This window comes from Xyrauchen texanus, chromosome 22 (genome assembly GCF_025860055.1).
Source record: "Xyrauchen texanus isolate HMW12.3.18 chromosome 22, RBS_HiC_50CHRs, whole genome shotgun sequence".
In the NCBI taxonomy this organism is placed as follows: domain Eukaryota; kingdom Metazoa; phylum Chordata; class Actinopteri; order Cypriniformes; family Catostomidae; genus Xyrauchen; species Xyrauchen texanus.
This window is the reverse complement of record NC_068297.1, coordinates 27,839,690-27,911,778: the sequence shown is the minus strand read 5'-3', so window position 1 is coordinate 27,911,778 and position 72,089 is coordinate 27,839,690. Positions and strand designations below refer to the sequence as shown.

At 37.7% G+C, this 72,089-nt stretch overlaps 2 protein-coding genes across 3 annotated transcripts in view; one reads left to right on the top strand and one right to left on the bottom strand.

Moving 5' to 3' along the window:
- The window catches only part of LOC127662117 (codanin-1-like), a 19,450-nt gene extending 13,445 nt beyond the window's left edge, over window positions 1-6,005 (bottom strand). The window contains exons 1-5 of the mRNA XM_052153099.1: window positions 5,922-6,005; window positions 4,520-5,205; window positions 2,931-3,131; window positions 325-512; window positions 1-21 (exon numbers count right to left, since the gene is read on the bottom strand). The exon at window positions 1-21 is cut by the window's left edge and continues 99 nt beyond it. Coding sequence (XP_052009059.1) covers window positions 1-21; window positions 325-512; window positions 2,931-3,131; window positions 4,520-5,205; window positions 5,922-5,999 — 1,174 coding nt within the window. The 5' untranslated portion in view covers window positions 6,000-6,005. The remainder of the gene's footprint in view (window positions 22-324; window positions 513-2,930; window positions 3,132-4,519; window positions 5,206-5,921) is intronic.
- A 10,837-nt stretch (window positions 6,006-16,842) lies between these two features.
- Window positions 16,843-44,642, top strand: LOC127662118 (ribosomal protein S6 kinase alpha-5-like). 2 transcript variants are annotated; one of them, XM_052153100.1, is made up of 17 exons: window positions 16,843-17,094; window positions 20,412-20,483; window positions 20,573-20,791; window positions 21,833-21,948; window positions 22,520-22,621; window positions 24,737-24,820; window positions 25,035-25,138; window positions 25,444-25,594; window positions 25,702-25,863; window positions 27,764-27,889; window positions 29,904-30,037; window positions 30,420-30,513; window positions 34,028-34,198; window positions 35,250-35,441; window positions 36,712-36,871; window positions 36,969-37,132; window positions 39,252-44,642. In XM_052153100.1, the coding sequence occupies exons 1-17, from the start codon at window positions 17,025-17,027 to the stop codon at window positions 39,537-39,539; spliced, it is 2,409 nt and encodes an 802-aa protein (XP_052009060.1). In that variant the 5' UTR covers window positions 16,843-17,024; the 3' UTR covers window positions 39,540-44,642. The 2 variants fall into 2 exon arrangements, with proteins under 2 accessions (XP_052009060.1, XP_052009061.1); XM_052153101.1 differs by having other exon boundaries at window positions 39,236-39,379.
- Window positions 44,643-72,089: the final 27,447 nt, after the last annotated feature.

The window sequence follows — 72,089 nt, the reverse complement described above, 5'->3', positions numbered from 1 at the left end:
ACACACATGGAACCAGGTTCTCTAGAACCAAAACACATTCACAATCATTACAACATAAACCTAAATATTCATGTATGCTTATGTAAAGGAGTATTTCCTTGGTATTGTTCTTGTGAGTCTGTTTCAGATATAGCTTTAAATTTGATGGCCCGACTGATTCAGTAATAAGGCTGAATTATTTATCAATAATAAGCCAACTGGGTCATGAATCATAATGTTAAATACATTTATTTTTCCATCATCGAATTTCCGAAACAAACCTAATCACATATTCCACAGTGTAAAATGAATTTGGCTATATGGCACCCTCTGCAGGTAATTCACCTGAAATGCAGGTACAATACAATTCAGATAATAGGTCCAGCTCTGCAGATTGTGTGACTTTGTCAGGGTCAGGGCAAGGTGCTTGGGAGTCAGGGGTCACTTTCAACCCTTGTCCAACTGTTTTGGTTGGGGTGCAGATAGTAGTGGTGGCTTTCTGTGGAGAGCTAGTCTGCTGGGCAAGTTTAGACCTAGAGAAGATGAGAGGGGAACAGAGGTGAAGACCGAGAAATGGAACTAATTAAAACAGTAAGCAAATGGATGGTTGACATTATATGTGAAGCTGTGTGACATGCTGTACTTCAATAACAGTGTTATTATAGTTAACGAAACCTAAAATAAAAACTAAAACCATTTTTTGTTAACTAAAATAACAAAAATTTTAAAACACTTTTCATAACTCCAAAACTAACAAAAATAAAAATGATCTCAAGTTCATTTCAGTTTTAGGCAAAGTAGGACACTTGGAAATTATAAATTTCTTGGCACTTTTAATTATGATCCAAACACACATAACCTGACATTATACCCTTGAAGAATGCTTAGGATGTTGCTACCTCAGACAAAAGCAAAAATTAAGAAATTATTAATACTGAGAAGTAAAGGGCGTGCTGAGTGACTCCAGCCAAGTCTCCTAAGCAACCAAATTGGCCCAGTTGCTAAGGAGGGTAGTCTCACATGGGGTAACCTCCTTATGATCGCTACAATGTGTTTCTCGCTCTCAGAGGGGCGCATGGTGAGTTGTGCATGGATGCTGCAGAGATTAAAAAGCACATAAAGGCAACATAACGTAGTCCTTAAGTGGTATAATTCATGTCTTCTGAAGAAATCGAATCAGTTTTGGGGGACTGACCAAAATGTTACTTTTTCACTATAAATTTTCCAATTGCAATCTACAGAAACAATCACTAATGAGACTGCTGATGTTAATTAAGATTTACAGTAAAAAAAATAAAAATTAAAAAAAGGATGCTACACTTATGTGCTTTTTGGAGCTTCAAGGTTTTGTACCATGATGACTTGCATTGTATAGAACTGCAGAGCTGAGGTATTCTTCTAAAAATCTTTATTTGTGTTCTGCAGAAGAAAGTTATGCACGTCTGGGATGGCATGAGGGTGATTAGATGAGAGAATTATAATTTTTAGGTAAACTATACCTTTAATTGTTTACTTCCCAAAGACTAGTTAAGAAATTATTTATTATCATCCAAGGAAATTCATTTGGATACAATGGGGATCAAGTTTAATGCCCTGTCAATTTACCCATATTCACCCTTTTATCAAATTTGCAACATTTATAATCCAAATTAAACATGATAATACAAATAGATACATGTAACAACAAGACTGACCTGAGAAATGGAATCTTAGACATTTTTAAATGATACCAGTTAATGGACAGTCAAAGACTGGAAAAACATAGCCTGGTCTGATGAATCTTCAATTCTGATGAGGTACACAGATGGTAGGTCTACTGCAGACTCTGCTTTCTGTTCTTGACTGACAGAAGTGGAACCCGACGTGGTCTTCGGCTGCTGTAGCCATTCACCTCAAGGTATATACATATATATATATATATATATATATATATAGGGGTGGGCGATATACCAGCAGACATGATAAACTGGGTATAATAATCATATAAAATAATCATTTTGGATTATCCTCTGTATCGCGGTTACGCAAAACTGCTTCAAAAGAAATGTTCACTTCATTCTCTTCACATAACACGTATGTGGAACACATTCTGTCAGTGAAGTAGAGGAGGAAGGTGGAGTGGCTTTATGGGAGACTGAGAGAATTGAAGAAAAAGGGCTTTTCAGGTACTGGCCATTTTTCAAAGCAAATACAACATTAATCTTGCATTCTGAATATGCTTCTCATCAGGCGCACGCAGCTGTGTTTTCAAGTGATTTTGCATCAGGCTTCCAGATTGGGCTCCATAGACACTTTCGCTACTCATCCCAGTTTCAAATCTTTCATGACCCATTTTTAATACCCTATCTCTCCCAATTTGGCATGCCCAATTCCCACTACTAAGTAAGTCCTTGTGGTGGCGCGGTTACTCACCTCAATCCGGCTGGCGGATGACAAGTCTCAGTTGCCTCCGCTTCTGAGACGCCAATCCACGCATCTCATCACGTGACTCGTACTGCGACACCGCAGAGACCCACAGCATGTGGAGGCTCATGCTACTCTCCACGATCCATGCACAACTTACCACACACCCCATTGAGAGCGAGAACCACTAATTGTGACCATGAGGAGGTTCCCCCATGTGACTCTACCCTCCCTAGCAACCGGGCCAATTTGGTTGCTAAGGAGTACTATCTGGAGTCGCTCCACACACCCTGGATTTGAACTTGCGATTCCAGGATTGGCAGCCAGCATCAATACACACTGAGCTACCAGGCACCAAATGAATTGCATGAACCATTTGGATTCTACTGAGTTTTTTACATTAAAACACTATGGAGGAAGTCAAACATCTCAAACGATAAGAGAGCCCGACATTCTAACAAACACTGCTGAGGAAAACCGCTAAAACTATGTGTCATGCGCCAACAATTCAGTGGAGGTTTAAATTCATTTTCACAACCCCAATCTACCTTTCTCTCCTGAGCAGCTCTCTCTCTTCCTGCAGATTATGGGGACTTTCACAGTTCACTTGGGCTCCAGCAGTCTCTGGAATGACAGGGGGGCTGGCAGGTAAGCTGAGTGGGGTGGATGTGAAGCAGCTCTTGGGTTTAGAGTTAGGCCGCTCTGCACTCACTGGGGTTGGGTTAATTCTGCGGGATGGTTTGGGTTGTCTAGAAAATATATAGGAATGTACAAATTGATAATTCTCATTACACTGAAAATATTTAGCATTTGCTTGACATTATCATATTTGGAGCAATTATTTCCAGGTTTTTGTGCTTTCTGGATTATGGAGGTTGCCAAGTATTAGAAAGCCTATTATTGTCATCACATTATAGATACATTTATTTTGCATATACAGTTGAAGACAAAATTATTAGTCCCCTTTTAAATATTTAGTTATTTTTCAAATAATTCCCAAGTGCCATTTAATGGAGCAAAGGATTTTTTTCAACATAGCATTTCTAAACATAAGTGTTTATTTAGGCAACTTAGAGTGTTTATAATACAAAAAGAAACAAAATTATAACAAAGAACAAAAAAAATTTACAGGTCAAAATGATTAGCCCTCTGATGTTAATAGACAATAGTGTATCCATTTTGCTTGATAACAGCCTTTAGTCATTTGTTGTAATTCTCAACAAGCATTTCTCCTGAGTCGCCGCAACCCTTAGCAAATCTCTCAAGCTCCTCCAACATGTATATCCTTCTCCTTGTTTGTGAGCATTAACAATGCTTTTTCTCAAGTCTAAACAAATTTATTTTGTCTTTGCCAAGATGACAGTTTTATATTACTTAACTAGTTGTTTTGCAAGATACTAATCCTCAGTTTGAAGTGCAATTTAAAGTCTTGGGGGATTAATTAGGCCAGTCATTGGATAACAGTGGTTAGTTCCGTAGCCAATCAAACAGATAATTTCTTAAGGGGGCTAATAATATTGACCTTACCAGTTTTTTTTTTTATAATTATTTTATTCCAGGCAAATTTAAATAAATGAGGCTTTCTTCAGAGGACAAATATAATAAGAAATACTGAGTTAAAATCCCCTTGCTCTGTTAAACATCATTTGGGATATATTTGAAAAAGAACTGAAAATTTCATAGGAGGGCTAATCATTTTGTCTTCAACTGTATACAGTGAAATACTTTTCACATATACCAGCTAAGCTGGGGTCAGGCATAACATGGCACCACTGGAGCAGAAGGGCCTTGCTCAAGGGCCCAACAGCAGCATCTTGGCGGTGTTGGGGCTTGAACCCCCGACTTTCTGATCAGTAACCCAGAGCCTTAAACGCTGAGACTGACATACAAAAGAATCTTACATACACTGTAACATTCACAAACTGACATTAACTGTAGAAAACTCCACAACTTTTGTAACTTGTTTTATTTAATTTCTATGATTTTCTCAGGTTTCCATGACCATGGGAACCCTGGACATGCCTGCGGTCTGAAAAAATGCTGCTTCATATTCTCAAGCTCCTAAACTTAACACCATTATCACAACAACACTAGAATATTAAAAAACTGTGCAAAGCTGAAATGTATCAACACTCACACTGGTGAAGCCTGTGCAGCACCCACTGGAGGAAAGTCTTCCAAATTGTTAAAGTTAAGCTGCACTTGTGTGGGTGGTGACAGTTGTTCAATCCTCCCCATGCCTCTACACCTCCTGCCGCCTCCATCCCAACGACCTACATCATCCGACATGGCACCACGACTCCCTGCCTGTCTGCTGGGTGCACACCCCCCAAACCCCCCACTCCTCTTGCGGCCCTTGTGCTGCTGTGCGGAGGGGCTGGGCTGGGTCTCTGGGGGTGACATCATGAAGTCGCCGAGACTGTGACGCTGGGCGGAGCGTCGCTCCGAGGGTGTGCTCCGGGGAGCAGGGCTCCAGACGGAGCTAAAAGAGGGGCTGCTCAGGGCGCTGACACCACTAAAATACTGAGAGCCAGAGAAAGGGGCCTCCTGCTCATTCCTCCTAGCCACAGGGGACACGGATGGAGCAGGAGAGAAGAGCTGGACACGGCTGGCACTCCGCAGACCCTGGACAGGTGTGGATTTGTTGCCTCTTCGGTCAAAGGAACCCTGAGTCCGGACAGATCTGGAAGTGCTGGGGGTCTTGGCAGGTGTGGTGGGGCCATGGGTCAGTGTGTGACTGCTCTGGTCCCGCAAAAAATTTAACAGATAAGGCACGAATTCCTGTCTCCCAACCTTTACAGAGAGGTCTAGACATTCACAAGCCTGCCAAGACAAAAACAAACATCTACCTTCTTAAATACATGGTATGATTATATAATTAATTATTTATAACTAGTTAGCTCATTGCAATGAACTTTAAAAATTAGAATAGCAAATTCAAAAAAATAAAACATTAAAGTAGTGTAAGCAACTATATATTATATAATACTTTTCTATATTTATAGTTATTGTTTGATTTTTTTTTAGAATAATATAGTCATAACTTCATTATGAAATTCATAACTTCATCTTCACAACAAAATAAATCCATACTGAAATTCGAGTATTATATATATATATATATATATACACACACACACACATATATACAAAAATAATAATTATACCACATATAGCATTATACTATGACATTTTTTTTTTAACCAAAACAATGTACTTATTTTTAACAATGTATACAACTTTACGAACCGAGTATTGTTTATGACAGTGTTTTTTTTTTATTACTTGAGGTTCTGTGTGGTTTTAATAGCAGTCTAAACTTAAACCTTAAACCTAACTCACAAACAAAACTGTAAATAAGCAAAAATCAAATAATGTGACTCGTAATGTGTGCGTAGTGTTGCTAACATAGCTTTCCATTAGCGGCCCAGGTTCAGAAAAACAACATTCGCTCTCTCCGCCACACAACGACAGTGACACTCACAGCATTAGACATAAAATACTTCGCGGTGCGATGACAGTAAAATGCAAACACTTACATGTTGTCCTCTGAGCCAGAGCAAGACCTTGCTGAACTCAACTTTATCCTGCAGTAACGATTCCAAAAGAGCCGCCATTCTGTCCTGAGCAAAATGAGAGTGACGTTTCTCTAGTCCGCATTGGGATTGGCTGAACAGTGATGCGCGCATGCGCTGTAACGACAACTAGCCCTGTGTCTCAATCAGCTCCTTAGCACCCTATGTAGTGAACACGAATACGGGCACTGGAGAAGGTGTTCATCTACTGAACATTGGCACACTTATAAATCATCTGTGACACGATAATGAGCTTGCGATTCGTTATTAACAGCACCATGGCTGTATAAATGACACTATCATTCATTTTGTTGAAGATATTCGAAAGTACAGTGTTATTATAACAGATAAATAAAAATATATAGGAGTGTATTTTAAACCTTCTTTTAACAACTTAAATATTTAAAAGATTGTTTCACTTTCATGGTATATATATATATATATATATATATATATATATATATATATATATATATATATATATATATATATATATATATGGATGAAGGGCATTACAAACAACAGGCTTGTACTTCATAGTTTTATACTCCTGCTCGTCGTCTAACGACCTGAGAGACTTCAGAAGACACATGACGTCTCCGGTAAGGGGACATAGGCTGCATTCCATTTCAAATTTGTATCCCCTTCCCTCGCAAACTTCTCTTCCTCTCATGCACTCGGATGTACGCGAGTGTTCACTACTGGCAGAAGATGTGCAATGAGTTTAACTGGAACACCCTAGCCCTTGATCACTTGGAGCATGTTGAAGGCAGATGTCAATTTGTGGAATTATTTAGTGATTTTTGCTCCTGAGAAAACAATGTTTTCAGAGATTGATATTAGAGGCTTATGTATAAATCTCATGTGTTTAATTTTTTTCCAATTACAATGAATCGTTAGAAAGGATCAATCAAGATTTACACAAATGAAAATGTTAGCATAGCAATGAACACATAGGCTATAACTGTGTGATAAACAGTTTAAGGTAGCTAGAATTATTATGCTGTTAAATCTCAATATAACTTTTCTAAACTGCTTAATTGACCTAACTTCCCTTCCATCATAGAGTTGTGTGGGGGTAGGGTTTATGAAGTGCAATCTGCTGTCATGTCACAATCGAGTTGCATTGTGGGATATAGAGTTGCATGAAGCGTACATCAGTGTAGGCTTGCTCCCTCGGTCAAAATCGATGGGTTGAGTGTCTGTCAACAGAAACTTCCCTCGCTCACTAAACGAAGTGTAACAGACTTCCAAAATGGCAGCAGGGATTTCCCAGAGGGGAAGTGCTTAGGGGAGTTAGCGAGTGGATGTTAAATTTGAAATGGATTGCAGCAACAGTGAGCAACAATGGTCCCTGGTTTTTACAGTGCATGTGGGATTTTTTTAGGGAGCAAATGTTTCGTTGCACTGGAAGGATTTTGCAATTGAGACGGACCGAAAAATGGCTGACTCCCTGATCAGTGCCCTGACTACTGAACTAAGAAACTGATTGAGACAGCCAAAGTCTTCTTCTTCTTCTGTGGGTTTACTGGCAGGCTGCAAACCAAGTAATTAGGTGCATTTAGCCACCACCTACTTTGCTGGAGTGTGACGAGGATGAAGTCTAGGAATAAAAGGACGATTTCCTTTATGTTTAGGACCATTAATTCTAAAGAATCTCAGGATTGCTTTTTACTATTTTACCAGTTCCTGAACTAATATTTTAAACATTGCATCAGAGTATTCTGTACATCCTGAAGCTTGTAGTTCTCTTATAAGTTCAATTCTTTCCTGTTCATATTTGATACATTTCATTAAAACATGTTCAACAGTTTCCATTACCTGTCATGTATCACATAAACCTGTGTTACGTTTGCCCATGATGTAAAGTGTTGCATTAAGTTTAGTATGACACATTCTTAAGCGTGTGAGCATGACATGTTTCTCTCCATTAGTAATTTGACCTTGCCTTACATTGCTTTGTATTTTATGGAAATCTCAGCCAGTCGGACAAGTATCCCAGTACTTCTGCCATTTGTAATAGCAATTTTCTAAAATCAGATGTTTCCCTTCCTCCTTAAATTCACTTTTAACCTGATATTATCTATCTTAAGTGCTTCCTTAGACATTTTATCAGCTATTTCGTTTCCTTGCACCCCCACATGTGCTGGTACCCATGTAAAGCTTCCAATCTACCTTAATCTATATAAACTGACCAATATTTCTGTCAAGATAGTTTCTACATGTTTGAAATGATTGAAGGCTTAAGAGTGATGCTATTGAGTCCGAACAAATAACAACCTTATCTGGCAACACTTCCTTGACCCAAGCAAGTGCCATCTGAATAGCAACCAACTCTGCAGTGTACACTTATGCCCCATCCGTTAACCTCCCAAAGTTTCAGATTTTAAACTCTGGTACATAATATGCTGCACCTGTTTATCCAATGTTAGGGTTTCTTGAGCCATCAATGTTCACTGAAAGAAATGCATAATGGGCTGTTCTAATATGTTCCGATGTTATAGATTTTATATTATTTCCACTCACTCCTTTTTGAATGTATTCATGTAATTTAAAGTCAACTTCATGTTCACTGAATAATCATCGGGGGCCTCGGGTTATTGTAACAGTTGTTCAAAATATTCTAGAATCTCTTTTCTTCTGCCCAAGCTCCTTAGTTTTCCATGCAAATCCTGATCCTCTTGAATTTATTGTTTCCCAACTCACTTCTAATACTTTCCTTGCCAGATGTTCTTTCTTATGACACTGTAAATTTAACCAATATGCCATAGATCATTTTTGGCTCCGTATAACGGCATTTCTGACAGCTCTACCTGCATTGCTGCTACTGGTGTTGTTTTAATGGCTCCTGTAATACAACTTAATGCTCTGGCTTGTATAATATCCAGTTTCTTGAGCAAAAAATGTGATTCAGACCCATACACAATGCATCCATAATCTAATACAGAGCAAAGAAGTGCATAGTATATATCCAAAAATGACTGTTTGTCTGCACCCCACTCTAGTCCTGCTACATATCTCAATAGGTTCAGCACTTTATTATAGACTTTATAGACTTCTTTTCTATATATTCAATATACATTTTCCTCGTTAGTTTACTATCCATCCTTAATCTTAAATATTTTAATATTTGAACTTTATTATTCTTTCCAATTGGTGTTTATACATATACAACTGCATATTTTGTCCTATTTTTCCGAAGTACTGACAGCATGAATTTGATATAGAAAATGTTAAGCTCCATTCTAATGACCATTGTTCCACACTCACTATTGCTTGCTGAATTTTCTGAGTAATGAATGTAACATTTCTTCCCCTTTTGCACATTCCTCCATCATCTGCATAATTCTGCACTGATGTTTGGATTTACTTCTACAAATATAACATTTATCATAATATTAAATATTATAGGGCTGATAACACTTCCTTGAGGTGTTCCATTTTCCACATTAACCATGTGTGATAGTGTATCACCCACCTTCACTTGAACTGAATGTCCAAACAAAAAACCCAAAACTCAGTTGTACAGCCTTCCCCCTATTCCTTTCTTCTGCAACTTTAATAATAATCCTTCTTAGTAAGAGCAGAGGAGTCATTACATTGATAAGTAAACATCTACAATTCAAATTTCTCAAACAGATTAAAGATAATTTAGGAATAGTAATTTTTGTTTTAGCTGAAATTCAGGGGCACAGTCTTATTTTGGCTGATATTTATGCACCTAAATTTGATGATCAGGGCTTTTTTATGGATCTTGAAAGGATGTTGCAAGCTGTTGGCCGTTTGATGATTCAGTCCTTGATCATAGTGAAGCAAAAGTGTGTAAGCCCCCTACAGCAACACTGACGCTTCACGGGATGTATAAAAATCTTGGTCTTACAGATATTTGGAGACATTTGAACCCATCTTGTAGGGACTATACATTTTTTTATCAGTCCATAAGATTTATTCTAGAATAGATTTATATATATAGTTCCTAATTTCATCTGTTGTGGATTTCTCAATTGCAAACATCTCAGATCTTAGATCACACCCTGGTGAGTTTAGAGGTGTTGCCACATATGGAGAAAAATAAATCATATAGCTGCTGCTTTAATGTATCCCTTTTGCAAAATCATAAATTCCAACAAATCCTAAAGGCTGAAATCAATGTCTATATGGAGACGAACTGGTCCTTAGTATCCTCTGTGGGTGTGGCTCGGGAGGCACTTAAAGCGGTTCTTAGGGGTCAGATCCTACAGTATGCCACATTCATAAAAAAATCCAAAGCACGAGAATTCGTGGAGTTGGAAGGGAATATTAAAAGTGCAGAGGAAGAGCTGAAGTGTCGAATGTTGTCTGATGGCCTCAGAGAATTGCCCCGTTTGAAATACAGATATAATACTATTTTGTCACGGAAGGTTGAGTTTTGACTATTCAGGGCAAGACAGTCATACTTTGAGTCAGAGGACAAAGCAGGGAAGCCTTTGGCTAGATATATAAAACAGAGGGAGTCTTTTTCTACCATTCCCTCAGTGAAATCTGCTGGTGGTGACATTTTTACCTCAGCCACTGATATTAATAATGCTTTTAAAGAATTATATCTTGATCTCTATAGTTCCACATCATCGTCCACTGATGAAGATAGTAGAAACTTTGTGGAAAAATTAGAACTCCCTAAACTGGTGACTGAGCAAAGAAATTCTCTTGATTCTGAGATAAATTTGGAGGAGCTTGGCAATGTAATTAAGGCCTTGCCTAGAGTTAAGGATCCGGGTCCAGATGGCTTTGCTGCTGAGTTTTTTAGATCTTATGCAACAGAACTGGCTCCACTTTTATACTGTATCTTTAAAGGATGGAAAACTTCCACCAACAATGATGCAAGCCCGGATCAGTCTGATTCTTAAAAAGGACAAAGATCCAAGCGAGTGTAAGAGTTATTGTCCAATTTCCCTGATCCAGCTAGACGTTAAAATATTTTCAAAAATTCTGGCTAACAGATTAAGTAAAGTTATGACATGTCTTATACGTATAGATCAGGTGGGGTCTTAGCTCTTCTGATAACATTAGGCGTTTCATCAAAATCATGTGGTAAGTGGCGAATGATCAGATTACGGTCTCTACCATCTCACTTGACACCGAAATGGAGTTTGAAATGGTAGAATGGGATTATCTTTTTACGATTTTGGAAATGTACAGGTTCGGGAGTACGTTTATTGTATGAATCAAGTTACTATATAGACACCCGGTAGCGGCAGTACAAACAAATTGATTAATTTCTGATTACTTTACTCGGCAGGGCTGCCCTCTTTCCCCATTATTGTTCTGTCTTGCCCTGGAACCATTAGCAGCTGTGATAAGAAAGGAGGATGATTTTCCAGGAGTGAGCTTCTGCTTTACGCAGATTATATTTTATTATTCGTCTCCGACGCTACTAGATCTATGCCTTGCCTCTATACCTTTTCTAAGTTCTTAGGATACAGAGTCAGTTGGTCTAAATCCGAAAATTAGTCTCTGATAGCAAACTACCCAGTAACGGCTTTTCAGCTGGCCTCTTCCAGTGGCCCAAACAGGGCATTATGTATTTGGGCATTTTATTCCCAGCAAATTTGTGTGATTTATTTAATAGATTTAATTTTGACCCTTTAATAAAAGTTTTTCGAGTGATGTGAGTAGGTGGGCTTCATTACATTTATCTATGATTGTGATGGTTGATGTAATTAAAATTAATTGTTTTCCAATATTCAACTACCTGCTACAGTCTCTCCCTGTAGATGTCCCCCTCTCTTATTTAATAAATTTGATAGCATTGCGAAGTCCTTCATTTGGAATGGTAAACGTCCCAGATGACATTTAATTAAGCTGCATAGGCCGATTGACAAAGGTGGGCTAGGCCATCCCAAGATTTAGTTTTACTATTATGCATTCGATCTCAGACATTTGGCTCATTGGTTGCTTCCACCTGAGAGAGCCCCTCCCTGGTTTGGTATTGAACAAGATGTTCTTGCCCCTATTTTGCCATTGCAAAGCCTTTATATCAAACTAACTGGAGAAGTTAAGTCACACCCTGTTATCTCACATTTACACTTGATATGGACAAAAGTGTCCAGAGTGTTTAATTTGGACATTTATTTAAATGTTGCCTCGAGTATATGACTGAACCCCAAATTATGTATTAATAAGTCCCCTTTCTGCTGGTCAGAGTGGTTTGTGAGGGAGGTTAATATACGCTCAGTGACCTATATGAGAGTGGAGTATTGAGATCCTTTGAAAATAGGGTTCAACATTTTGGGATTCCCGAATCTTAGTTCTTTAGGTATTTACAGCTGCACCACCTGCTCTGTACTATTTTTGAGAGTAGCATAAACACCCCTAAAGCGGCAGATACTCTGGAAGTGGTGATTACTGCTTTTGGAAAATGTCATGAGGCATCAATGTATTACTCCTTGTTAATTCAGAGTCTGGGGAATGGAGCTTCAACTTCTCTTAAGAAATGTTGAGAGAACAATTTAGGCTTGATATTGGAGGAGGGAGTGTGGACTAGCATTCTAAAAATGTAAGATTTTACATCAAGTCTATTGGATGAGCTCTAGATTGTATAGGCTTGGTCTGGCGATGTCAATCAGAAGACAGGGACTTAACCCATGTTTTTTGGGGATGTGTTAAGATCCAAGAATTTAGGTTGAGGGACCAGTGCTGTATGTGCAATGTATTAGACACTCAATTTTCATTTTGCCCCAGACTCTATTTTGGGCGATGGAGCGGTCATTAATATATGGAATAAATACTTAAGAAATTGGGTCCTAGCCAGTGTCATGGTTGGTAGACAGATCATGGTTGGCTGGTGCATTTTGTCTTCGGAAGTAGTGCATGGATGGGCAGGGTGGCGGCATTTGAGGAGATGTCGGATAGAAGGCTAGGCAACATGGTTTTGTTTGACAAGAAACAGGATAGCTATTTAGCCTTTTTAGTAGGCTCTCGGGGAGGGGAAGTGGAGAGAGACATGTAGTTTTGAATGTATAGGTTGCCACCTTATAGGTTTTTTGTTTTTGACTGTATACTTTTTATGTTTTTTATGTTTCTAAATATTTTTGGTTGATTTATTGTCTATTGTGTGTCATTGTCAATGAAAATTTTGATTCCGTACATTCTGTCATGCCTATTTAATTTGCTGTTTTGAATCAATAAAAACTGTTAATAACAACTAATAAATAACTGTTAATATTCCTTCTTTCCATACATGCCATAGGCTGATTTGCTATCAATTTTGATTTTTGATTTTGCTATTGCCACTAGTACCCCTTTCCTAGCTAGTGCCTTTTTTTAACTTTGGTATCCAGCCTTACAAGTGCATCCAGAGTAGAGTGACCAGGGTGAAAACCATACTGGTATGGTGCTGTTAGTCCTCTGCTTTCTAAAATATAATAAACATATTTGCAATAATTCTTTCCTTCATTTTACAGAGGTTAGATGTAGGGCAATAGTATATTATAGACTCTATAACATCAATGTATGTGACAGATCTACCGAATAAATGTTTTAGTTGTGTGTAACATAGTTTTTCAAGAGAAAATATGTTTTATAACAAATATATACAGATTTTAATATGTTCTGAAAACAGTTTTTTAAACATGCTTGAGCACTTAGCAATGTACTGCCACACACTGAAGTGTGCTAAAATGTAAAATTTCATTTTCACTTTTTTTTTTTTCATTTTCACCTAGGGGTGTGGATGCAACACCATTCAAACACACTATGTTTCAGTTATAGATACCATTTAAACAAAAATCAGTAATATTTATTTACAGTATTTTACAGTATTGTGAAACTTTTTGAATAAAAAATACAAATAAAATACTGAGTGCACCTTTTAGGTAATAACAAAGTCTTTAGCAAGTCAGTCCATGGCCATCTTTGGAATGCTCCCGGGAGACTATTTCCAGTCAAGGCAGTGCAGCTCCTTGAATGGGGAAAACCATAATCTCAAAAACAGATGGTCAAGATTACGATCAAAGAACATATGTCAAATCAAATTCAAATTTTCCCAGCTTGTATAGCTAATGCACATGCGCTTAGCGAGTTGATTGGCAGGCATTGTCTGTGCCTAAAAGGTGATTGGCCCTTTTACCTGTTAGGCGGGACTTCCTTTCTACATTTGTTGACTGTTGGGTGCTAGAGCTTCTTGGCTTGGCATTCCAATTTCTCCCAATCTGCTAAATAATCTCTGGTGGTAATAATTGCAGGTTACCACTTTTAACTGTGTATGTATTCTCTGCTATCTTTACAGACAAGAGAACAACATTGAATTTTATATAGACAATGTCCCTTAGGCCAACCATTATTATTCATGGTTTTCAAAGTAGCATACTAAGGGAGAGGATGTGTCTGCAGCAGTGTTTTTAGTGTATGTATGTAAACTGAATAGTGATGGTTCTACTTGTTTGCATTGTCCATGCTCCCTCCCCTGGGTGAGCTTACTTTACCTCTCTTTGTATGTCTGTTTGCAGACAACTTCTTATCCAAGCTTTTTGGAAAAAGCAGACATTTTGTCTGGGCAATATTTACATAGAAAGCTATCTATAATTGTGTGGGCAGTTTACAATAAGTAATTTCTAAGTAGATTGGGAGTGCCCTGTAAGTGAACTAGGTGTACCAGGAATGTGCTAGAAATTAATTGTTAGGAATATTGTATTAGGAACATAATAGGAGTGCAGATAACAGGTCTTTGCTTGTCCAATTGATGCTTTCCTGCCCACTTAAGAAATTGTAAATCTGCTCTTTTCTCTCACAGCCAAAGAGCCTAGGGCATCCTCTGCAAACCACTGGAGAATGTTCAAATAATGCACTATATGAGGTCACATAACCAACACACAATAGAGCGAAAAAAGTGCTGGGAGGTCAATAAATGTGTTCTGACCTAAAGGAACTTGCTATAAACCACAGTTTACTTATTTTACTATACATTACAACATTTACCACAAATACTACAAGAATAATGAGCTGTTATTATTAAAAGTAATAATTAATAATAAAAGTAATAATTCCAGTCTTGAGGTGGAATAAACTTCCCGTTAGTATTTACAATAATCATATATATATATATATATATATATATATATATATATATATATATATATATGATTATTAAATACTAACTGGAAGTTTTTTCAGGTACCACAGTTAGTTCCGGTCCTCAAATCTGATTGGACGAGAGACGTTCCATGAGCACTGATGGTCTGACACCATCAGCACTCCGACGCTTGACTGTGTGTATCACACCGCGTGTGTTCGTGCTGATCAAAACTAAAGTGTAAGAGCTTGCGTATGTGTTATGAGACATCAGTTTATTTTAATTTTTTTACATTACATATGCTAGCCAGCAGGTGGTGGCAACAGATCATATTTGTGTGTAACATGAGCCAGTTAGGTAAGGTGAAGTGAATCCGAGTCAGCCATTTACACAACAGCTCTTGCTTGTGTTACTACTACTAAAGCTAGAAAATAGCTTTAAACGGCTTCAAACTAATAACTTAAACATTATATGACAGCTGAGAGACACAACAGACTGATTAATTACACAATGGGTGCTATTTAAAATGGCAGAGGACATTGCAGTTTCTATAGTGAATGACACTTGCTACCGTGAAATAGGGCGAAATACCCCCGCTTGGACGCTATTTTTACACTGAGAATCTGATCTTTAGAAAGCTGACAGCATCTCTGCTTGGGAGTGGCAACAGGTGATCACACAGGCTCCATCTCTCTCTCTCTCTCTCTCTGTCTCTCTCTCTCTCTCTCTCTCTCTCACACACACACACACACACACACACACACACACACTTGTTGTGTTTCCATGTTTTATGGGGACTTTCCATAGACATAATGGTTTTTATACTGTACAAACTTTATATTCTATCCCCTAAACCTAACCCTACCCCTAAACCTAACCCTCACAGAAAACTTTCTGCATTTTTACATTTTCAAAAAACATAATTTAGTATGATTTATAAGCTGTTTTCCTCATGGGGACCGACAAAATGTCCCCACAAGGTCAAACATTTCGGGTTTTACTATCCTTATGGGGACATTTGGTCCCCACAAAGTGATAAATACACGCTCACACACACACACACACACACACACACACACACACACACACACACACACACACACACACACACACACACACACACACAACCATCCTTGTTTATCCAATAATTTGTTAGAATCAGCACAAGTGATGATACTATTTCTAAAGTGACATTTTTAATTACTAGTGAAGGCTTGGATGCATCATTTGTTTTGAACCAGCAATGGCAGATTCTGATCCGTCACGTAAGAAAGTAGTTCCATGCACAAATGCATTTTTGGCATTTTTATGACCGGTTTTTACAATTATGTAAACATGTACTTGTTCATTGAACTGTTGTATATAAGCAATATCACACTAGCAATCATGCTATATGGCCCTAAAGCAGTGCTGATGTAGGGCCATATCACACTCTTGCGATATACATATATACTTTTAATTTAAATAAACCATTTAATTTAGATGGTATCCCAATGAAGCACATTTTCAGTGTAGCAAAATGAATATGATAATATATTTGTTTTAGCCTATGTAATACAAACATTTCTTCCATTATAATAATACAAATTAATGGGTCTCTTAATTAACACTAATAAAAATATATTAGTTGGTTTACACATAATATATGAAAATCTATTTAATTCGGATTTATTTGTGCCCACCAGACAAAACAAGAAATAGTTAATGTACTACCGTATGGTGTGCTAGGGGCTTGATTGACAGCCGGGCGGTCCAATAGGACATAAGTATTTATCCTGGCAGCTTAAGTGGGCGTGTTCAAAGAGGCTCGGCGTGTGTGGATCTCTGCTGTAGTAGCGTAGGCTACATACTGCCCTGGTGCCCTTCCCACGAGAATGCGGTTATTGTCATTTAATTTATTTTCCCAAAAGTTGCTTTATAGCAACACCTCCACGTATTTAATCCTGTTTTGATTAGCGCCATTGGATTATTTTGCATTATTTTCGCGCCGCGAGCAGAGGAGAGAGTGCACGCGAGTAATGCCGTCTACGATGGAGGGCTCGTCGGGGGAAGGTGACCTGTTTACCGTGAAACACGAGCTCAGAAACGGTAAATAAACACCGGACTGTCAGTTCTGCGCTTTTATTTGAGAAACAACGCTCCCGTTTGCTCTATTTATAGTGTTTTCGTTGTGGCATAATAGAGCAGTAATTAGATTTTTTTAGCTGGATTAAAAGCATAAAGAAGTGACAGTAAATCGATAATAGTAGTGTTAGTTAAGGTTATTATGGGCCTGGGTTATTTTGGGATTGGTGGGTGTTTTGCATATCCAAGTTCATAATTAATTTCAAAATAGCAAAAGCACCATTTCAATGCATGTCTTCTTTTAAAATGACAAATAAATATACATCAATGTAAAATGACTTGCGATAAACGGACTAATTGCTTTCAATATGTGTCGGTGGCTTCATTAGTTGCCCAGTCATGACATGGCCTTGAGTCCAAAGAAACCTAATTAATGAGGCCAATTTAATCTCTAGGGCCCAGATGAAAGGGTCTCTTTATAGTAGATCAAACTACAAGGTCAGTGCTTGTCACTTATTTGTCTTTGTAAACCTGGTATCTTAGTACAAATGATTAGTAACTATTAATTAAGCATTCATTATGCCGTCCTGACACAGATGAGCTCTCTCTGGTGGTCTATTTGACTTGCTGTATTACATCTCAATAGACCTTTTTCACACTCTGGGTTTAGGAGCGTGGAAGTAAAGTAGGAAGGAAGTAGGTTTGCAGGGTGAACTTTGACAGCGGTGAATGGCAGATCAAAGCTAATATTATTTTCACGTACCCATTTGCTCCAAGAGCAAAAGAAAAATCCACTATTACGTTTGAATGATATTTTCCAAAAGAAGAAAAAATAATGAAAGGTGGATTAAGACGCCAAATTTACCGTCACTCTGTGGTAATTAATTTTTAAACTAATTCCAGGGTAAAATAACACAAAGCGTGAAAAGTTTGCTAGATTTATGCTGCTAAATAAGGTGGAAAAGAGTCATCACAGTTTGTGGAAAAAGGTCTACAGGTTTCATGTAGTAGTGATTGACCAATATATCGGCCAGGGCATATCGGCATAAAATGGCCAATATTAGGCGATTTTGAGATAATCTGCTGGTAACTGTGCCAGTTTGTTTGATTAACAACAAGTAATCATTCTGCCTAGTTACAGACAGCATTGTCGATGGATAACACACATTTTATTTTTGATTAAAGTTTTGATTAAATATAAGTTAATATAAGTGTTAATTTAATTTCTGCAATTATTGTCTTATTAAACTATACTCTGTATGTTGGCACTATTTGGGCAGTCAATCGCTTCATTCTTTACTTAAAGGAATAGTTCACCCAAAAATGAAAATTCTCTCATTATTTAATCACCCTTATGCCATCCCAGATATGTATGACTTTCTTTCTTCTGCTGAACACAAATTAAGATTTTTAGAATATGTCAGCTCTGTAGGTCCATACAATGCAAGTGAATGGGTGCCAAAATGTTGATGCTTCATTAAGCACAGATAGGCATCATAAAATTAATCCATACAACTCCAGTATTTTAATCCATATCTTCATAAGAGATTTTACAGTTGTGGGTGAGAAATATATCAATATTTATGTCCTTTTTTGCTTGAAATTCTTCTCCTTGCCCAGTAGGGGGCGATATGCATGAAGAATGTGAATCACCAAATGCACAATAAGAAGAATGTTAAAGTGATCTGTTTCTCACCCACACCAATCATATCGCTTCTGAAGATATTGTTTTTGGGTAAGCTATCCCTTTAACGGTATTGGCCAATAAATAAAAACATATTAGTCAATCACTAGTGCTGTATTAGAGACACAGTGACAGAATTTCTTTTATTGTTTTATTTAAAGGGATCCAAAAATGAAGATTCTCTCATCATTTACTCACCCTCATGCCATCCTAGATGTGTATGAAGTTCTCTCTCCTGCTGAACACAAAAAAAGATTTTTAGAAGAATATCTCAGCTCTGTAGGTCCATACATTGCTTATCAACAGGGTCTAAAACTTTGAAGTCCAGATAGCACGAAAGGCAGCATAAAAGTAACCCATAAGGCTCCAGTGCTTAAATCCATGTCTTCAGAAGCGATGTGATAGGTGTAGGTGAGAAATAGTTCAAAATTTCAGTCCTTTTTTACTGTAAATGTCCACTTTCACCAGCCCTCCTAAGTGCTCTCTTCTCTCCTAAGAGTTCTTCTTTTGCTTTTGGTGATTTGTGCATATCGCCATCTACTGCTGAGGGAGTAGATGGCGTACTAATGAGGATGATCAGTTTACAGGCATTTAATTGTTTTGGCTTGTTATGATTAACAAAGTAAGTAACTTTAGAGTGCATGTTTAATGACTAGGTGGCGTCACCTGATATCACTAAAGTTCACCTGAGAATGAAAAATAAAACCCTATGGACCCAAATTCTCTCCATTAATTCCTCCCGAACCTTAGTGGAGAGGGTCAGAGTCAGAGTCAGGGAGCCTATTAATGAACACTGTTGTTCCCAGGGGCCCCTCTTTACTGGTTGCAAGGTGTGTTGTGCAAGTGTGGACCTCCATCTACTTAAGTATGTTACTCAATATCCAATCAGAGGATGTGGTTACGAGAGATGCTCTTCCTTCTAAAATCTGATATTTTGCAAAGAGTGAGAAGATTGGAGGGGACATGGTGAGCAGTTTTGCACAAGATGCAATGCTGTTATGTTATGCTGTTATGAGTGAGGGTAACAGCAGGAATGTGTTCACCTCACTGGGCACGCTCATTGGCATCTACTGCATACAACAAGTGACCTTGCTTTAGGCAAAACACTAGCGTGTAAATATATACCACACACATGCTCACGCTGTGAGCATTCATGAAGGCAATTTTATTCCCCCAATAAATTTTTTCATCAGGCATTTTGTTTCTTTGCAGATTTCCGCAGAATATAAATGCTTTCATGAAGTTCAACACATTCCCTGCTCTTTACATGTTCACTTATTAAATATTAGGGCAATTTAGATGCTTTAAGCTATCAGTTATTGTGTAAAAATCTCAGCTCTTTTTAACAATTTGACTTTATTTAAATCTACCTTGCAGATTATTCCATAAAAACAAAAGCAACAAAAGTCTGCAGATTCTGTCTGGCCCTGTTTATAAGCTGCAGTACATACAGTATTTACACAACAGCTGCAGGCTCATCTAGAGGTTAGCCATTTTGAACATTATGTTTCCTTCAGAGATTTGAGAAACTGGAGTTAACGGTTAAATTAGCCTAAATCGAAGCTCTCAATGCTGATCAAGTTTTACATCGCTTAAAGGCAGGTTTTTTTCAAGGGTGTCAAAGTACTAAATCTTTGTTTTTGAATCTTTTCCACAGCCAATCTGACGGGTCACGTTGAGCATGTGGGCATCGAGAACTTTGAGCTGTTGAAAGTGCTAGGAACAGGAGGTTAGCAATAGTTAAAATTCCTGAACTCTGTGTTCTGTCTTTATCTTTAGTCCTACACCTCTAACACACTGTTGTTCTCCTGCGGGCAGCTTACGGCAAGGTCTTCCTGGTGCGCAAAGTGAGCGGTCATGATTCTAGCAAACTGTATGCAATGAAGGTGCTGAAAAAAGCCACTATTGTGCAGAAGGCGAAGACAGCGGAGCACACACGCACAGAGAGACAGGTCCTCGAGCATATCAGGCAGTCCCCTTTCCTTGTTACACTCCACTATGCCTTCCAGACAGACACCAAGCTGCATCTCATTTTAGGTATGCTGTTTCTTTCTCTCTCTCTCTTACTCTGGGATGGATTGCAAACATGGATATTGCGCATGTGCTTTAATTTGAATTTCAAAGAGTGCAAGCTAGACAACTAGAATTCTTTCTGATCAAGTTTGAATGCTTACTAGCAATGGTCACATTTACATGCACTGAAGAAAACGGTTTATTCCAGGGTTTTTGCAGAAAGTAGCATTCTGAAATGCCATGTAAACGAGAACGCTGATCTCCTTACGCCATTTAAGGGATTAAAAGAAAGCCATTTAACACACCTGGGTTACATGTGGTCATGTAAATGCATAAACGGCATTCTTACAGGTTTTTGAAGAGTACGCATGTGTGTGAACAGACTGTATAATTAAATTCATGGAGCTATGTTGTCAACAAGTCAACACAGTGAAAAGAATTCAACATTTCTGGGAGACAGTGAGAAAATTAAAAAAGCACATGCACTATAAAATATACCCATTTAGATAAATTAATTTAAAATATCGACTGACCCTCACGTCCGAGTTTTACGTGAAATATTTTTTTTATTTCTTTATATTTCCTAACCATACAAAAATGTGAGACACTGTATGTCACCCTTTTATGTCAAATGTTTCAATGTAATAAATCAATTAACATAAATTCTCAATCTGAATAATCAGGTCTCATTTTTCATGTCATTGTGTGTAACTAAGCCTAGAAATAAATATTAAGAAATATATTTTTCTTAATATTTTATTTCAAGGTTGCAATAATACGCAGATTAATTCAGTGCAGGGCATTTTTGCATCCTTTTTTTAAATTAATTTTGTTATAATTTTTGCTCTTAGGCCACATACATTTTTGACCCTGATAACTAGTATCAACACTAAACAAAGTCTTATGATAATGAAAGACGGATGCCACTACAGGAACTCTTGGTTTCTGTGGTTTCGCTTGGATGTGATTGTGCCAGTGTCAGCATTAAAGCAAGATTTCGTAGTAACTGCAAAATACCATACGTGTAACCTGTTAAAATTTTGTCTTAAAAACCTCATTTTGCAGACTATGTGAATGGAGGGGAGCTCTTCACGCACTTGGTCCAAAGGGTTCGCTTTAAAGAGCAAGAGGTTACCTTGTACAGTGGGGAGATTGTACTTGCACTGGAGCACTTGCATAAGGTAAAAAGTGGTATGCTTATTTTCACTCAAAGCCCTCCATTTCCTTTACAATTTTATTGCACAGCATCTAATTTGAGAGCGTAGTGATAGTAGTTCCTTCTTTTGCTTACTTCTCCACTCTCTTGCCTACTCGGGTCAATATCTCTCCCAGCTAACCAGGGCAGGCCGAATATATCTGCAGTACTTAAAATTTCTCGAAGGCTTTGTTTACAGAAAAGGGAAGAGAAGTGTTTTTAAAGCATGTTTGTTCTGTGCATTGCTGCCATTATTCATTGGGAAGAGAGATGCCCAGGGGGCGGTGCGGTGTTTGTAGAAAGGACATTGACGGCAAGATATACTTTCATTTGGTTGGGTCTCATTTTTTGTCGTGACCTATTATGTTATCAGTTATTATTTATTAAAATGACGGTACATTTTCCAGGTTAAGTTTTAATCCAACTAGCAGAACAAATAATTTTGGCAAGGACAAAAGTAATAAAGAAAACAAGGTGGTTAATGATGATAACAAGGTGGAAAATACTAGGTCCCACATCTAAACATAGATGCTTTCACATCTTTGTTTGTTTTTCAGCTGGGAGTCGTCTACCGAGACCTGAAACTCGAGAACATACTTCTTGATTCAAACGGTCACATCGTGCTGACGGATTTTGGCCTTAGCAAGGAATTTCATGAGGTGAGTCAGTCTGCACACCAAGGTCGTCTTCTACTTATATATATAAAAGCTAATTTAAACATTCATGTTTTTTACTAATGCTTGAAATGGATGGTTTTATATTAAAACATAAAAAAATCAGTCAGACTTCAACTTTCCTAGTCTTTTGTGATGAGACAAATGTTGAATCTGTACTAAGAGTTGTTGTCTGGGTTTCTCATCCTTAGTCTATGAGAGGCGCATCGTTTTCTAATGAATGATTGTTTACATCAACCACCCAACATCCTGCAAATGCATGTCCAGGCGTGTCCTACCCTGCAAGGGATGTTCTATTTGGCTCATTTCAGTAGTTCACAATGTACCTCCAACAATCCCATGGATATAATTACATTGCAAGGCTGTTTTCTCAATGTCGTAAATAGTTATCATGCATTTTCTGACCATGTTCTTTGTTCTGAAAGCTTCAGATTATATTAGATCTTTTGGTTTTCTCAATTTGACCTTTGTTTTACCAGTTAACAACCCATTTAAGCCAGAGTTTTCTTTTTTACAAGTGTAGTTTGAGAATACGCCTCGAGCTATTAAGACTTTATAGCATGCATATAAACCGGCACACGTAAAACAAGTAAATTCATAATCTGCAAAAATATGCAGATTATGAGAAGCATAAAAATGAAAGGAATTAATAAATGCACATAGGAACTTTAATTCTAAAAGCCATGTGCTTGTATCAGTATTCAAACACATTGCGAGAATGATAAATGCTCAGAGGATTTTAAAGGAGATTGTACCAGATGTTTTCATGTAATTCATTCTATAAATATACCGCATAATTTCAGAAAGCAGTTTTGCCCAATTTAGAAAGCACAGATGGTTGTCTTAGCCACAATGGCATCTAAGTGCAGTAATTAATCAATCTAGAATGAAAAATCGAGATTAGATGCATAGGAAGTTTACGTAAATTTTATTTGAAACGTTTATTATTTGAAAGACTGTGTTGCAATTGTAGTGTCGCTAGGGAACACAGCCTGTGTAACGTAATACACAAAGTCATGTAAATGCTTCAAGCAGTGTTCATTTATCTGGGAAAGGTTATAAGTGATTTTGACATTGGGGCGGCTGTTGCTCAGGTGGTAGAGCGGGTTGGCCACTAATCGCAGGGTTGGCGGTTTGATTCCTGGCCCACATGACTCCACATGCCGAAGTGTGCTTGGGCAAGACACTAAACACCAAGTTGCTCCCAATGGCAGGCTAGCACCTTGCATGGCAGCTCTGCCGTCATTGGTGTGTGAGTGTGTGCGTAAAGTGCTTTTAAACCACAAAGGTTAAAATTGTAAAATGTAAGTGCAGACCATTTTACATTTAAGTGAAACAAACGTCTATGTTTTTGCTACTTACCCCTATTTTGCTGTGCATGGAAAGACTTAATAATTTCAATATGTAAACACGGTTTTCTGTTGAGTAATGTTTTTATTCCCTTCATCACAGTTCACGGGACAGTGTTCCCAGGTTTTCCGATATTAATAAAAATGGTGTCGTATTCTATTAATATGTAAAATATGTATAAAATTATAAAATATTTGTATTATTTAAATTCTAAAAAATATAAATATATATTCAAATTTATATTATATTTATAATTTATATGATTAAAATTATATTATAAATAAAACATTATAGTTTATTGTTATCTATTATATATTATAAACATTATATACCATTTTACATATTGCAAATAATAATAATTAATCATAAATTTGTTTTACCAAACACATTAAACCGATATTTTTGTTTCTAGTGATCCAAATAAAATAGCTGGCTCATACCAGTATTAATCATAATTTTGGGTCATGTTCCTAAACACATTATTTTGAATTTTCCACAGTAGTGGAATATTAATTTATATCCGCACATGTCCAGACAACAGTGTTTCTGGGTTCTGTGAGGCAGAGACATTTATGGAAAGCCAAATCACAATTTGTGGTGTGAGAAATAGATCTATTTTTATTTTATTTTCGCATTAAAAATAATAAATGAATACAGATGGGCAAAAACATAGATATGTATAAAAATAATGTGCTTGTAAAAGTGGTCATTCATCAGATTGAGTTTCTGAACTACAGCTCTGTCTTGTAGGTAGAGAGGACTTATTCCATCTGTGGCACTATTGAGTATATGGCACCTGAGATCGTAGCAGGAGGAGAGTCAGGACATGACAAGGTAGAGTGTACCTCTCTCATCCATCCCTTCACAACACTATTTCATTTGTTTAATGTTTATTTAATGATAATTCAGTTATCTTTTACACGGCCCGTTATAGATGTGCACACATTATAAATATGTATCTATTCATATATTGTAAATAACCTTTAGAATGTGAAAAAGTGCTGTTGAGAATAAAGTACCAGCATGTTGTTCTAATGTATTCATGTAGGCGGTGGACTGGTGGAGTATGGGAGTTCTAATGTATGAGCTGTTGACCGGAGGTTCTCCTTTCACTGTTGACGGCGATGAGAACTCTCATTCTGACATTGCCGAGTAAAGACCTACACACACACACACACACACACACACACACACACACACACACACACACACACACACACACACACACACATACTCTGCTTTGTGCTCTGTAATATGATGAACACCAGTTCTGTTTTCATTATCTACAGGACAGGTCCGTCTTGTTTTGAAATAGGGATGAGTTAAAGAAAGATTGCAACATCCCTTTTTACAAATGTCATTTAATTAAGCATTTTTAACCCTAGTTTTTGTCTTTACAATTAAAAAATGTAAACGTGTTTACTTTTAGATTCATTCTCTTTTTCTCTGTCCAATAGGAGAATTATGAAGAAAGATCCCCCCTTCTCCAAGGACATGGGGCCCATGGCCAAAGACATTGTCCAGCGACTGCTAATTAAAGACCCAAAGAAGAGGTTGGGCTCGGGGGCCTCAGGGGCGCAGGATGTGAAAAGTCATCCCTTTTATCAGGCAAGAGAAACATGAATCATCTCAAAAGCCTCAATTCCCTTAAATTCATCTTAGAAGAAGAACTTGGAGTTACTGACAGCAAACATGTTTAATTTGTGTTGTTTCAGAAAATGAACTGGGAGGATCTAGCTGCTAAGAAAGTTCCAGCACCTTTTAAGCCTGTAATTCGCGATGAGCTGGATGTGAGCAACTTTGCGGAGGAGTTTACGGAGATGGACCCAACATACTCACCAGCTGCACTCCCCAACAACTGTGACCGCATCTTTCAGGTGACGGGTGGAAATGTTTGGCTATATTGTCTTCTATCTTCTCACCTTTTAAAGCGATAGTTCACCCAAAAATGAAAGTTCTTTCATCATTTACTCACCCTCATGCCATCTCAGATGTCAATGACTTTCTTCTGCTGAACACAAACAAAGATTTTTAGAAGAATATTTCATTCCATTCAATGTAATGGTGGCCAGAACTTTGAAGCTCCAAAAAGCACATAAAAGCAGCATAAAATAAATTCATATGACTCCAGTGATTGAATCCATATCCTCAGAAGTGATATGATAGGCTTGGGTGAGAAACAGATCAATATTTAAGTCCTTTTTTACTACAAATGTGTTCAGCAGAATTTTGGATGGCTGGAGGGTGAGTAAATTATGAGAGAATTTTAATTTATGGGGGAATTATCCCTTTAAAGTAATTTTAAATTAAATCAATATTTTCATGTTCCTTTATTCATTTGAACAGGAGGCCATGTAATAAGTGGGATAATGTACATTATTCTTTTACACATGGCATAGTACAGTTTAATTCTAGCAAATTGCTGAAAATTGCTGAAATAAATGAATACTTATTTCACCAAATATTATAAAGCATATTTGAAAACAATGTCCAAACCAAAGTTTATATTCATTCTGCACCTTAATTTAAAACACGTTTGATATCTGTGGCATGAATTAATTTATGCACATGAGTGGACATTTGACGTTGGGCTGCATAATTGTTCAGTTAACCCTCCGTTATCTGTAAGCAGGAAGTACCAAAGTGGATATGGGCAATTCAGCTTTTATAATGATCACTTACGCAGTGTGAGCCTGGTATTCAGATGAATTAGAGAGCTGTTTCGAGATGTAATTATGGTGATATGGAGATGAATTCAAGCATCAGATGTGAATGACTATTTTTGATGCGGCTTGATCCATAGTGTTGCCTATAGCATGATGCCAGCTGAAATGGGTGGCTTCGAAAGAGATAGTGTCTATGATTGCCTTCTGAATCCTTCAGTCTGGCAGATCAATGGCGCTATTTAACTGCTCTGTTGTGGAATAAAAGGTTGGCGTCTGCAAGAACAACCATGTCTGGCTCAATTACTCCTTCAACCTTTGATTACCAACTTCATCTTGGCTTTTCTAAGCGTTCGCCTTTCATGTGCGCTGGAATTTTGATCCTTCGTAATTCTCGGGCAGTACAAATGCAGAGACGTCTGCAGTGATAACTTTCGCATTGCCCCCCACTCCCCCTCCCCCTCCCCCCCTTCAACACACTCGCACACAAGCACACACATAGATGCATATAAATGGAGCCACCCCCTCAAACTCCTCATAAACTGAAATTAAGCTGCATTAGAGGACTGCAATAATTTGAAAAGGGCAATCAAATACCTTGGCTTAGCAATTAAAAGCATTTCAACCATTCATCTCATCATCCTTCCGTCCAGCCATCCTCGCATCCAGCCAGCCACTCCTCAGCCCATGTAGCACACACAGCTGCAGTCTGGCCGTGTAAGTGGGGCAGGGGCTGGTGGAGGCTTTATTTAGATGGGACTTGGCTAACTGGTTCACATGATGCAGGCATTGCAAACACTGTTACTAGAGTCCCAATGCATGGAGGACATGCATTAAAGAATTTTAATGTGACATTCACACAGCAGCAGAATACTGTTGCCAGTCTTGTTTTGGAGTGCTAAACACAGTTATCTCCACGCACAGTTTGGTTTTAAATGAGATTGACAACCATGTTCTATGTTCTATAACCAAACTTTTGTGGTCTGACCCACATGCTGCCCTTTACTCTGAGAAATAAAAAAGCATTCAAAGTCACTGTCACTGAGCATTTCCTCTGCATTATTTCCCTCTTTCTGCTGTCTGTGAGTGTGTTTATAGATGTTTGTATCTGCAGGGCTATTCCTTCATGGCTCCCTCCATCCTGTTTAAGAGGAATGCAGTAATGGACGTTCCAGCTCAGCTGTGTGGCGGGTCAGAGAGGCCAGGTTCTGTTGCTGTTGCAAGAAGCGTTATGATGAAGGTCCATTTTCATATTGCTTTATTTCAAAATAAGCAACATTATAGCTGAAGTGTGTAATTTGTTAAAGAAATAGTTTACCCAAAAATGTAAATGATCTCATCACATACTTAACCCATAGGCCATCCCAGACGTTTATGACTTTATTTTTTCTGTTGAACACCAACAAAGAGTTTTTGAAGAATGTCCCAGCTCTACAATATTTCCATACAATGCTAGAGTGTTTCCATATATTGAATTGTGGCCAAAAGTGTGAAGCTCCAAAAAGCACATAAAGGCAGCTTAAAACAATCCATATGACTCCAGTTAAATCCATGGCTTCAGAAAGGATACAATATGTGTGAGTGAAAAACAGGTCAATATTAAGGTTAGTTTTTACTATTAATCTCCACTTTCACTTTCATTTCACATTCTTTTTTTAATATTTTTTTATTTGGCGATTCACATTCTTCTTGCATATCGCCACCTACAGTACTAGTCGTGGCTGTTCATAGATGGAGATTTATTGTAAAAAAAGACTTAAATATAGATCTGTTTCTCACCCACACCTATCATATCACTTTAGAAGACATGGATTAAACCACTGGAGTTGTATGGATTGCTTTTATGCTGCCTTTATGTACTTTTTGGAGCTTCAAAGTTCTGGTCACCATTTATTTGCATTGTATGGACTTACAGAGCTGAAATATTCTTCTAAATATCTTTATCTGTGTTCTACAGAAGAAAGAAAAGCAATCGCATCTGGGATGGCATAAGGTGTGTAAACGATGACAGAAATTTTAGTTTTTTGGGAGAAATACTCATTTAAACATTATAAAAATTTCTTCAAGCAGGTTTGAATGTGAAGAGACATTTTGTTTGATTTCCCCAAAAAGTGTTAACAGTGTGGCTCTGTGGCACTATCAAAATGTTTATCTATTTGTTTGAGCATCTCAACCAGCCTGGCCCGGCAAGCTAGGCTCAACCAAAGGTGTCAACCAAACCTGTTTGAAAACAATTATAGGTTTTGCAATTCTATTTAGTGATGCAAGTGGCACAGAAATTACACACTTTAAGGCTTTTGGCTTTAAGGACAGTATCTTCATTTCCTCAAGTTAATGCAAGTGCTTGCAAGGCAGAAAAAGATTAGTTTTGCTTCATCTAGCACTGATTTTATGGGCTTGTCTATGGGATGGACTTCAAATACACTTATTCATTCATCTTACAGTTCAATCAATAGCCTTTAGTTTTAAAGGGATATTTCACCCAAAAAAGACAATTCTCATTATTTACTCAACCTCATGTACCCAGATGTCTATGACTTTCTTTCTTCAGCAAAACAATATTTTTTCTATATAACAGAGAAATAGAAAAATATCTCCACTCAATAGGTTCTTAAAATGCAAGTGAATGGAGTTTAAAAATCACAGACAGTCAGCATAAACTTCATCCTTTAGACTTTAAGACATCATTGATATTACAGCATCCTTTTCTGTTACAGCATAATTTTCTGTAAAACTGCTTTGAAAATATTTTGAAAAGCACTATACAAATAAAAATGACTTGACTTTGTGTTGTTGCCTTATTTACTGAATTCCTAAAGTAGTGCAGATATATGTGAATAAGCGGGACAATTAATTTTTAGTACATTTCCCCCAGAATGTACAAAAAACGTCACATGCAGAAATTTCTATGTTTATGACATCACAGCCATGAGTACATTAATATGTGACCCACCACATTTATTAATTGGCATCTGTTCAGTATTCTGCTAATGAAAAGTGTTCCCTTAAGGCCCATTTGCGTTGAGCATGAGCAATAAACATGAGAAATTGCGCTAAAAAAAAAATTAAACAAAAGGAATAAACAAGCCTTTTTCTTGTTTTTGACAATTTCTTTTGAAATAAAAAACAAACACTCTTAGTATTATTTGAAACAAAAAAAAACAAATGACTGCGGTGTACATGGACCCTTTAAGTACTGTTAGTCAGTAGAAGTCAACCAGTGTTCCCTTAACCTCTAATCTTCTGACAATCAGGACTCTCCATTCTACATAAACTATGAGATGGACCTGAGGGAGAACGCTCTGGGTGAGGGAAGCTTCTCCATCTGTAGACAATGTACTCACAAAAAGAGCGGACAGAAATACGCTGTGAAGATCGTCAGTAAAAGGTATCAGCTAATCAGGAATGCAACCTGCCAAAAGACACTTTTCAAAGTCTAAGGCAAAGGTTTACTCACAGGTGCAAAGGTAGTGAAGAAGAAGAAAAATATATGTCATATATTTGTTGTATTCTATGTACAGAAGTTATTATATGCACATAATAATAATAATGCAAAAAATACTGTGTCATGTATTAATGTCCAGTGGAGCAGCAGTATGCATATAAATAGTGCAAGATCCACAGTACATAAGTTGTCTGTGAATGATTGCGCAAAAAACAGCATTAACTGTCCATGAGAATGCATGTGCTTTTTAATGTACTCAGTTTATTTGTATATATAATGCTCATCCATGTGATTTGAAGTTCTCATGTTTTTCTTTTTCTTGAAGAATGGAGGCACAAACACAGAAGGAGATTGCTGCTCTCAAACTGTGTGAAGGACACCCCAACATAGTCAAGCTACATGAGATCTACCATGACCAGGTATGACTGTATTCACTGCTGTCTGAGACTGTGTTTATGTTTGATTAACACTGTGAAACTTAGAGCTGCTCTGTTCAAATCAAAGCTTCATTTAGTCACAGATCTAGGCTACCCTGAATAAGGTTAAACCCTCTTTGTCCTCGCATCTGCCCCACCTGCCTCCTGTCGATAAACTGCCCTCTTACTTTTCATTGTACTAAGTCCTTATCAGATGCAGCCTTAAAGATGGTTAAAACTAACTGCAAAAACAGCATTCTTGTTGGTTATCTTAAAGACAACATGAAAAATTGCCATATTTATTTCTGGAATAAATGCCACTGGTCTTCTTTTTTCTTATTCGAAAGAAAAAAGGTAGTTTCTTTCATCAAAATGTAATACATTTCTCCAGCTCTGAAACAACATAACTGGTGTTGTGATTAAGGCTGTGCAGGAAAAGCAATATTAACCAATAACATATCATATCATATCATACCTTAATACGTCTCCATTCATTTGCTGTCTCCATACGTCTCTGTTCTACATTATTTCCCTCTGAATATACAGTTTCACTGTGATAGTCGCATTATGGAAGTTAAATGCATTTCAAATCATGCATTTCATGTTGTCTTTAATGTAGATTAACTTACATTATGATTAAATAATTGCTTGATTGAGTGATTGATGTTTCTGTGCTATTTATTAAGCTGTAAAACTTCTCATATGTGTGTGTGTGTGTGTGTTTTCTGAGTGTGTGTCAGACAGCTTGATCCAATGTCCTATTCATTAGTGTGATAAGCTGGAGTCAGTTGGACTCCTCTTTAGATCTGAAAACGTGTGTGTGTATGTGTGTGTGCATGCACAATTGCCTAGAGGAGGTTATAAACCCCCACCCACAGTACCCAGTGCTGTGCCCCAGATGAAGCGCAGAGCCGCCCTGCCCGGTCAGGGTCTTTGTTCCTCTATGCCAGAGATAATGAGAGATATTAGCTTGCTCTTGTTCATTTGCCTCTCTTTTTTCTCTCATGCACACACACACACACACACACACACACACACACACACACACACACACACACACACACACACACACACACACACACTTGCACACTCTTACACTCATTTCTGCCTCATCTCGCCCACATGTGCCATGCAAACACTTATTCCGCTGTTCACTTATTCACACATATTCAGTGCATAATGGAAGCCAATTTATAAAATCATCTTAAATCTAAACCTTTGCCAAAAGATTTTTTCCTGCCTTTCCTGAGTTCAAAGGCAAAATTACCCCGGACTGTCTGTCTTTACAGCGGTATCAGGGGAGATGGCTTTGCATTGTATAATGGCAAATCTGCTATTTTGCTTTGTGTAATTGTGATTATATACTGTTCCATGTGGTTGGCTTGAGCTCACTCATTTTATATTTGGTCTTTTGCCTCTTTTATTAAACAGTTAGATAGTAGAATCTGACAAGAAACAGGGAGAGAGAGGGGAAATGGGATCAGGCTGTGTCACAGGCTGAACTCGTTCCTGCATGAGCAGTACCAAGACGCAAAGTTTCTTGATCATATACGCTAACACAGACCTGTGGCCGGATTCAAGAAAAACACAAAAGATCTTAGGATAAATTATAAGAAGTTGGTAAGAACGTTTCTAAGTGCAATTCTTGAAATTTTTTAAGAAGTTCTCAAATATTTTTTTTCTTAAGAATAAAAAGATAGGCTTTGACACTTGCTTTGACAAAATTTGACGTAAGAAAATACGAATTGTTGCATGTTTCCATCCACTACATAATGCACATTATCATGAGGGAGCCGCTTTGTCAGTATGGAGCAGCTGAATGACCTCTCCCTATTTTGGGGACAGTTTTATTTGCAAGATTGGAGCAAGTATCTAATTTTATTAAATGCATCCACGAGACACCGCAGAATAAGTGTACCTGGGAGCGCCCACCCTCAAATCTGTTCTGGCGGGTTGTGAGGACCCACTTTATCGTCCAGCTGTGTGTTAAACACTTCCGAATGACAAACGCTATGTTCAAAGAATTGTGTACCAAGGTCGGACCTTTCTGTGGGCTAGTTACATCAAGCTATCACACACTCAAAACACATGCACGAAAGGTCAAAACATGTTATCGTTTTGCGAATAAACCATTTCAATCACCTTAATGCGCATTTTAACTAACGCAAAACACTAGAAATTCCAACTCCTCCTAGCAAATTAAATAAGTGAATTTAGAAAGTTTGTTTGCATATCAAGTGATTCCATTCAGTATTTCTTATGTTGGATGGAAACCCACCTATTGTCTGCTGTCTCCGCTGTGGCCAACTCCGATAGGGATGTGGATAGGGGGTGAAAAAGAAAGTCTTAGCTTTCTAACATTATAATGAATATGTTTCTATGAACTCTAAAGATCACAGAGAGAGCATGCTATACAGCGCAACCGTTTGAATTACCATGATTGGTCACCACATTAAAAAGCTTAAAAGCCACCGTTATTGTATGATTTTGGTGAAAACATTTACATGGTTTACAAGCTGAAAATAAAAATAACATAAAACACAAAACAGTCTGTAACAGAGTTCTCAGGATGGGCAAGGAGGAGGCAGGAACCGTTGACAATCAACATCAACTTTTAATGGTACAACTAAACTTAAACATAACATAAAGTGCTTTACAGCAAAACAAACAGAAGACACACACAGCACGTGCCTCTCTCTCTCACTGATGTCTCCGACTCCCCTTTATCTCTCTCTCCCACTGATTAGGTGACTCAGCGCCGGCTGTGCATCCTTATGGACTGGCCACGCCCTCCTCCTCGTCACACAGTCAAAAACGTCTAAAATCACATTTCTACGCAAACAGCGCATTATGACTGCTCAACATGATAGAATGCGTCGCATTTGAAACAACCCAGTAAATTCATCAAACATCTTTCCTTTTAGGATTCAAGACAACTGTGAGGTTATCCTAAAATGAAGATGTTATTTACGATTTTTTTTGTGTGTGTGGATTTTCTCCCCAATTTGGAATGCCCAATTCCCAATGCACTCTAAGTCCTTGTGGTGGCGAAGTGACTCGCCTCAATCCGGGTGGCAGATGATGAATCTCAGTTGCCTCCGCGTCTGAGACCATCAATACATGCATTTTATCACGTGGCTTGTTGAGCGTGTTACCGCGGAGACCTAGCACTTGTGGAGGCTTCACGCTTTTCACTGCGGCATCCAGCCACAACTCACCATGTGACTCTACCTTCCCTAGCAACCGGGCCAATTGGTTGCTTAGAAAGCCTGATTGGAGTCACTCAGCACGCCCTGGATTTGAACTTGTGACTCCTGGTGTGGTAGTCAGCGTCTTTACTTGCTGAGCTACCCAGGCCCTTGTGTAGCTGCACACATATTTATGGCTAATAGCATAACTGCCATCAATCTGATTTAGTGTTTCTGTTATGAACCAATTTTAGAATCACTTTTGGATTGATTTTGTATTTATATTGTATTGTTTAGTATTTGTGATATTTTGTTTTTTGCTTGTGTAGCTGCACACATATCTAGTTCTGGAACTCTTGCGAGGTGGGGAGCTGCTGGAGAGAATCAGGAGGAAGCAGTACTTCAGTGAGACGGAGGCTAGCCGCATCTTGCGCAGACTGGTGTCTGCTGTCAGCCACATGCATGATGTGGGCGTAGTGCACAGGGACCTCAAACCAGAGGTACAGGACTCTCCAACACAATCACTGTTATTAACACAGACGACTCAACCCGCATATCACAGCACTTTAGATTTACATTTGTGTCTTTGCTGAGAGACACCAAAGGACAGGTTGGGCAGAACTTTACATAGTATTAAGGCTTCAGAATGGAACATTTATTGCTGAAGGTCTTGCTTAATTAGAGGGAAACTTATACAAGAAGCTTTAGCCTTGTTAAAGGTGAAATGTGGAATTTGGAAAAAAATTATGATCTGAAATTGGCTGGACAAACAAATAGTTGCGCCCCCAAACTCATGCCATTTTATGCACCATAGTTGCTACTATATCATTTGCGGTGCGGTTTCCCAAAATCATAGTTTTCCCAAAAGCATAGTTGCAAACAGCATCACATAGTTGAAAGTTTTGAACTAAAGCTCTCCATCTGTAGTTAGATAGATTGTTTGTTACTTTAGGATGTCATCATCATATGACTTTGCTTAAGCTTCCATATCTTTTATTCCATATACCTATATCTTTCATTCTGTAAGACACGTCTACCATTTGAAAGCATACCTGTTCTCCATACACCTATGAAGGGAAAGCAATTTAAAACACTTAAGTCATGACAACTTTCAGAATGATTTAGCATGTTAATGTGGGTATGGCATATTTATAAGATATTAGCCTTGGTTGGACAGAATCTGATACGTTGCTGTAGACAAGTAGGAGACTTGCTACTGCTAGGAAATACACAGACATACTGAGGTTAGCATGAGTACATACTGTTGCATAGTTAGACAAAACACAAGACATGCTGCATCGAGCATGTATGAACATGCTGCTGCACAAATAGACATTGCAGACAATCCCCATGTAGCAGATCCAGACCAGTGGATCTGGGGTGGAGGTGGGTATTCGGATAAATATCTCTCCTTGTATGCAAACTGGGGTATTTAAATGTTACATAGAGACACATGTTCACTGGCTTCCCGATTACATGTCAAAGGAACAATCAGCTTACACCAAGTGAGCTAATGGAGATGTTCTTCAACCTCTCTTTTTTTCTTCTTAGAATTTGCTCTTCACTGACGACACTGAGAGTTCTGAGATAAAAATCATTGACTTTGGCTTTGCAAGGCTCAAACCTCCTGACAATCAGCTCCTGAAGACCCCTTGCTTTACTCTTCAGTACGCTGCCCCTGAGATTCTCAAGTATGATGGCTATGATGAGTCCTGCGACCTCTGGAGTTTAGGGGTCATATTGGTAAGTGCTTGCTGAGCGTGCCATTGTGTAATGTGTGGAAACTTGGAGGGGTATAACTGGCATTTTAAACTTCTTGACAGTTCTGTGCTGGGAAGTATTGATGGGGTACATATGCACGTACTGAAAATGACTTGTTAATGAAGTTCCTGCCTATGTAGAGCATTTCAAAGCTTTACTTATAAGATTCCATATCATTTAGAATGCTGCCCCTGAAGGTAGATGCCTATGTAGACAGTAAAGTAACAAGAGTTTGGAACAGAGCTGTTGTGTTCTCATACTGCTTTTATTGAAGAGGGAATGGGTCATGTACTTAGAGTGAGCCACACTGCTCAGTGCTATGGGTCTCATTGAAGTATACTTTGTCAGGCAAATTGTGCATTGAATTGTGTAATTTGAAGGAATATTTGGCTGCTTTATACCATTTCTGCATAAATTATTCAGTTTGAATCAACACGAAGTTTCCATCCTTTTCATTTCACATAGTTTACTCACAAATTCTGTATAGGAGTCTGTGTACTGCTGATTTTGACACTTATTCAGTTGTATACCAACAAAACAAACAAACTGGCCTGCCCCCATTTCCAAAAAGCTTAGCACTACAGATTGGAGTCATCTCAGCTACCTTTAAGCAGAAGTGTTCAGCCAGTTCACCAGAACTTCATTGAGAGAACGATGAGAGGAAATAGAGAGGATGCCTGAAGGTGATGTGCATTTGCAGAGTAATTTTTTTGGGGGGTCTGTTTCTGCCTCACTCTGGGAGCAGGACCTCGCTGTGGCCCCCTGGGGGAAACGTAGAATAGTGCAGCAGACAGGGCTTGATGTGATGATCTGTGACAGGGCGAGGCCCTGAAGCTCCGCACAGCAAGTAGTGAGGCCACTGAACTGAAAGAGAGAAGTGCTGTGTAGCTATTACCGCTGTACTCATTCTCTATTTAGATTTTTTCTTTTTAGTTTGCTAACTTTACTTTGACTTTTTCTTTCTTTAGTAAATTTATATATTTAAAACTAAATAAGAAAACAAGTCGCAAGAAAACTAGAATTTTTAATGCAATAAGATTTTGTAAAATCTCACTGTAACCATTAGTTTGGATCAGGGATAAGAAATGCAATTTTTTACGAGATAATATACTGTAAGTATAACTGTATATTGAGAGAATAAAAATGGTCCTAAGATAGAACGTTGGGGCACATCATATTTGAAATTTAAGTATTGTTGGTCTACATTGCTGATTCATGTTTTAAGTTGCTGTTGTGTGCTGTTATGTTGCAGTACACCATGCTGTCTGGCCAGGTCCCATTCCAGTGTCAGGAGAAGAGTCTAACACACACCAGTGCAGAGGAGATCATGAGGAAGATCAAAAAGGGAGACTTTTCTTTTGAGGGTGAAGCTTGGAGGAATGTATCCAGTCAGGCCAAGGATCTGATACAAGGTGGGACACAGCTGGAGATGTTTAGAGGGCATTTTATGGTGGAATACGTTTGTTAGAACTAATATATGTGTTTGTATGTGGCCTGCTCATTTTATAGAGTTGTTGACGGTGGACCCTGTCAAGCGGATAAAGATGTGTGGTCTGTGTAATAATGCCTGGCTGCAGGATGACAGCCAGCTTTCCTCCAACCCTCTTATGACCCCTGACATCCTGGGCTCTTCCACTGCTTCAGTGCACACATGTGTCAAAGCCACCTTTAATGTAAGTGAGAGATAACTGCAAAAAACTATTCTCATTATTGTAATACAAATAAATACAAAAAAATAATAATACATGTATTAGTTAAATTGTAAAAAATGTACGTATTATGGTAGTATTTGTTAAACTGACATTAAAACATGTCAAGAGCATATCTAGGTAATTTTTCACCTCCATAAATGAAAGAAATATGAAATTTTGCTTAAATGGTCTTTATTAAAATATTTAAAATAATAATAATAATATAATTATATATATACATTGTACAGATTTTGCTCTTATGGAAAGAAATTTGTACTTTTATTCACCAAAGTGGAATTTAACTGATCAAAATGTATATTCAAGTCATTAATAATTTGAAAAAATTACTACTTAAAAAATATTCAAAACTTCTTAAACTACAAAGAGTTCTCATCAAAAAATCCTCCAAATGCAGCAATGACAGCTTTGCAGATCCTTGGTGTTCTAGTTGTCAGTTTGTCCAGATTCTCAGGTGACATTTCACCCCACACTTCCTGTAGTCACATATATGTGGCTGTCTTGTCGGGCACTTCTCACACACACCTTACTAGCTGATCCCACAAAAGCTCAACGGTGTTAAGATCCATAACACTCTTTTACAATTAGCTGTTGTCCAGTGTCTGTGATTCTTTGGCCATTCTAACCTTTTCTTTTTGTTTCTCTGTTTCAAAAGTGTTTTTTTATACATAAGGCCTGCAGCCCTTAGTTTTCTCTTTAAGCAGGTAGAATTCAATGAAGCTGTCAGCTGAGGACATGTGAGGTGTCTATTTCTCAAACTAGAGACTCTGATGTACTTATCCTCTTGTTTAGTTGTACATCTGATCTTCCACATCTCTTTCTGTCCTTGTTAGAGCCAGTTGTCCTCTGTCTTTGAATACTGTAGTGCACACCTTTGCATGAAATCTTCAATTTCAAGCATTGTACAGCCTTCATTCCTTAAAACAATGATTGACTGACGAGTTTCTAGAGAAAGCTGTTTCTTTTTTTGCCATTTTTGACCTAATATTGTCTTTAACACATGCCAGTCTATTGCATACTGTGGCAACTCAACAAACACAAAGACGATATTAAGCTTCATTTAATGAACCAAATAGCTTTCAACTGTTATTGATATAATTGCAAGTGATTTTCTAGTACCAAATTAGCAATTTAGCTGATTACTCAAGGATAAGGTGTTGGAGTGATGGCTGCTGTCTAGAGTTGATCAAAAATGACTTTTTTAAAATAGTGAATGGTGCAGTTTTTTACATCAGTAATGTCTTGACTATACTTTGTGATCAGTTGACTGCTACTTTGGTGAATAAAAGTACCAATTTCCTTCTGAAACAGCAAACTCTGTAAATTATTTCAAACTTTTGGCCACCAGTATATACATATATATATAATATTGTAAAAATGTATATGTTATGGTAGGATTGTTGAACTGCAGTTAAAACCTGTCAAGAGCATATTCAGGTCATTTTTCACCTAAAAAAAAATGTATATATATATATTTTAAAATTATTTTTTAAATATTCAATAAATAAAAGTCTATTTTAGAAACATTGTAATGTTTTGCAATATGAATTTTTTTTAATTTTAAAGCACTTTTCCTCCTAAATTCTCAGTACCATAATGCTAAATATATTTTCATCATTTATCAAATAATATTATTAAATAGTAAACAATATGTTTTTATAGTGTTTGAATAACTGCCATAGAAACTTGTCAAGAGCATAACCAGGTCCAAATATAAAAATCTACATTTATACGGTAGTATTTTTTTTAACTGCCGTTTATTTATGCTAATTTAAGTAAAACAAAATATTATAGTAAGTTTTTTTTAAATGCGAATCATGATTGAGATTTGGGTTTACTGTATAGAATATTGGGAATATTGGGTTTTTACAGAAAAACAAACAAATACAGAAAAATAGGCTTCGTTTTCTGAATGCAAAATGTAATTTCTTCACCTTCTTTATTTTATTTTATTTTGGAATGAAATACCTGTACTTGTTTTTGTGAACTGCACCTGACTAGATATACAGTAGATTGGAGTAAACATTCAATTCAATTGTGTAGATTTGTTGTGTAATACTCCGTCAGGTGATCTCTTCCCCAGGCCTTTAATAAGTGTAAGAGGGAGGGCTTCCGACTCCAGACGGTGGACAAGGCTCCGCTAGCCAAACGCAGAAAGATGAAGAAGACCAGCACAAGCACAGAGACCCACAGCAGCTCCAGTGAGAGCACACACTCTTCCTCCTCTTTTTCACAGTCTCAGGATAAGACTCCACCAAGTGGAGAGATGGCTATCATACCCCAGGTCTCTGTGAGCACACCTCTCACTCTGGGCCCAGACGATGAGCCCTCTCAGAGCCAACCCCAACCTGCCTTCACCTTCACAGAGTGAACCTGTATGAGAATCAGACAGCAGGGTGGGACACACCTCTCCCACCATTCCTTTCTTTCTCCTTCATGCACTGCCAAGGCCACATAACTCCATACTTAGCATGTGGGGAAAGTGGCACCAACCCAAATCCATTGCTAGCAATAGATGCGGAGTGCACTGAAGACAAGGCTAGTGAGCTGTCCTCAACAGGCTCAAGTCCTGCATGGCCAAACATCGCTGCATCCTGTCCTGTGTCTCAAACAGGAGAAAGAACTTTGAGGAGCATTAAAACCTTAAACTGACTAGGAGAAAAGTCAGCTTTTGCAATGTCCTGTCCAACCTAGCACTTTGCTCCATGCAAAGAATATCAAAGAAAGGAATATGTACTGTATTCTTAAAGAATATAAATACAATTTATTTAAGTTGAGATGATTGTGTATACAGACTTTTCTCATATGGTACTGTATATCAGACTATACCAGTTTGTCAGATGCAACAACTTCACTTGTGCTGGGAGCTTTGTGGTGTTGCATTTGTCTAATATCTTAACTTCAGTCCTTGACATCTTCCACAAGATTTCACTGAAGTAGCAACAAATAGCTGTTAAGGAGTTCAAGCATTTCATTCAGTCAACAATTTGTTCAAGTTTGAATCAAGCCGTAGATGTTTCAACTCAACGTCCGCAAAGCTTAATGAAACTCTTTATTGCATTATGAAACATAACCAGACTTTGAAATGACTACAGGCCAACTTTTAGTCCCGTATCAAGAGAAATGCCAGCTAAAACACGTCTGTGGCTTCCTGTCTGGTTTACCATGTAGTGTTGTTTTGGCCCCATGTAGATGGTTGATGCTTTGAGACAGGCTGTGGTAGAGACTGTGGCGTCTAAAATGATGCGCTTGCATGTTTTTCCTCTTTGCATCCTCCATTTCACAAGCACTTGAGCTGATTATGTGGTTCTCAGTGTTTATGCATTTAGTTAGTAATTTCTAACCGACCGTTTCGGTGGCATTTCACAGTTGAAAAGGGAATCATTTTATCTCTGGCCTAAAGGACCATCTGTATTATTTGTGACGTGATGGCATTCGTATTTTCGCAAGCACAACAAATTTGTAATTGAAGGCACTTGAAATCTACGTTGCTATGCAAATGTTATTTCTTCCTTTAGTATGACTTTAACGGTTCTTTTTGTAACCTTTAAGTACCTTTTTATGCATTACAAAAAGTATATAAAACAGTGCCTGCAGAGGGCAAGCATAACTGCCATCTTTAGGGGCGGTCTTAGACTCCACCCTCTAAATAATCATGCATTCCACTTCCTGTGCACTAAGATGGCATATCACATCCTATTAATTAGAGATAAACCGATTATTGGTATAACACTTTTCTACTTAATTGATTCTTTATCTTTAGCGGTTCTTCATACGTGGGTTTCATTTCTTTCTTTCTTCCATGGAATGTAAAATTATATGTTTGGTAGAATGTTAGCCTCAGTCACCATTTACTTTCATTGTATGAAAAAAAAGAGGCGATGAAAGTGAATGGTGACTGAGGCTAACATCTTTTGTGATCTACGGAAGAAGGAAAGTCATAAGGTTTTGATAGGTGAGTAAATGATCACAGAATTGTATTTTTGGGTGTACTATCCCTTTAATATTTAATTCATGCTTAAGATGCTACAGAAATGCGTGACTTGTAGCATTTGAAGCTAAATTATTATTATTAAAGATAAAATATTCACAATGCATATTATGTTTTTATTGTTATAGTCTAATAGTTGCATATCGGTTATTAAGCACGTTCGGTCATACAATATTGATAAAAACAACATCTACTTTTAAATGCTGAGGGCTGGATTTGGACACAACAGGCGGGTGCACACGTCACGCACTCAAACAAACACACAGAAACTGGTGCTTCTGCCCACTTGAAACCGGGCAAAGGACAAGAGCAATAAGACCAGCAGGAGCTCGGCTCACTTTCATGCATCTAAAAGTTGCTGCGTTCTGCCTCTTCTCCATCACTGTTTTCCCTCTCATTACTGCCACCCTCTTTTCTTTGGGTTTATTAATAGAACAGGAACAAGGGGAGGGCAGAGAGTCCTAAATTAAACTCTCCTGGGAGAGAAGATGATTTGCTGTGGTGCAGTTTGTCCTAGAGTGAATTCGTCCTTAAGGTTTCCTTGTTCCAATTGCTTGACTATTAAAATGAGAGAGAGAACAACATGGAGCTTGTTTTACAGCCCGATAAGATTTTTTTAGAGGTTTATTCGTCTTGTTTTAGCTGTTATGAGATTAAAGGCCATGTGTGTTTTTCTTTATTCCATTTACCATTTGTAGAAATGTAGCGAGCATGTCATAAGCATCCGGGCCCTTAAACTGAATGTGCTGCTTTGATCTGCACACTCCAATTTTGTTGCCCTATTTTAATGCTCTTGGTGGCTTGTAAATTGTGTTGTCTGGATTTGAACGGTAACCGAGAGGCCCTGCATGCCTGTATTTATGATAACTCCGGGTGTGGGCAGCTTCAACTCCACCTTGTTTTTGAAGGGGTTGTGGGATTGTAAATGGAGAGTCGAGGTAATGCCTGGATGTAAATGATGTCAGGGTGTTGTGGATTTGTTTCGACTGCATGGAAACTAGTTTCAGTTCTTGAGATCTTTAGTTGAATTGCCTTGTTCTAGAGGTGACTGATTTAAATTGCCACAGAGTAAAGTAAAATAAAATGCTATATTCTTATTTCACTCCCAAATCAATAGAAAAAAATGAAGTATATTTTATAAGTATCATAAAATGGATAGAATTGGACCATTAAGATTTTATGTGAGATTATTTTCATGACAATTTTTTGCTTTCTATTATATAGTATAGACTTATTTTCCTTTATTGTTTCTTATTATTGTCTTATTAGTTATTTATTTTATTACAATGATTATTGTAATTATATTTTCATTTCGCTGATACAGACATTTTTGTACTTTTTAATAGTTGTTTATTATATTATTTGCTGAATTCATCCTTCATATTCTTTTTGCTAAATTTTATTTCTTATTTCTTTGTTTTGATTTTGAGGTAAAATATCATCCTCTTTATGGCTGTCTGAACATGAATTACTGGACAGAAATGAATAGAATTAACTGTACATAATCATCACAGTAATTGACTTTTTGGCTAACATGGTCAAACAACTGATCTCATTTCATGGTTTGTTGACTTTGGCATGAAGCTTTTATTCCAAAATATGGAAATTGCATTAAATGACAGGTATTTATTTACCTTAGCAGTTGAAATTTGGAAACCTTAAACAGTTCCACATTTGAAATGGATTAGGTAAAATCAATGCAGATTATTTACCTTTATTTAAGTGTCTCCCATTCCAACGCTCCACTTTTATCTGTCTCCTCCGATGTCTTGGAGATCACTGTTGCCCCAAAAGTGAGCTAGTGTCTTCCCTCTGTGAACCTTAAAAACCCCATAAAGATGTTTTATAAATAGATATATCCTTCTTATTTCATTTGACCAAAGTTATGATTCGTAGCAGTGAAACTTGATGCAAAATCTTACAAGCTTGAATTTTCTGGTCTTTCTGTTAGGCTGTTGCCAAAATGACCAATGATATTGCGCTTCCTTCTTCCTGCATTTACTGCTGTGGGACACACTTCCTCTCTGTTTTAACACTTTTTCATGTAATTTTGTTTGTAAAAATGCTTGCGGTAACAATCATTCTCAGAACTAGCACTCCAGCCCAGACCTTTCCATATCTATCACTGTGACCCCTGTTCAGATTGTGAAAGAAAGGGGCAACATTGAAAACGCATGCATTCCTGTTGTTTAGGTAGTGCAGCTGCCAATAAAATGAGTTTGGTCTCCAGTTTTAATGATATCTTTTTTAGATACATTAAGATACTCATAGATTGAAATGAGGTTTTCCAATACCACTCAGTTGTGGAAATGACTATTTCATACTAGTCTTTATTTTACTGTTCAGCTGTGTTCCAACAAGCTGGATTAAACAGCAAATGAAAATTTGAGCAAATTAATTTAAAGGGAATTTTACAGGCTGTTTTCCTCAAAGTGTGCGATCAAGGGCTGCCACCGAGGGGCACTGTTCACATAGATTTGGGCCTGTTTGCGTTGATGGTCATTTTACACAGACCTACTTGAATATGACATGAGCATGGGACCTGAATAGCTTACCATAATTGCATACATTTTTAGTTTTCATGCTGGGCTAGAGTTCCTCTTGCATTAATTTATTTAAATTAATTATTATTAGACCATAATGCTTAAAAGCACCAAAATAATGTCACGTTTATAGTAATAATTCTATAAACAATAATGATTTTATAATATGTGTGTGTGTATATATATATATATATATGTAGTAAGCACCAATATACTCCACCACACAGTATGACACTGAACACTGTTTATGTACCCAGTGCTTTGTTTTAAAATGATATTCTATTGAAAGAAAAGGATACGTTATACATGAAGATTTTCATATTTTCATAAATTAGAATTGATTGGTTGTATTCTTCTTTGTGTAAGGATACAGATGACAAATGGAGTGTCTTGCATGAGTGCTGTAGTCTCAGATGAGTTGAATCAACTCCGTGTGAGGGAGTGTGTGCTCCTTTTTTGAGAAAAATATGTTTGAGGTGGTTATCAAAAATAAGGGCTTTAAAGTTTTGTGTACACATCGTATTGAACCAGAGTAATATCATTTAAATTGCCCAAGGTGGAATAAAACTTCTACATTCCCAAAGTGTTTGTGTCAGTGTTCTGCAATGGTGAGCTTGGACCCTTTTTGTGAAAAATAAATAAAATGTGGAAGTTTGAAAACACAAATTTAAAAAAAAATTAAATATCTCCACTTTTACAGTTATCTGTTTCCACTTAGTAGAGGTGCAATGCAAATGAGGAGGGGAACAACAAACTAATTATAATATTTTATTTACTACCATTTATTTATTTGTATTATTCTCCTGGAGCTATGCTCCTGCACCTAGTTATAGTTATATGTGCCCAAATGTATAAAAAATGTCAGTGAAGTCTATAAATATGTGAAGCTGTTATCTTTGATTGTATTTATTTATTTATTTTCAGAAATGTGACCTGAAAATACACGTCTAAATATCACGTATAAAGTCTGTTTACTCTTTTCTATTACTCCTTTTCCATTACTTTTCCTTTTTTTCTGAGAATAGGAACAACAAAAGGATCAAGTTTGTCCATCCCCAATGCAGACTTTGTGTCTTCCAAGAATGTTAAGATGATACATTTTATACCATTTAATGGTATTTCAGAGCTCTCTCTCATTTGTTTGGCATTGTATACACACACACACACGCACACTTTTTTTTCCAGTTCAAAAGTTCAGCAGCCTACTTTCCAAATGGTTACCAGTTAAAAAAATAAATAAAAGAACGGCTAATAACGTTCTTTTTAAAATGACAGTACTCTGTGCTAAGGGGTGGGAGAAACACCAATTGCAGTTTTGCCAGATCTCGCAACAGAAACAAGCAACCTGGTTTGGAAAAACAAGCTTAAAATAAGCCACTTGCCTCACCAAAATAAGCAAAAATTAGCCATTACATTTTTCCCTGTGTGGTGGATTTATCGGCATAGAAATCATAAGCAGTTAATCAACAGTTAAGTATCATTTTAATTATAGATCTGCTTCTCTGTCAAACCCCGAGAGCATCAAATCTGTATTAATGCATCATATCTAACAATAATTCAGTGAAGACTTGGAAAAGCACTAGCTGTGCATGTACAGTGGGTACGGAAAGTATTCAGACCCCTTTAAATTTTTCGCTCTTTGTTATATTGCAGCCATTTGCTAAAATCATTTAAGTTCATTTTTTCCCTCATTATTGTACACACAGCACCCCATATTGACAGAAAAACACATAATTGTTGACATTTTTGCACATTTATTAAAAAAAGAAAAACTGAAATATGACATGGTCCTAAGTATTCAGACCCTTTGTTCAGTATTTAGTAGAAGCACCCTTTTGATCTAATACAGCCATGAGTCTCTTTGGGAAAGATGCAACAAGTTTTTCACATCTGGATTTGGGTATCCTCTGCCATTCCTGCCTTGCAGATCCTCTCCAGTTCTGTCAGGTTGGATGGTAAACGTTGGTGGACAGCCATTTCCAGGTCTCTCCAGAGATGCTCAATTGGGTTTAAGTCAGGGCTCTGGCTGGGGCCATTCAAGAACAGTCACGGAGTTGTTGTGAAGCCACTCCTTCGTTATTTTAGCGGTGTGCTTAGGGTCATTGTCTTGTTGGAAGATGAACCTTCGGCTCAGTCTGAGGTCCAGAGCACTCTGGAGAAGGTTTTCGTCCAGGATATCCCTGTACTTGGCCGCATTCATCTTTCCCTCGATTGCAACCAGTCGTCCTGTCCCTGCAGCTGAAAAACACCCCCACAGCATGATGCTGCCACCACCATGCTTCACTGTTGAGACTGTATTGGACAGGTGATGAGCAGTGCCTGGTTTTCTCCACACATACCACTTAGAATTAAGGCCAAAAAGTTATATCTTGGTCTCATCAGACCAGAGAATCTTATTTATCACCATCTTGGAGTCCTTCAGGTGTTTTTTAGCAAACTCCATGCGGGCTTTCATGTGTCTTGCACTGAGGAGAGGCTTCCGTCGGGCCACTCTGCCATAAAACCCCGACTGGTGGATGGCTGCAGTGATGGTTGACTTACTACAACTTTCTCCCATCTCCCGACTGCATCTCTGGAGCTCAGCCACAGTGATCTTTGGGTTCTTCTTTACCTCTCTCACCAAGGCTCTTCTCCCCCGATAGCTCAGTTTGGCCGGACGGCCAGCTCTAGGAAGGGTTCTGGTCATCCCAAACGTCTTCCATTTAAGGATTATGGAGGCCACTGTGCTCTTATGAACGTTAAGGGCAGCAGAACTTTTTTTGTAACCTTGGCCAGATCTGTGCCTTGCCACAATTCTGTCTCTGAGCTCTTCAGGCAGTTCCTTTGACCTCATGATTCTCATTAGCTCTGACATGCACTGAGAGCTGTAAGGTCTTATATAGACAGGTGTGTGGCTTTCCTAATCAAGTCCAATCAGTATAATCAAACACAGCTGGACTCAATTGAAGGTGTAGAACCATCTCAAGGATGATCAGAAGAAATGGAACACCACCTGAGTTAAATATATGAGTGTCACAGCAAAGGGTCTGAATACTTAGGACCATGTGATATTTCAGTTTTTCTTTTTTAATAAATGTGCAAAAATGTCAACAATTCTGTGTTTTTCTGTCAATATGGGGTGCTGTGTGTACAATAATGAGGAAAAAAAATTAACTTAAATGATTTTAGCAAATGGCTGCAATATAACAAAGAGTGAAAAATTTAAGGGGGTCTGAATACTTTCCGTACCCACTGTATATGTAGTAATTACACATAGTTGTTAAAAAGGTCTTCAATCACAGAATGCAACATCCACAACGCGCAATTAGGCAAAGAAATGCACAATGCAGTGGTTTCCCTCAGGATCAAAGCACGTTTCGTTTGAATTTAAACTAAGTGATATAGTTCCAAACATTTACTGTGATAAACACTTTGGCTTTTGGTTTCATTTAAAAATAACGTTTTCAACCTGGAACAATTGAAAATCACTTTGTTTCCATTTTTGGCTACATTCTGCAAAAAATTTCAAAACCGGTTTTCGTTTTCGTTCCTTGAACCGTTTTTAGTCCATGAGGAAAATCTTGTAAGTGGGGAACAATATATAATTGAACCACTAAAGTAGATATAACTAAATTTACAAGAATCAGTCCATTAAGATTCAGATCCACCATGTAAGTGGTGATTTGACCAACAGAGGATCTTAACATCACAGACTGACTATTCGGCTTATTGCATATGCTCAAACATCAAAGCAGCACAGTTTGCAGTGTTGTGGGGTCTGAAGTAATATTGTACGTTCAAAGCCTTGTGTGATTGTGGCTTTACAAGATGCAAAAATACAGTGAATTTCTGAACTGGAAACAGGTGTTTTGCCCTCAAGTGGGAGGTGTTGAAGTGCCAATAGCGGGAAATACAGGAATTCTGCCAAAGACCTACATCGCCTATTGTCTCCCTTAAGATTTTGACCAGGCTGCCTAGGCGAGCAATGATGGGACTTTTTCCTTTCTTCTCCACCTCGGTCCTGGGACCCTTCCCTCCCATCTCAGCTGGCATTCCACTGGGCCACCAGAGAAGCTGCTTTAGAGATGGGACTGCCAGCTCTTGGGTGGCCTCTTGTGCAGGGGGCTGCAAAGGGGAGGAGACGATGTCTTATTAATTGACTGGGTGTCTCGGAAGGAGTGTTGGAATTTAGCTGCGAGAGAAAAAGGAAAGGAAGGAAGGACTGCCTCCGAGCTTAACCTGAACCTCCGCTTAGCCTGTACATCCTACTCAGTCATAAATGTCAACTAGATTTTTACTTTTATTGAAGAAAATGTGAGTGGTGCAAAAGTCTTTGCTACAGTTTTGCATTTTTCTGAGTGGTTGCTGAGGTATTGCTGTGCAGTTGCTTGGGTGTTTTTTTTTTTGTTTGTTTTTTTGCTATGTGGTTGCTATGACTTTGATAGGTGGCTGTTAGGGTGTTCCGGGGGTTGCTAGGTGATTGCTTTCTGTCAAAAAAAATAAAAAAAAATAAATCCCATCCTCAAGTCTCTATGCTATTATAATTCCAAAAGTTCAAGGAATTTTCTTTGTTTGATTGTTAATTTTTTTATCTAAAAATTAATCATAAGAAAATAAATTGCACACCACTCCTCAACAAGCCTCAGCACAAATGAGTGAGACAAGTTGCTGTTCATGCAAAGTTTAACACTAATCTAAAAGTTAATTCACTCTGCCCCAACAAATGCCAACAAACACAAACATTTTAGGCATTCAAAAATTAGCCGTTGGATTTAGAAACATTACTGTCTTTTTCACTCTCCCAAACAAACACCAACAGGATTAACACAGTTCATTTACTTGCGCTATAAAATAAACAATAATTTGTCTTTTAAAATGCCATGTAGACGCTTAAGTCTGTGTGAAATCATACCAGTCCAGTTTTTGCAAAGTCAGACTAACAGACCTAGACCATATATTTTAACTCGGCTTCATCCAGCATGTAAAGTCTTTTATCAGACCACAATTGGCCTTGTGCACATGCTCCGAAAGGCAGACGACGCGCAACCAAGTGTATTTAACCCGTTAGTCGAACACGACACAAAGAAGGTACAGATATATTTTTCGATTAAGCATTATGCCATGTATACTTGGACAGACAGACAGGTAAAATGGGCGGTCACACTAGGCTTTGAGCACTATTTTATTTTTTTTTTCCGAACAATGCAACGGACCAGTATATGGCCTGTAAATATACAAAATAATAAGTCATATTATATTTAAAATGCTAAAATATATTATCTACTCACTTTCCGGCAACAATAAAACACGCTGCTTTGAAATTTGTATTATTTGTTTTGAGCCAAGAGTGTGATGTTTCAAGCTTGTATCGGTCACGCATCCTCTCGTCATACAGATTCGCGGGTCAGAGTTCACCAAACTTTTGACGCATCTGAACGCGAAATTTCTTTGCATGAGTTTGTGTTTCCGGTCTTCCATGTTCGGATGCGTTTTAATGGGAGTGAATTGAGCGCGAAGTGTAGTGAGTGACCGCCCCATAAGACTGTGGTGACTACGCCAAAACATGCTGTAGCTTGATTATTGCACATGTAAACTTACTGAATAGTGTGTAATTTTTCAGTAATGTGTAAAAATGTCCTGTAAATGCTTTAGTCCTATTAAAATCGGTCAAATGTTTTTCAAAGTCAGACTAAAGGCTGTCGCATACTGTATGAGATCCGCTGTGTCACATCGCGGCTAGGACACGGCACACGTATCGAACACGGCATGTCGATGCGGTTCAGGTGGCTGACAGTACACATAAAAGTTACCAAGTGTTTTCCCTTCAAGATTGAACAACGCTAGAGTAAATTATTTATAAACCTTTGATAATGATTTGGGTGGAATATAATGGAAAATATTGGTGTGACAAAAATTTGAGCAGCCTCCGGAGCCGTAGCTGGGCGCAGCTGTGCGTACCTTCATTGAAAACAGTTGTTTCAAATTTTTTAACGTGCCATGTCGTCCGCCAGACACATCTGATATGTGACCCTCTTGACAGGACATCTTGACAGACCTAGTTAATGTGATTGTAGCTCGGCTTTGTCTGATGATAATCAGACCACAGTTGTGTTATATTTAACACATTAGCTGATGTCCTTCCTTCAAATATCCGATTACGCTTTTTGTCCTGTACTTGGACAGACAAATGAAAACTGCAGCTTCACTATGCTTTAAACCTGCTTTAGTTTGATTGTAATTACACATGCAATTGCACAGACTCCAACAAAACCGAACAACTGTATTTGTTGGGGGCTGGGGCAATGTACATATGCCTAAAGTATAAGCAATGTTAATAGTGATACTACTTGCAAATTGTTTTTGATTTTCCACATGCATTTGGACTATCCATCTTTAAAAAAGACAACCCTCTTCCATAACCCTGCTCTCGAATCATGGATGGTGACTCGAGTCTGAACAGAGTGTCTGTTTAGATGGCTGTGGGAAAGGCCTGTTCAGTTTGGAGTGCTCCTGTAAACTCTGAATGGACCTGCTGTGGCTGAGTGTGTCAGTGGGATGTGATTGAGTGGGATGTTCTCAGGGTACGGCATGAGGAACAGACAAGGGGGAGGTGTGGAGAAGTGTACTAGCTTCCAATGTGGTCTCCCCTCTCCCCAACTTTCGCCATCAGTGCCCAGAGCCGTAATCCTGTTACATGTGTCCCCATTAGCTCTGACGGGAGCCTCTATTGTCCCCTTGTAAGTCAGTCGAAGTCACCGACCGCACAGTGCCATGTTTGCTCTAGCTTCCCACACCCAGCTGTCCCCATGACAATCCCACACACACTAAAGGCTCATCTTTGGGTCGCAGGGTGAGGAGTGAGGTGAAATGGTCATTAAGAGTTTGAGTTGAGCATTTATGCATGAAAAATACTGTGATACTGCCACAGTACAGAAACCTGCAATTGTTACCTCAAGCATCTATTTCTACTTGATCTAACCCATAAAAAACTTTCTTTGGTGTAACCCAATTTTTGAGGTTGATTTAGTCAGATATTGTTTTTGATTTGAGATATTACCACATGAAGCACATATTAGGTTACCATAAAACATTTGAACAGTGTACCACTGTACTTTTTCATAGGGCAGTTTGGACATGGCTCATACTAAAGAAAGTGACATCAGTTGTAGATGGTTTCAGTCAGTCTTTTCTGTCCACCCTGCAAATCCATCATGCAGTTGATAGAGAGCATGATTGATAGAGCTGACCCAGGCCTGCCCAACACAACCCCCCTGTGCTGACTGTCACTTCAGTACAAAAGCCTGCACTCCTGCAAACACACACTCTCACACAGCAGCGGCTCGACAATTCAGAAAATATCTAAAAAAGTCTTGTGGAATAAACCTTTAATTCCACAAGCTAAATTAGCTTGTGGAATTAGCTTACCTACAAGGATACCTTTTTTATTATTATAATTGTTTACCTAAAATATGTGCTTCATTGGAACATCTGAATAAAAGTTTTTTTGTTTGTTTGTTTTTCACTTAGAAATATTTAACTATATCTCAGTATATCTCAGAATCAACCTAAATACATTAGGTTATGCAAATAAAACAGATTTTATGGTTCAGGGTTGAACCGGTTTTGCATAAGGTCTCACTTAAGTTGGGATGTAAAGTTCACACTAAGAGCTTAGTAACTACTAGTTAGTTAGTAACAAGTTAGTGCTTAATTTGGTTGCACTACCTGTTCTTCAGGCGACACTTAACTAGTAGGTCGTAAACTCTCCGTAAAGTAATGCGTAGTCACATAATATTAGGTTTACCTGTATTGATCCAATAAACAGCCTTCAAATTTAGGCAAAAAGTGGTGAACTTCAATTTGATCTTGTTACTGTTGATGTTCAAACCTTGTTTGTCCACATAACATTCAGCTGTAATAAATTATATCCCCATTGAAATACTATATATAATAGAAGTAGATGTGATAAATAGGAGCCTATATTTGCCCTGTGTAAATAACAATATATAGGAACTATCTAAAATATATAAGGGGTGATACTAATACTAATACTAATACTAATACAACAGGCATTTATTCATTTTAATATCCTATGTATACTTTGAATGTGTTGAAACTTGACACCGGACGACGCACCCTGAAAACTGCACCGTTAGATCGGTTACATGCTGAAGAGTTGTGGTTTTCTCTCTCGAAAATGAAAACGAGTGTAAATGTCATGTCGTAAGGATTGAAGCCTGTCAACCAAAACATGAGCTCATTGGTTGGAGGCTTCTGTATTAATTTAGTTAATATGTAGGGTTACGTGACGTACCATTACCTAAGTTTAATGGTGCAACTATCACATATTAAGTAGTGCGTAAATTGTGACTTAGTGACATTTATGCCACAACTAGGCTGAGTTGTAACTTACGTATAGCTGGTGCAACCGGACCTACTAGGAAAAGTGCCTTAAGGTATCAATTTCAGGTTACCATTTATAAAGTATACAGTGAAACATATTTTAACAAACAATGATTCCTGTTGTAACATCTAAATTAACTGATTTTATACATCTCAAAAAATATAATTTAACATCATTGAATTTTAAAAACAAATTTTAAGGGGTAGATACGGTAGAAATTAAGGTAACAATTCCAGGTTCCCATAGTGTGTAGTAAGGATAGTAAAACCTGTAATCATCCACTCTGTGGGAACCAGTCAGCACTGCAGTCCCCACGAGGAAAACAGCTTAAGAAAGATGCTAACAAATATCTTCATCAGTGTTATTATTGTCTACAGACAATACTTTATTACATTTTTGTTAACTGAAATAACAATGGTTGGATATCATGGTTGGAAAAAACTGAATCTAAATTAAAATACATTTACGTGACCCCAAAACTAAAATAAAATAAAAATGATCAAGCAATCAAATGTATTAATGTTTTAGTTTTAAATACACAGTATATTATACAAATTTGAAACCTTCACAATCTCCCTTTATTAAACATGAAAATGTCACTAGATAGAAACACAAGACTGCCTTGAGAAAGTTAACAATGCTAAACATATTTAAATGATGTCCGTAAAAGCTTTAACTTTTGCAGCCTTAAAATATTAAACCCTAAAACCCCTAACCCTAGAAAACTAAACTACAAACTACTGAAACTGAAACAAGAAAACACTGAGAAAACAAAAACAAAACTATAAAAGAGTGAAAAATAACTAAAACTATAATGAAAAATTATAAAATAACATAGAAATTAAAACTAAACTAAAAATGCAAAACTAAAATACCATTAATGAACCTCTTAATGAAAGTCTAAAAATGCAAAAAGGTTTGATTGCGGGGTAGGTTTAGGGGTAAGGCATTGAAAACATCATTAGCTCACACAAGATAAAAACAAGATAAGTCAAAGAAAAGTCCCCACAAAGATAGAAAAACAAGCATGAATCTTCCAATTGTAGGTTTTTCCTAAGTGGAAAGTCTTTTAAAATAGGAAGAGTAAAGACACAACTTGTGTACATTTTTGGTGTGTTTTGTCTAGCTTTTTCACCTTCTGTCTCTCTCTCTCTCTGCTTGTGCAGTTTTGAAGCATTTACAGTATATTAGCTGTGTAATTTGAGGTCAACAATTTCACTGATCCATGTGCATCATTTCTGTGTGCCCAGGCGTTGTTGATTGGAGTCTGGCCCTCTGGAGGTTTGTTTTAGTTGACAGACATAATCCAAAACTATTTGCTCTCCAATATGATATAAAAGGATGTAAGAATTTTTCAGAATTTAATGGCTCATCCAACACTTATTTTGACTCAAACATGCCAATAGATAGAGGCAATACAATGACCTCTGACAGTATACAACAAATTTGTTAATGTTTTGAGAACCTTAAGGATGATTAGTGGAGAAAACTAATCAACATTGATTTGTAAGAGTGTTTAGCATTCATCAAACTTTGCCAGAGTGTGTTTGCTGTGTGAGTGAGTGTGTGTTAGCTATGTGTGTGTGTGCCCTCTGTGATCTGAAGTACTTTCTGGTTACCATGACAATGGCGCTCGCTGAGGGTTTGAAGAACAATCACCTGTGAGTCTCTGCACTCTGGCCACTGAGGTCTTTGCAGTTCAGCCTTGAGAACAATTGTGCCACTATTCTATATGTATTTTCTAAACAAACAGGATTTGTATAACAGCATCTTATTACACAGCGAAAGACAACAGCTACATAAAAATTAGAGAAATCTCATTTCAAATGGACACCAATAATTGTTTGGTGTTATTTTTTGATGAAATATTTTTTTTATTTCATTTGCAAATTTAAAGTGTTATTTCAGTTGGGGCATGGGTAGCTCAGTGATTATTGACGCTGACTACCACCCCTGGAGTCACGAGATTGAATCCAGGGTGTGCTGAGTGACTCCAGCCAGGTCTCCTAAGCAACTAAATTGGCCCGGTTGCTAGGGAGGGTAGAGTCACATGGGGTAACTTCCTTGTGGTCACAATCAGTGGTTCTCGCTCTCAATGGGGCGTGTGGTAAATTGCGCGTAGATTGTGGAGATTAGCATGAGCCTCCCCATGCTGTGAGTCTCCGCGGTGTCATGCACAATGAGTCACGTGATAAGATGCGCAGATTGACGGTCTCAGTAGCGGAGGCAAATGAGACTTGTCCTCCACCACCTGGATAGAGCTGAGTAACAGCGCCACCATGAGGATCTACTAAGTAGTGTGAATTGAGTATTCCAAAAATAAAAGTGTCATTTCATTCAAAAATGAAAATCACTTTATCATTTATAGACCCTCTTGTTGATCAAAACCCGTTTGATTTTTTTTTCTACCATGGAATACAAAAGGAGATGTTAGGATGAAAGTTAGTCAAGTGAGTTTGGAAACACATGAGGGTGACTAAATAATGGCAACATTTTCATTTTTGGTTGACTCTTTTAAGACTCTGTAGCGACGACATCCAGACCATATTAACACACTCGCCCAGTTCACAAACGGCATCATTATTTTTTTACATCGGAAAATGGCCACAAACGAAACAATACACCACTGAAGTTTCGTTCACCTCTCATTTCTGTTCTGCGTCATGTAATAAATGCCGTGCACTTATTACAAATGACCAATTACTCTCTTGAACAGTCACCCTTCACTTTGACAAACCTGGACGGCGTTCAATGACTGTCTATGGAACTTCTTGAGACCCAGTCTCTGGCCCCTAAATGCCGGGCTGAGGGTCTCTCTCTTCTGACCTCATTTGCAATTCTAATGGTCAGGAGACAGCTGCCATCCTACATGGAACATGGCCTCTCAGAATTTCCCAAAGGGGGGGGAAGAGGAATAAAAAAACAAAGGCAGACGATAAATGGGTTTGCCTATTATTCGCTGGGCCTTGTGTGCACGGGGTCCTTGAGAGCATGAATTTAAATGACAGTCACCAAGAGAGAGAGAGAGAGAAAGCGAGACAGAACAGTGCAGTAAAAAAGCAAAGATGTCAGTATGAATCTATAATATCGAAAACAAAACACAGACAGGAAAGTATGATTTTTAAAGCATGCCAGTTGAGCTCATTAGCAGAATACTGTTTGAACAATAGCAAATAGAGAGAGCTCTTAATTTAGCCCTCATTCTCTCAGTCACTCAGCCCGCTCCCATGCGGCTATAAGTGTCTCCGTGAGTGATTGTGTGAGCTCTCGCCGAGTGGAGAACACTTGTGGATATTGTAGCGAATATGATGCATATGTGCATATCTGTCAGAATGGCTTTGTGATATCAGTGGTGGAAATAAGTCAGTTTATTTCTGCTCATCAGAAACATTGTGACAGCCACTTTACTTCATCAGAAGGTTAGCGGCTCAACTTGCTTTGTGTTGCTTTTGCTAAGCTGTATTTCTTTGGTTTTCATGGATAACTAGTCACTGCACTGGGGTTCATAACCTATGAGTTTGTTAAAGATAATGTGTGTAAATATTTTGTATACGACTATAGGTAAGCCTTTTGTAGTTTTTTTTTTGTTCTTTTTAAAAAAATATAAGCACTGTGTGTTTGTAGCACTAAAGAAATTACTCTGTTTGTGCGACCCATTCAGCCGACACAACAAAATTGACTCAACCAATGGTGAGTTGGGGGCGGGACTACCTGATTGTTTGATAAACAGCAGATGGGGATGTATTCGTAAAGAGATTCGATACCCTAGGATTGGCCACATTATGCAGACTCACTGACAAGCGCCAGCTCCTATTAGACATTTTTGTAATCGCTCCAACGTGTTTACCTTCCCTTGTGGTGACACCAAAAGCTTGTTGCGTCAGCCAGGAAGTTATTGCGGTCCTCGAGCGCAATTCTGAGGATGAGCTTCTGCCTCTAACATTACAATTCTTACTCCGCTTATAACCATAAAGGTTTAGGTTTGGGGCTACAGTTTATAAAATATGCATTCATCTTCACCTTATTACAGCCTGTACAGCAAAAAAAACTTGCTTTTTGCGCCCCCACGTGGACATAATAACTTGAAAATGGAGCTCAGACATGTCCCTACAACAAACAACAGTTACCACTTTGGCCACTGGGGGCAAATTTCGGTAAGCACAGGCCACTTTTAGCTGAACAAATTCAACCTAATGTTTCCAATTTTACTATGAAAGCTTTAAGGGGCTGTTCACACCAAATGCATTTTTGCATTTGTCCACAATGTTTTTAATACGTGTTTCCATGTAAACTTGCGCTAGACAGTGTGACGAGGAGGAGGGCATGGCCAGGCCATGATGGTGCATGGCCAAGTGCTGAATCAGCTGTTCAGCGGGAGAACAAGATAAAGGGGAGCCGTTAACTCGTTTTAACACACCTAGATTTCGCCCGGAGAATGCGGCTTAATGTGGTTATGTAAACACATAAGCACCATTCTAAAAGAGTTTTGAGGAGTGCGCATGTGCGTGAACAGACCGGATAATAAATGTCATCGGACGGAGCCAAACAAGTAAACAATGCGGAAAGAATTCAAAATTTTTGAGACTGCAGTGGGAAAAGCACATACACTTTAAACTATACCCATTTATTCACACCAATGTAAAATATCAACAGTCCCTCACGGTTGCATATATGTGCTGGTACATTGAGGGAATCCAGAAGTTTTATGTAAGAGGGAATCCCCACTATTACAGTGCAATTTTGCTGCAGTTCATGATAGTAAGTTAAGGAAACAAACACAGCAACAACTCAAGAATAACAAGAATAACTCTGGAAATAAAGTGAAGCAACAGGGAATAAAAAAGTGAAGAATACGCCGAATACCATGTTTTTAATATACACAAGCGTCACTGGTAAACTATGTTGCTGTGGAGAAAGCTGTTTCCTGATCGAGCCACATGTATACGGGAGTAAAGGGTACGCTGTTAATAAACAAGAACGCTGTTTTCTTGCAATACGCTGCTTTTACGCAATGAGCTGCTTTCTTGGTTGCATGTAAACGCATTGAGTGTAAAGTTATATACATGTATTACAACTTAGATGCCATGACGACAGAATGCAGATAAACCCTATAAGCGATTTTATCACAGTAAATTATGTTAATATGCATAATATTCATGTCTTGTGGCTATGCTTTTGAAACAGTGTTTATTTTAATGTAATTGACTGGCCTCATTTACTTCCATTGTAAGCTTTACTGTATCGTTGATTTTCAAATAAACGAGGGAAGAACTGAAAATATTTTCTGGGGTAATCAACATTATGCTACAAATGCAGCTGATTGAGCTTAATTTGTATTGAACCCAGAAAATTTCTTATAAGTTGGCAATCACAAACCACTTTATTTCCATAATGTGATGAATTTCCAAGTGAAACTGGACAACCAAGAAAAGAATGTAGAGTCTTTATTTTATTGGGAATTGGTTGGTTCATAAAGAGTGGTTTCTATTTGACAGGTGGTTTGAGGGGAGGAGTTAAAAAATTTGAGGGATTTGTGATGTCAGCTGAAAAGGAAAGTCGTTCAGAGGTCTTGGATCTTACACTGACACCAATCACTATGGATGCATCATCACACAAAAGTAAAGAAGTAAAGTTTTCAGTTACATTTTGATGAAAATTTTACAAAGACAAACATTTTTGTCTTTGGAATAACATGCACCTTTGGAATAACATGCACCTTATTGGTCAATTAAACCAGGAACCTCCATTAATAAGTAGGTTAGTCAATTTTTATGTCATGCTGACTTACCATGAGTCTTTTAAAGTTTACCTTCATTTTGGGGAAAATACAGAATTTTCTAAAAGTAGGAGGGACGTGTCTGCCATTTCTAAACAGTTATATCGATTGCTACAGCCCTGTGTGTGAGAATGTGTGAATACGTAGAATGGACTAATGCTGAGGCCATAGGAAGTGAGAGCCACCCTTCACAACTCTTTCATTATTTTTACAATTAAACTAAATCTCTTCAGTGCCAAAACTCTTCCCTCTTTATAATGTTTGCTCAGGCTGTCATTGGAAAATGATGTGGAAAACAATGTGTGTGCTTGTGTGTGTGTAGCTATGACAGTGGGAGTGGGTGTGTGTGTCACGTCCATTGATATCACAAGTTAAAGAGTGTCTGTAAATGCCAAGTGCAAAACACAAGAATGTTTCATTTAAAGACTTGTTGCCCTCCTTGGGGATCTGCTCTGTCTCTCGCCCTCCCTTCCCACCCTGTGGGTGTCACAGGCATAATCTAACTCCAGTACAGCACCGCCCAGATCATTATAGACTCTGATCTGGAGTCAGTGAAAAGGGGAATTAGCTTGGAACACAATCCCAGCAACCTTTGTGACCCCGGCACAAAGCCAGAACTGCTGGGGGTCCCAGCGGCCTAAACCACTCCATATGCCTGGACAAAAATGTTACAATAGTCTACACAAAGGAAACACGGTGGGAGGGACAGACTTTCTATGTGGGTGTCTCAGAGGAATTATTTAATGTTCTGGCCATGAATGTGATTATAACTGTGGTTGCAACTCTGGCAGATACTCCCCATGTCTGAATATGTGCACTTCCCTGCTACATAGAATGCAAAAAAAAACCTAGTATGGCATATGAGTAGGATGTCCGAATTCTCATGAAAGCTGTCAAGAAAAAAAGCCTAGGGCAATTACATTTTTTTACATTGTGACATTTGAAGCCGTTTACACCTGGCATTAAGATTTTTGGGTGAGCCGATCACAAGGGGGCAGTGTTAAATACAGGTGTAAACAGGGTTGGGAGGGTTAATTTTTTATGCAATCCATTACAGATTACTGACTACTTCACAATAAATGTAATCAGTAATGTAATCCAATTACAGCAATATGAAAATAATGTATTCAGAATACTTTTCATTACTTTTGGATTACCACAAGGGCACATTTGTAAATAAAATCAAGTTTTTTTTGGCTGGTTGGACATGAGATATTATTGGATATTATTAGTGTTTCGGTGAAAAAGACAAGAGTAAAGAGGTCCGAGATTAAAAACTTGTAAAAGTTACCAAATAAATAAATAAATAAAAAACAGCTGTTTAACAACATTAACTTACAATAGTCAAAGATGACTTCGCATTTTTGCTCACTTCTTGTCTCATGTAGATTGCATATCATGAGCAGCTCAGTGTCTGTCACACTAATGCCTGGCAGGCTGTTGGGCTCAGAACTGAGTTGTTCCAAAAAGTGAGTGGGACATGTTCCCCCCCAGTTATAATGGTTGCTATGCCCCTGAATATCATGACAGTTATGCACATTTTACCCCCCCTATTCCCACAATGTGAAAAAATGTGGTCATCATATCAATTTGGTATTTTTTAAATGGTAAAGTTTTTATATTTCAACGTATAACTCTCTGCCTTTCATGTTTGGTTATTTTAATATAAAAATCATCGTAAAACAGAATACTTTAAAACAGTAAAAAAATTACTGATATGAGAATTGTCAAGTCCAGACACATTACAGTAACATAAATTGGGGTGTAAAACATGCTTAAGTGTCCTGAAAATAATGTCACTACGCAAAAAAATTAAATAATAATCATTTTATGGTCATAAATGAGGATTCATTTTCTTTAGGCAAAATATAATTTCATATGTACTGCAAATACACACTTTACTGTATATATATATATTTTACTTGGGGTTAAATTTGACCATACATTTTCATGACAGATTTCATGAGAATCACCCAAAACTGAATATGCATACTTTCCTGCTACAGGGTACGTCAAAAGGTGCCAAAATGAGTAGGATGTCCGAAAACTCGTCATGACACAGTTGGTAATGCTGAGATTCTGAAGTGTGTAACCAGTGGACACATAACTATCCCATAAGGCCACAGGAACTGAGGAATGGTCAGATTAAAAAAGATTCTGGAAAACTTGAGAAGAATGGCTCATCAAGTGTAAGTGCAAGAAGTACAAAGAAAGTTGTTCCTTGTGGTTCAGCTGAACTTATTTAACAACACTAAGTAAATGGTTTTGTGGTTGTTGTTAATAGAATCTATGACATATATCAAAGAACACGCAGAACAATGCCAACGTGGAGGATGTAGTATGTCCGGTATGTCCGGTATAGTGATATCATAGTAAAGTCAGTGTTTGGGGCTAGTGCTCCATTTGAAGCCCCTCCCTCTCTATCTGTAGCATAAAGCTGCTTCCCAAAGCCTTCCTGCTGTGTGGATGTTAAGTAGCTCTTTGTGTGTGTTAAGAGCAGGAGTATCCTCTGTCCTTCCACCTCTCCTGCACACACACACACTGAGATGGGAACTGTACAAGGTGACACGGAGCTGTGCTTAGTGTGCAGTTGATTCACTTTCCAGTGGACGTGTCTGAGAGATGAGAAAGGGGCCTGTCATCCTGTGCTATTGTCAAAGGATCGTTCTTTTGGGTCAGTCTGAGGCTAAATGCATGCGACAGTCTATTGTCTTCCCAATACATTTAATTTATTTTATAACCTGCACCTCCTGTGGTATTGCGCTTGTGCCAGTGTAAAGCAAACCATTTATAGAGCAATACAGGCAGTTTAGGCAGTTATGGTTAAGCAGATTTGGGATGAGTATTTCATAAAAATGTACCACGGTAACTAGTTTCCACCAAAATACCATATACGTACAGTTATTGTAAAATCATTATAAATAAAAATAGGATCTCCTTCAATTGTTGGAAGAAGCTTTATGAACATTTATGTCATTGGCTATGTTTAAAATGTAATACTATACTGCATAGTCCTACTGTGCATTATACACTGCTTATTATTGTTTACAGCTAGCATGTGAAAAGTTATGCAATATGCAACAACAAAAATTTCAAACGGTTGCGTGCTACATTGTTTTCACATGACCTCATCATATTACATGTTAAATTCGGTGAGTGCCGACCAGTTAATAATAAAACAATTATAATTTATTTTAATAATTTATTAATAAATACATTGGAAATAAACACAGATTTTTTTTTGCATTATTTATTCAATTTTGTGAAAATAACTTCACTCTTACCAATTCTGTAAAATAATTACTCAAGAAGATGAAGATGTTTAAAACCACAGCTCATATTATAAAGTACATTAAATACACATTTTAGCTAATGTAGGAAGGATTCTATGCTTACAAGAAAATGTGCATACTGAGCCCAGTTTACATACTGCACAAATAGCAAGAGTAGCATGGTAATATGCTATTATGAACACAGCAATTTGGTTTTATTACTTATATTGATGTCATTGGTAATTAATGGCAAGTTACCACAGGTTTATAATACATTGTAAAAAAGTCCCAAAATAAATTTTATGATTACATATAACAGGTACAATTTCTACTTGATTTGATCCAGTTACGTTTTAGTCATATTAAGTAATACTTTTGACTTGAATAATATCTATTTTGCTCCCACTTTATTATAGGTGTCTTTAATTACTATGCAATAACATTAAAATACATTGTTTGCTAAATTTGAACAAGATTAACAATTTGATGCTACTGAGGTTGAGGTATGGGTGGGTTTAGGAATAGGGGTTGGATTAGGTTTCGGGTAAGAGATAGGGATAGGGTTAGGGGTAAGGTTTGGGGGTAAGGTTAACAGTGTAACTACAGATGTAATTAAATGCAGGTACATTCAATGTAAGTAAAATGCAACAACAGGTATGTACATATTAATACATTATATCAAATGCTTTAAAGGGATAGTTCACCCAAAAATAAAAATTATCTCATGATTTACTCACTCTCTTGGTATCTCAGATGTGTATGACTTTCTTTCTTCTACAGAACACAAATTAAGATTTTTAGAAGAATATTTCAGCTATGTGGGTCCACACAATACAAAAGTTAAAGGGTGCCACATTTTTTAAGCTCCAAAATTCACATTAAGGCAGCATAAAAGTAATCCATCCGACTACAGTGGTTACATCCATATCTTCAGACATAATATGACAGATGTGTGTAAGAAACAGATACATTTTCAAAAGTACATTTTTAAAATAAATTCTACTCCCTGCACAATAGGGGGCGATATGCACGAAGAAGGTGAATCACCAAAAACAGAAGAAACGGAAAGTGAAAGTGGAGATTGACTGAGCAGGGAGGAGAATTTATAGTAAATAAATTACTTAAATATTTATCTGTTTCTCACCCACACCTATCATATCTCTTCTGAACACATGGATTTAACCACTGGCGTCATCTGGAGTACTTTTATGTTGCCCTTTTGTGGATTTTGGAGCTTCAACATTTTGGCACCCATTCACTTGCATTGTGTGGACCTACAGAGCTGAGAAATTATTCTGAAAATCTTAATTTTTGTTCTGCAGAAGAAAGAAAGTCATTCACATCTGTGAATGCAGGAGGGTTAGTAAATGATGAGATCATTTTCATTTTTGGATGAAGTATCCCTTTAAGTACTATAGTAATTAAAAACATTTAACATAAAGTGGGTGCAAAATATTAATATTATACTATATAAATAACATATTGATATAATATATTATTGATTAATAATAAAATATTTTTGATTTGAATAAAATAGATCATTTAGATTTGACCACATAAGGCACATTTATTGGTTACCTGACAACACTATTTTTAAATGAGTATCAAACAGTAGGAAAGATGGTGTTTTGGCACAAACTATGGTTACCATGTTACATTTTTGCACCATTTTTGTAAATCACTACAGCTAATTCTTATGAAGATTTCTTACCACATAAAACAGCATATCAACAACTTGCCTTGAAATCACCTTTTCCACTAGTACATAAAGACGTATATGTTCAATTCAATGTACAAAAACCACATCAACTTATACCCTTAATATTATATCTGCTTCATAATTAGAGCAACCCCAGTTTACCCTTCCCTCTTCCTTCTCTCTCTTTCTCTCATCGCTCCTCTTCAACCCTTTCTTATTAGCAGGCCCCCAGCTGTGCATCGGGTAGGATCAGAGGCTGCCTCTATTAGCCGGGTCCATTTGTTGAGCGATTGAATCGCTCTCATCCCTCTTCTCTAGTATGGCCTCTAACCCTCTCTCTCTACCTTAGCCTGCCAGAAGGGTCTCTCAATGCTCAAAACACAATGGAGCCTGATAGAGGCCGTCTCCTTCAGGCAAACCAAATGCAATGTGTGCGTGTGTGTGTGTGTTGTGTGTGTGTGTGTGTGTGTGGGCGGGTTTGGGTGGTTTACAAGGACAGTTTTAGGTTACAAACTGGTAATTACAAGGGTATTATGCTATAAATGTGGTTTATAAGGACATTTCAAGTGTCCCCAAAATTCTAATCTCTTAAAAAACATACTAAACTATGTTATAATGCAGAAAGTTTTTGTGAGGGTTAGGTTTAGGGGTAGGGTTAGGTTAGGGTTAGGGGATAGAATCTATAGTTCGTACAGTATAAAAATCAATATGTCTATTGAGAGTACTCATAAAGATAGCCGCACCAAGATGTGTGTGTGTGTGTGTGTGTGTGTGTCGTGCATACAAGAGAGAGAGAGAGAGAGAGAGAGAGAGAGAGAGAGGGGCAGATGAAATATATGATTCTATGACAACAGTTTCATTTGAAGATACCATGCAGACGTGGGTTTCTAAGCTTTCACAGAAAGGCAGTTGTTGTCTGAGCTTTAGTTCATTTCAAATCCAGCAGGTGGCGTACTTGCACAAGCACAGAGGCAGACGCTCCCTTCCCCCATCTAATGTACAGTATGTCTGCCTGTTTCTCTCTTTGTTGTCTCTCTGCACTTTCAGCCACAGTTTAGAGTCCAATATACAGTGCTACATGGACACTCCTGTTAAAGTATCCTCATAGCCAACCTGTCTACTCTCCAACTGTTGTCATACAACGATGGACATCTCTTTCGCTCTCTTCTCTCAGGCATGAAGTGGCGTTCAAAGGCTTTAACAGAGGAACACTCTGTTTCTAAACCATGAGATATAAAGGACAATGCATGCTCGTGTAATTGAACTATTCACATAGGTCAGATCGAAAATGTAAATGAAACCTGAAAAATAAACTGTAACTGTATTTCAGGATGTTGAAAATTTAAAAACAAAGAAACTTTATGACGTAAAATGAATCCGAGATATTTAAAGAAATAATTCACCCAAAAATTAAAATTCTCTCATGGTTTACTCATCCATTTACATCCCAGAGGTGTATTACTTTATTTCTTCTGCAGAAGACAAATTAAGATTTTTAGAAGACTCTTTCAGCTCTGTAGGTCCATACAATGTAGTTCAACAGGGTCAAAACTTTGAAGCTCAAAAAAGCACATAAAGGCAGGATAAAAGTAATCAATATGACTGCGGTGGCTAAATCCATGTGTTCAGAAGTGATGATAGGTGTGGGTGAGAAAAAGATCAATATTTAAGTCCTTTTTCACTATAAATCTCCACTTCCTCTTCCACACATGTGATTTGCATTATTCGTGCATATCGCCAGATTAGCCATCTACTGGCCGGAGCTGGTCAAAGGTTGAGATTTATAGTTTAATAATGGCTTAAATATTTATCTGTATCTCACCTACACTTATAATATTGATTCTGAAGACATGGATTTAACCACTGGAGACTGGTGATTACTTCTATGCTGACTTAATGTGCTTTTTGGAGCTTCAAAGTTTTGGCCACCATTCAATACCTTTAACGGACCTACAGAGCTGAAATATTCTTTTAAAAATCTTAATTTATGTTCTGCAGAAGAAAGAAAGTCACACACATATGGGATGGCATGAGGGAGATTAAATGATGAGAGAATTAAACATTTTTGGGTGAACTATTCCTTTTAAATTCTGCTCTATTTCTAGGTCACTATCAAAGAAGCACATTTTAGACATTACCATGTTAACTTAAAAAGGTCAGATTTCCTTGTTTCCATTGAACGTAAGATGCTTTTTTGGAACATTCTCAAATCATGCCGGGATAACATGGCTCATCTGGTTTTGCACAAACTTGTGGAGTCCATGCTAGCTCGAGTGTATGCTGTATGCTGTCATTAAAGCAAAAGAGGAACAAACCAGATACTAAGAAATTCTCACATTCATATGAGCTTTTCAATTAAAATTTGTACTTATAATATAATTTGTTATAAAAATAAAACTAAAAAAAAACATTCAGTTTGTAAAAAGCAAAATAGAAGAATTTTCATTATTGGCCTCAGACATTTAAGTGACACTGTACATTTTATATTGGATATTTGAACAATAACAGACCCATTTGTGTTGCCGAGACATTTAAGCCAATCATGTCCATTCTCAATTACTGGAGGAGACCTCAAGATGGTCAGATGGACTTTAGGGAAAAGGCTCATGGAGCTTGGAACCCCCCAATATTCACATCCTCTCATATTCTGACCTGCACTCAAGAGAAACGTTTCTTCTTGAGGAGAGATGGCAGCGAGGTGTTCTGCATGGTTGCATCTGAATGTCCCTTTTTTCCAGTTTTGAGGGGCTCACTTGACCACCCCTTTCTGGCACACTGAAAGACAGAGGAGAGAGGTTAGGGAGCGTTTAAAGCTGTCAGTCACACGCTCACTGACTCTAGTCTATTGGGAGTCAACCAAACTGCTTTCCACCTAACGCTATGTAAAGGTTAGGAAAAACGTTGTCAAAATAATGTCTTTGAAACAGCCTTATTATATTATAAGTATCCGTACTAGTATTAGTAAGTAGTATTAGTATTAGAAACAAGTGTGGGAAAAAGGCCCCTTCGCCACCTTTTTAAAAAACTGAATTTTAATCAAAACATCCTTCTGTTATTATTTCTTTTCACACACACAAAAAAAAAGTTTCTCCATTTATATATTCAGATTTAAAAATAAAACCTGTTTCTTTTTCATCTTGATCCATTTTGTGACCAGAAAAAGCTAATTTTCCTTAAGGTGTGCCTTCAAACTCATTCTAACATTTTCACATTCCCACAACCACAATGTAACGTGTGGAAAACGTTTTGAGAACATACATTTGTTAGCTGGGTCCCTGCATTGCTCAGAATGGCACTATAACAGAAATGAGAGAGGGTGACCATCCTGTTTCATTTGTGTTATTTTCCCAAAAACTGGATATTGTTGTTTGATCAAAAACATTGATATTTTATTGTCTGTTCTCATAATATTAAATAATTGTTTTTATATTTTTGATATAACTCGGGGACTTAGAAATGTCATTTGGATATGGACCTTTTCGTTTTTCCTCAAATCTCTTCCCGTTGTTCTTGGCTCAGCTGTGAATGAGGTCTCTGCGGTGCCCTTTGATCGTGGCCATTTGTTCTGGGAGACTCCATCTCCATGGTGATGAAGGAAAAACTCTGGTTCCCCGAGCACAGAAATAAACCTACCTGGCGTTGCCTGAAAATTCTCCTTTAATTGATTCTATGCGCCATGCAAATACTTTTGCACTAATGGATCCTATGTTCTGTGTACATTATTGCTGTAAATCTGTCCATTCTCCATCTGATGCGGTCCGGTAACCTTCATAGCACACACACACACACATTTGTTTTTTAATCTTTTAGTTAAATCAATAGAAACACTGCCCTTGGAGAGCAATCTTGAAGGATTCTTTTCTGTTACTTGTCCAAGGCCTTTCTGGGCCTTCACTCACATAACCATTAAGGATCCTTGTCCTTTGTTTGGGAAAAGCATAAGAATTCAAGTGTCAATTTACCCCCTGAACCATTTACATTTGTATTACTGCTGTAATAACAGCACTACATGAAATGTATGACACTTGTGGGTGGCCAAATGTCATATTATATAATGTAGAAAGTTGTTTCAGGATTATTCCGGGAGTTTAGAGGTGACACACAAACTTCGCCATTTTGTTCACTAATTACATTTGCGTCTACACTGACTCGGGTCAAAAAACATCTCGAATGGCCGCAGCTTGAAAACGTTTAAATTGCACCTTCAACTGGCCTTTGCTAACTCCTTGACTAATTCTGATTGTGATTTGGTGTGGCTCAGGGGAAAATGCATGTGGGTGTCGCCGATGGAAAAAGACAATACAATTAAATGATTAACGCGCAACAGGGCCACCGACAATTAAAACTATTATGGAAATTAAAATGACATTATGTCACAGCGGAGAGTTGATGATACCCGTGTCGTCTTTTTAAAAGCAATTTTCATAATTCCAATAATTGAAATCATAGCATATTCATTAATTTACCGGGTGAGGGGGGCTAAGAGTGGCCACTAATGAAACCCAATCATTAGCATCCAAACAATGTAATTGGCTAGTCCTTTATCTTCAGAAATAGGTGACAAGGCACAATCACCCCCCTCCATCAGAATGCAAAAACAAGTAATTAAACCGCAGACAAAGATGAGCCCAGCTCGCTGTTCATGCACCGTGAACGTTTGAAAACAGCACTGATTGCCTTGATTGGAGACCTTACTGTATCCTCTGATTTTGTTTATGGTTATACTTTTAGGGATGGGGTGCCGTCGAGTTAGGAATAGATGTGTTTGTGTGTAAGCGAGTGTGCGGGAAGGTGCGTGCGTTATCCTTATAATTCTTCATGCATCCCTGAAAATGTTCCCATTAATGTCTTATTCGCTGTGAGTGGAACAAATGATAGACGTGACCAGGAGCGGGCCCACTATAGAAAATAAGAGGGACATATCACCCCAAACATTTAATTAGTGGTCAACCAATATGGCTTTTTCAGTGGTTCATTCTTAAAAGGTATAGTTCTGTTGTAAATCACTTCATGTCATTCTAAACCTGTATAACTTATGCAGATAACAAAAGGAGGTGTTTTACAGAATGTCACAGCCCATCGATTCAATTCAATGGCAGTTGATCGTGACTCACTTAAAAGCTTAAAAAAGCTTAAAATGCAACTTGTGCAACCTTCTGAAGGCATACAATGTAAGTGAGAAAGAATTTGAAATTAAATTTTCATTGTGAACAAGTTTCTCTCATAGTGCTCGTGAATGTGCAGTGGACTTCAATATTTCTTACTGAAAAAATGACCTACATTTCTGGTTACTTCTCATCAAAACCAGCTTTGAATATGATGCACAAGTTGCATGGAGCACTTTTGGACTACATATTATTACGCATGGGCTACTGTTATGATACTTTTGAGTCCTTTTTTAAACTTTATAGTGAACCACTATCCACTTCCATTATATTGAATTGGTGGATCAGTTGAGACTTTCCAGAGAAGAGCTTGACTGTCTCTCTCAGAATGAGTTTCGAGGAGATGCAGGGTTAAGAGGACATGAAGAGAAGAAAAGAAGAAGGGGTTTGAGGAAGACACCAGAAGGAAAATGTGGCCATGGATATAAGGAGTCTTGAGAGAATGAGCTGCTCAAATTCGCCCCCAAACTCACCCCTTTATCTTCCACCCCTTCTTGATTTTTTTCAGTGGGGCATTTTCCCTGCCCCTGTCACCCATTATCTGGCCCTTCGAGGAAGAGAGTCAAAAACATAATTCAAGAGTCCTGACACAAAGCATCACCCAACAACAGGACCCCATTTTTCACTTATTTTCCTACATCTTCACCTTGAGCTTCCCTTTTCCCATCCTCGTCAATCCAATCCTTGAGTAAACTTGTGCTCCATCAAGAGCTTTTTTATTAATCTGGTGAAGTTGAAAAGAGGTTGCTTGAGTCTCACTGGTGGGAGAAAATAACCTTATGCTCTTTCCCGTCCCACAATCATCAGCTCCTCTGAACAATAATCAACTAGTTGATTACCTCATTGGGTCTGTGTTGACTAGTTGTGGATCACATTACTCTTGGTATACTTGAGCACTCATATATTTAGAAATGTATAACGTGAATTGAAAATAAATTGAAACTGGAATGTTTTGGGTTACAAGAGAACTGTGCTGCCACTGTGGACATCTGAGATGTTCTGTGTTCATTTAGGGTGTTTTTGTACAAACAAACATCTTGCGAGTAGCCCTTAAACGAATTTATTGTCAGTCAAAAGCTTATTGAAGCTAAAAGCGAGTGGCAGCATGCGTGTTGCAATGGAGATATGCATGCTTTTGTTTCTTACTCCTATCATAATTATTTTGACTCACATAATCTCTCTGTTGAACAGCACAAACCACAGATGCAGCACAGTCTACAGTTAGTCATTAACATAAAGTAAACATTGATCCACTGACTAATCGACTACTTTTCTGGATGACTAGTAAAAATAAATAGTTGTGCAAGTGTAACGGTAACCAGCTGGTACATGATAGCTGTGCGGTATGTGTAAACCTTACTCCCCTGGCCTCAAGAGGCACATTAGCGACTGATGCTAGAAGTAGTTGTTGAATGCTAGTCTTTAGCCTCCTCATTAGCGCACCTGCCTCTCATGCCGGAGATGCCGGTGTGAATCCCGCTCGGAGCGGGTCAAGCAGGACCGGTTACACAAGCCCTACTGTTTAAATCCCCCAGATAAAAAACAATGACCCCAATGATTTCTATAGACCTTAGTCAGGGTAGACGCCATATTTAATTTGTTACTTTTTGAAACAAGGCTGTGAGGGATAGGCGTACAGTGTGTTCATTCAGTGGGTTTTACTCTAAATTATTACAACCTGTGATTTCTGGAGTTTTTGTCAACTGGATTTATTTTGGCATGATATATTTTGAATGTTTTTGATAAACACAAAGATTGACAACACGTTGAACCCATTGAACTGTGCCACCATGGTACAATGATCACACTCATGCTCTCAAGAGAGCATGGATCACAAGTGGAAGAATACAAAATTATAGGTATTTCACAATGCATGGAGGGATAGTGTCTAAATACAGACAGGCTCTAAAAACTGCCAGGTCTGCATATTTGAGCAAACTCAAAGAAAATAACTACAACAATCTTAGGTGTTTATTCAGTACTGTGGCTAAATTGGTTATAGGAATAAGGAATAAAATATAGGTTAGGAATAAAACTTCTATTGAACCAGATATTCCTTCGCAGCATAGTAGTAATGACTTTATGAATTTCTTTACTGATAAAATGTAAAATGTAAAATTTACAAAATTGGAATTATGCATCCGTCTTCCACAGCACCCCAGAAGACAAACATTTTAGACCCAATACCCAATACTGACTAAACTACTTAAAGAGGTGTTTCCTGTAATCTCAGAACCTCTACTTAATATTATTAACTCCTTGCTATCCTTAGGGCATGTCCCAAGAAACTTTAAGCTGGCAGTTATCAAACCGCTTATCAAGAAACCACAGCTTGATCCACAAGATTTGGCGGATTTAGACCGATTTCAAATCTCCCATTTATGTCGAAAATACTACAAAAGGTAGTGTCCTCCCAACTATGATTCTTTTTTAAAAAGACATTGTATATATGAAGAAATTCAGTCATGATTTAGGCCCCATTATAGTACAGAGACTGCACTTATCAGAGTTACAAATTACTTGCTCTGTGGCTGCATTTCACTACTAGCTCTTTTAGATATTATTTCTGCCTTCAACATGATAGATAACAACATTCTCTTGGATAGGCTTGAGAATTATGTTGGCATCTGTGGACAGGAATTAGCTTGGTTTAGGTCCTATCTATCTGACTGCTACCACTTTATCTGTGTAAATGAAGAACTGTCAGATCAAATTAAATTTAAGTATGGAGTGCCACAGGGATCAGTTTTAGGGCCTTTTCTCCCTAAATATGCTCCCCCTCAGAGACATTATCAAGAACCATGGAATTAGTTTTCACTGTTATCACGAAAATACCCAACTTTCTATTTCTTCAAACTCTGATGAAATTAAATGATATAAATGTATATGAATTAAGTGTATAAATTATATCAAATATTGGATGGCTAGGAATTTCCTTCTACTCAATTCTGATTAAACAGAAGTACTAATTATTGGAACAAAAACCTAAATAAAATAAGACGCCAAAATATAATCTGACTCTTGATGGATGTACTGTAACACCAACTTCTACAGCAAAACATTTAGGTGATATATTTGATAGCAATCTATCCATTGAAAAACTAATTTGCAATATTTGTAGAACTGCATTCTTCCACCTCAGAAATATTGCTAAGTTACAACACATGCAATCTTTTTCTGATGCTAAAAAAGGAATTAATGCATTCATGACCGCAAGACTAGATTATTGTAATGCATTACTAGGTGGATGTCCTGCAAGTTTAATAAATAAACTTGTCCAAATTGCAGCAGCGAGAGTGCTATCTAGAACAAAGAATTATGATTATATCGGCCCCATTTTATAGCCGTTACATTGGCTACCTGTTAATTTTCATATTAAATTTTAAATTATGTTTATTACTTACAAAACTTTGAATGGTCTAGCTCCAAGTACTTAAGTCACCTTCTATCCCGCTATAATCCATTGCGCTCACTACGATCACAAAACTGTTAACAATACAGAGAATATCTCCTCAGTTAATACAGAGGTGTATTTCCTTAGTTAAGTGGGGATGACTTCAAATACTTTAACACTAAAACTGGTTAACTAAAACATTTTAACCATTGACCCTCAACACTTACTTAGTTTGCTAATTTGAACCACTAATAGTTCTAAACATTAATAATTCATATTATGGCATTATATTCATTCTTTTTCTGTTATAGCATAATTTCATGTACAGCTACTTTGAAACAAAGGCTGTTGTAAAAAGCGCTATACAAATAAATTTGACTTGACTTGAATGGACTTAACTGAACTTCTGTCCCTCACACTCTCATTTTCATTGCAGTGAAAATTGAAATATGACGGTACTATGGCTAAATGCTTGAACAGAGATAACAGCCTCTGCTCTCCCATAGGAGAGATTTTAACAGTCAACTAGCATGTTTCGACAGTGAGCCACTGTTTGTAAAAAGCGTTTTTTTTAAAAAAAACCTTACAAACAAATGGGGAGAGCCGTAAATTGACACCTACCTGTCGCAAATTTGTCAGTGACTTTTCTTATAAAACAGAACTTTTATCGATGTAAACTCCACAAAATGTTCACTCCA

What these genes read in the sequence shown, in the direction of transcription:
- LOC127662118 (XM_052153100.1), top strand. Translation starts at nt 17,025, where the DNA reads ATGCCGTCTACGATGGAGGGCTCGTCGGGGGAAGGTGACCTGTTTACC. An exon ending in AAAGTCATCCCTTTTATCAG is followed by an intron (nt 25,595 to 25,701) that starts GCAAGAGAAACA and finishes GTGTTGTTTCAG; the next exon opens with AAAATGAACTGGGAGGATCT. An exon ending in CAAGAAGCGTTATGATGAAG is followed by an intron (nt 27,890 to 29,903) that starts GTCCATTTTCAT and finishes TCTGACAATCAG; the next exon opens with GACTCTCCATTCTACATAAA.